Raw genomic sequence first — 72,089 nt, forward strand, 5'->3', positions numbered from 1 at the left:
GCATAGGTAAATTAGATTTAACAGACACCTACCGAATATTTCAACCAGCAGCATCAGAATACATGGTTTTCTCAGCAGCACATGGAACATTTTCCAAAATAGACCACATTTTAGTCCACAAAGCAAACTTGTCCAAATTCAGATACATTGAATTTATACCTTGCTTTCTCTCAGAACACAAGGGAATAAAATTAGAACTCAACACTGAAAACCACCAAAGAGGATCCTGTAACAACGCAATGACCCGGAACAACACACTGCTGAATCACGATTGGTTCATGGAAGAGATTAGAAAGGAAATTCAAGTGTTCATGTTATTCAACAAAAATGAGCATACAAACTACCAGCTCCTCTGTGAAACAGCAATGGCAGTACTCAGAGGCAAGTTTATAGCTCTCAGTTCTTACATCAACAAATTGGAGAGATCTGAAACCAAAAATTTAATGAGACATCTGGGCCTCCTTGCAAAAGAGCAGTAAAATAAACCCCAATGCAGTAGACTAAAACAAATGATTAAAATTAAATCAGAATTAAATGAATTAGAATAAAAAAAAAAACAGAAAGAATCAACACAACAAAGAGTTGATTCTTTGAAAAATCAAAGTGATTGACAGACACTTAGCAAATCTTATCAGAAAAAAAGAGAACACACCCATAATATGTATTATAATTTAGGTCAGGTGGTAGGAAAGGAAGTGGAAAACAATACTACATCCAGTAAAGCTGACATTCCTATTACATCACTAAGGAAAGAGTGTTAAGACCTGCACGATTCATAGGGTGGTTGCATGTGACATTACTATGTAAAACACTATTAACTATCATCTCAGACATCCATAACATTTTGCTTTCATTTTCAAGATCAATAGCCAAATATCTATGACTTTTTGTTAATTTTGTGTGTTTCTTAGGAAGGAAGAAGGAGGGTTTGGTAGTTGATGATGGAAAAAAATATATGTATTATCTCCTTGTCCAAATTTTTTGCAGTTTTATTTATTTATTTTTCTTCTTTATATTATTTTATTGTGAAAATACTGTACAGAGGGGTTACAATTACATGGGCAAAATAATGAGTACATTTCTTAGCAAGCGTAGTAGCCTCCTCTTTTGATTCCCCTTCCCATCCCTTCCCATGTCCCCCCACTCAATCCTCCCCGCTACCCTCCCCCACCAAAGTTGTAAAGTTCATTTTTCGACATAACGTCTTGTACATCTCATTGTTGCAATGGGTCCACCTGTATCTCTATTTAAACGAAGTTTTGCAGTTGGAAAAAGTGCTACTGATGAACTCACACTTACAGCTAATTGACTTGCTGTCTGCACAAGATGCATATAAATGAAGACATTTATTCTGTTGGATAGTCACATATATTAACAAAATCCATTTCTGGAAAATAAAAGATACTAGATAAGAAATTATAAAGTATTGTTTTTAAAATGGTTTATTTTCTTGGAGAACAAAAGGTAGTATTGAAATGATTAATCCAGCTTTCTTCGAGATTTTATGCTGTCTCAGTATCAAAATGTTCTCTAATTCCTGTAACATCCAAGCATAAAAGACGTGATTTGAAAATCTCAGTAGTTTTAGAAACAAAGGTATATAATACCTTCCTTCCTGCAGAGACATGTGAGCACAAGTATGATTGATTATATTATAGTTCTCTTTTTTTTCTCTTTATCTCAAGTGTTGCATACCTTGGTATATTACTCTATTTGTTGCATCAGCTTCTGTAGGTGAGATTTACTTCTACCTGCAATGTCAAAATGGGTTATATGAGTTATTTCAGCTTACAAAAGTGAACCAGAAGTGGAGAAAGATTATTTCTAGGGGAAGATTTCTATCTCATTGTCTGTGTCTAAAAGCTGACTTGTTTTCCCTTAGCCATAAAAATAGCATATTTCAGAGGGAGTCTTCCTTCAGTTTATATACTGGAAGAATATAGCATGTGAAATTGAAGCAAAACTCAAATACAGCCTCATACATATAAGACAGGCAGAATTAAGCTAATATTAGAAGGTGATATTAAGATGTTAGTTTCTTACCATCCTTGTACACCATTATGATAGTTGACTATAGCACACCAGAATTAAAAAAATCCTAACCAAGAACTTAACAAATAGATAACATTTTCTGTAGGAAATTATTACAATATTTTATAAATAAGCATTTTCCATGTGATCACTTGTAGGGTTATCTTTTCTATAGATGGGTTTAATCACTCTAGAGCACTGTGTCTAATATCCATTATCATTATCCGGACCTTGTGATTTTGATGAGGAAGAATAAAATATCTAGATTTCTTCTTCTCTTTCCCTCTTCTCCTATTTCTAGTGTGAATTCTCTTCCTTTCTACAAATTCTATTAATAATGGAAGAATGACACATTGTGGATATCAAGCAAAAGGCTTCAAATCAAGAATTTCATTCTTTCAGAAACAAATGAAGTAAATCAGATTGGCTCAAGGGAGAATAAAATCAGGATTTTTTTCCCTTCTCTGGCTTTCACCTTAGAGTCTGAACATGACTCTAAATATCTAATAAACCATTTCCCTCGACTAATTTTTAAAAATATATTTTATAAAATAAATGATAATTTAAAAATAAATAGTAATTTTGTGTTTGTTTTTGGCAAGCATGAAATAAGACTGCATTAACAATGTGTGAGTTGAGAGACTAAATTATATCAGAATCTTATATAATGAAAAATAGTAGTTTTTAAGATAAATAGCTTGTAGATATATTTTTAATGTAATATACTCACAAAGTCATCAATTTTCTTCCTTTCCTCTGCATGCTGATTCAACTTCAATAAGCAGTTCATGTAACTCAAATGGCTGCATTTCTTTCAAAAATAGATTAGACCCAAAAAAGTTAGAATAAGAGAACCAGTATTGGGTGATGCATTCTTTAAAAATAGCAGTCAAATAAATATTAACCATAATTCCAAAATAATAACAATCAAATGCTCTTGAAAAGAGAAGAATGTATGCAGAATATATAAAATGTGATAGTGCCAGAACTGCTTCAAGCATTTATGATTTCTAGTACATGACAATGTTTTAATCAGGATTAATTGCTTTCAGGGAATAAATATTTTCTAGTTATATTTCATTGAAGAAATATCTTGTTCAAGTTAATGAAAGGATAACAGGTTATAATAGAAAGAATGCTACACACTCATTGTACATAGCAAAATACCTTCACAGAATATTTGTCTTTCCCACATACCTAATCCTTCAATTGTAGATTTGCATTATATATATGTTTATAAAATAATAACCTCTCATTACCCAAGGAGAACAAATTTGAATAATTATCATATGGGGGAAGTATACTCAAAGGTAGTTAAAATTCCCAGGTGTAGTTCAAAAGGGACATGATTAGGTAAGAACCATCAAAAAGATATAAAGATGCTACATTAGAAGATAAAGGAAAAAATAACAACCCAGATTCTGAATTTTTGGGAGGCAGAACAGGAGATAAATGTCTTTTCCACTATAATCATTTGAAAAATATTTTAGCTCTGTGGGTGTCTCTATTTTAATCTAGTGAGACTTCTTTTAGATTTCTGTCCTTTAGAACTGTAAAATGGTAAATACGGATTATTTAAGCCAAGTAACTTGCAGAAATACTTTACAGCAGATTTGGTTTAGTAAATTAATTCAACTATAGCCTTTTCCTAATGAAACTACAGGGACACCATGTTTCCTAGTTTCTGAGAATAAGAAAAAGTTGCCGCCAGCTTAGTACACATGTATGATGTACATACTACTAAGGGCCTGGAATTAATGAAGCCTTGAAATTCTAAATAATATCTAAATAAGAAGCTCCCTGTCTTTATTTTCACATTTGGGGATCACTAAGTACCAAAATTATGTTGAAGGCTAGGGTAAGAATATGGAAATGAAATCTGTTTGCTAATATTATAAAGATAATTTATGTCATGTTGAGTTAGAGTTTCTAAAGTAATTAAAAAAAGGTAAAACAGACACAGAGAAATTAGAGAATCCAGTAAAGTTATAGTCATCAGAGGATGGTATAGAATATTATAGGAACACTAGATGGTGAAAAAGAAGATAACAAAAATGAGTTCCCTGGAACAATGCGAAACAAAATCTACACCACAGATTGTCATATAGCTAGAAAATAGTTTCCACTATGCTGTCTTTGATATTTTAGGTTTGTTTACACAGCAACTTTCACCTCTTAGGAAATGACCTTTATTAATACTCAAGGCTTTGCGGCTTATAACCCAGAAACAAATAATGCTTCTAAATTTAAACAAGCATGATACTAAGTGGAACCCAGGCTATAGCTAATAAATAAGAATGATCTTCGGGAATAGTCAAACAATCTTGAAATTTTTCATACCTTTCCTCTTCTCCAACATGAGAAGTTCTAGTCAAGATATGTAAAACCTTAATAAAAGATTTTTATATTTTTTATTGTTCACTCCAAAGCAAATACACTTTCCTCTTTGCAAGCCTGACTTTGGAAGAGTCACACCCTCACGATTATTTTATAAACAAATGTTTACTGCTTTGGCTTAGGTGTTTTCCTGCCTTTGGGTGTTGCTCTCTATTATTTTGGCAACTCCATAGAAAAACAAGATAAATCCATTATGCTTACATTGAATTGTTCAAAGTCAAGATGTTTTCAAACACTGTTTTCTGTTATCTTCTTCATTGCTAATTAAAGTTTCATTATTGCTCTTTAAATGCAACAAAAACGTGTTACTTTAATGTATATTCTCATTGAAACTGGTGATTAGAGGAGTATTTGTGATTGCTTTTTTAATTGTTTTCAAGTATTTTCCATATTGCCTTTGTTGTGGTCTTCTAGTCAGGAACAGAGGGTTACCCAAAAAGATCTTCCTAAGATATAAGATGTTAGGCAGAAAAAAACTAGATGTATAATTAAAGATTTTCATCTCTTAAGAGACTGCAAAGCTCAGAAGACATTTTGCTATTATTGGCATGGTTAAGATGACATGAATGTTTTGGATCTTAAACTAAGTGAAATTCATGTAAAATGTTACAGTTGTTCCAAACAATGATTATACCTTATGCTTTTTTGCTCCAATGACATGAAATTTCTGATAAGGTTGGAGGGTATATCGATTTTAGGGTAGAAGGGTTAATGTTAAAAAGCCAAGTGAAATTTCTAAAACAGTATTGCTTATCACATATCATTTAATTATACTTACGGTATATAAGTATATAAACATACAAATATGAATTGAGTGACAAATATGTGATTTACAAAATTCAATGACAACTAAATCCAGAAAAAAACTTCTCTATATTTATATAAACTAGTATGTCTATTAGGATTTAAAATTTTTAGAATAGATATTTTAACATTTATGTCAAAATATTTATTTTAATTGTTTATTTTTATTCAGTTGTGGGACTTGAAATCTGGGCCTGGAACTGTTCCTCAGCTCTTTAGCTCAAGATTAGTGCTCTACCTCTTGAGCCACTGTCAGTTTTTTGGTGGCTCATTGGAGATAAGAAGGTCATCGTCTTTCCTGCCTAGGCTGGCTTTGAACCATGATTCTAAGCTTTCAGCCTCCTTAGTAGCTAGGGTTACAAGCATGAGCTACTGGCTCCTAGATACATAATTACTTTTTACATATTTCTAAAGTATTGAGTGGTAATCCCATTTATTTATATATTGTGTAATGATAAGCTCCATCATATCCATTAATTTCTGCATGTAACGTTTCTTTTTAGTGAGAATATAATAAAACGTATCTTCTGGGTGTGATGAAATATTTATTCTTAACTATAATAACTTTGTTTCTTGTGGTATACAGTTAATATATTTACTTTTACTCAAGGAAGTCTGCTAATTTAAGTTAAATAAAACATGATTTGTAAAGTGAAAGTAATTTATGGTTTCATTGATTGTTTAAGAAAACAATTATGCCTTTTATTTTCAATTATATTTCTGTGGGAATGTGTGACACTCATTGATTTAACTTTAAAATTAATAACAATTATATTCTATCAAGTTGATTCAAACTTGTATTTGAAAATTGCACACTTAACACAAGTATACTTCCACTTTCCACTACCACATAATTAAAATAACAGTAAAGCAAAGATTGGTGTTAGCCATTCATGTGTATAATCCTAGAACTCAGGAGGCTGAGACCTGAATATTTTAGTTCAATGTCATTCCAAACAGATAAAATGTGAAAACTTATCTCCAATTATCCAGCAAGAAACATAAGGTGAGCATGTGACTCAAGGATAGAGTGTCATCAGCCATGAGCAAAACATACAAGGGAGACCATTAAACATCTAGTCAAGCCCTAAAAATGACATATACACACAACAACAACAAAATATACTACGATTAAATAATGAAGACAAAATAGTAAAAAAAGATCCTGAGAAATGTGTAAACATCTGGAAGACAGAAATCATTTGACAGAATTTTGATTCATGAGAGGGAAAAGTCACAGCCTCATTTGTACAATCTCATTGTAGTCATTTGCGTTGAAACCTGGCTACTGGGTAACATGTGAAAGAGTAGACTGGATTACCTGACATAGGAGAAATTGCCTGTGACTATGTACCATCCCACTCTGCAAAATTTAAAATCATGCTTGTTAATTTAAATAAAACTTATTGTTAGAGACTGTTTGGTCCACACAGACTGAGGTCCTTATTTTGAGGCTTCAGACAATTGCTTTTGTTTACAACCACTCCTGTTTTACCCCTCTTCCCTTGTGCAGCTATGCCTTACTTAGCTGGCACCAAGCCAAGTCTTTGAACTAGACACTCCTGCCTTAATGCCTCCCTTTCTCCAGCTACAACTCATTTCACATACTATCTCTGTCTTAGCATTAGTTGTTTTCTGATTAATCCCCATCAGAAAACACTTATATTCATGTAAACGCACTATAAATAACCTAGTTAGAAAAGGGAGAACGGGTTTACCATTGGCTGAGGCTCTTATCTGTAGGTTTGCTCCCTAATAAATCTGTGCTACACTATCTCTTTTTTTCATTGCTTTTGAGTCTGACAAATGATTGATTTGGTTTGATGTAATCCCATTTATCCAGACTTACTTTGGAAATTTTGACCTATTCCAAGGAGCCCTCATGTTTCCCCTAACTCTTCCTGTAAGATTCTTAAGGCATCTGGACTTACATTGAGCTCTTCAATCCATTTGGAATTGATTCTGGTGCAGGAGGATATAAAATGATCTAATTTCAGTTTTCTGTGTAGAGCCAGTTAAACCAATTTTTTGACGAGGCTGTTTTTCTTCCATCCTGTGTTTCTGGCTTCCTTATTAAAGATTATGAGCCTATAGGAATGGATTCATTTCTGGATCTTGAATTCTGTTGCATTGATGGAATTTTGTGCTTCCATGGGAAAGAATGGTATTACCCCATTCTGAAGAAATGGAAAGACTGGGGGGGGGGAATGCTATTAAGGGAAATAAACCAGATCCAATTAAATATATGCTCCATGGTTTTCCTCATTTCTAATAACTAGATATGCCCATAAATCTACAAGTTAATCCAATAGATAGTAAAAGACAAATAATTAAACTTGGATATGATTAACAGCACTCTAAGCATTCACATGGCAAGAACAATGGAAGCTATTCTTAGGAGAGGATCACAATGGCTCAATAGCTATTTGCATATGAACAGATAAATGTTGCTTATTGCAATGAACTCTAAGAATTAATCATATATATGAAATACTTATATCTATATATAATTTTAAAAGATGTCACAAATAACTGACTTCTCTGTAAACTCAAAAGCAAATTTCTAAGCTTAGAAGATAAAATTGAGTTTTCAACACATAAAATAAAATACATAGGGGAAAAGATGGGAGAGAAAATATAAGATGAAAAGTATAATATTTAACTATTGAAGAATTCATAAACAATTTTCAAAACTATACAAGAGAGCTTGGGTACAGCTAAGTTGTAGAACGAGACTAATATATACAAAGCCATGATTTCAATCTCCAAACCTATAGGTCCAATAATAAGTTAATAAATAGTAATAATAAAATATTTACTTGAAATAAATGCTTTTATATTAGAGAGGCCTGAATCCTGAAACTGTAAACAAAGTACTGTCAATTCGTGTATCCATTGCAATGAAACCAAGAATGAAGAGAAAATATTTTCTTTTTATCCATTCCTTTCATTTTCTGTTTTCTTTTTTTCTTTTTCCTTTGGCACTACTGGTGTTTGAAATTGCTAAGGCTCTAACAACTTTAGATTATTTTTCAGGCAAAGCCTCCGTTGAGCAATGATCTCTTACCTATGGCTTCCACATCGTGAGATAACAGGAAAATTACATTATATCTAGCTTTCTTTGTTTTTGTAGTTTTTTTTTTACTAATTTTTTTGTCAAAACTGTCCATTATATCAGTCTTCTAAATCTCTGCCTCCTAATTAGCAAGGTATATTTCATCTAAAGTTTGGGAGCAAACTTGGTTTTAATGTAAACATTCAATATTGACTTCTGTTTTCTAGATATCATTAAATTATATTGAGGTTAGTATGGATCTTTATGATGTTGTAAGAACACACATAATTCCCTTCAAATCTTTTTCCAATTTATTTAAGTATTTCTATTATACATCACAAATACGACATTAATATTTCACAAGTACCTTATGGAGACTTCAGTTACTTTATTTTGTGACATATTAACCACAATATAATTTTATCAAGCCTATATGAATATACAATGTTTACAGATACATTATTTAGAGAATTAATTCATGTTTACTTTTAATATTTTTGGTAAGTACTTGGGTTCAAATTCAGAGCCTTGCATTTGCCAGGCAGGCACCTTACCACTTGAATCATGCCACATCCAGTAATTTTTGCTTTGATTGTTTTTGATATAGAATCTTGCATTTTTTTATTCCTAGGCTACCTAGATACTGAACTTCCTAGTTGTATGTCCAGTAATAGGTAGGATGACATCCACACGTTGGCACATCCAGATTTTATTGATTGAGATGGAGGTCGCTTGTATGTTTTCCAGTTTGACCTTGAACTTTGACTATCCACGTTTCTATTTTCAGAGCAGCTAGGATTTGGCTTCTATTATTTACGTTTATGAAAAGTCTGAAAATATGAGAAAATCATCTAGAGGTTACTGCCATACCAGATTCTAGGTTATTCATTTGTTTGTTCTTTCACAAACTATTATGTGACAAACTGTTTTATATAGCGATATGGCACATCAATAATACAAATATATATTGCTAATGCCAATTCAAACAGCTGTGATGATCTAATTTCTATGTGTGGATTTGTTTCCTGGGAAAACATCCTGAGTACATAGGTCAAAAATTTGATATTCCTAACAAACAAAAATTTTCTTCCATTATGATCAGCAGTTTGCATGAGGGGTTCCATGCCTGTAGAGGAGACTGGTCACAGGGGAATTCCCTGCTGTAACTCTAAAATAAATCTTATCTTTTCAAACTAGCAGAATGGTAAAAATTTGTCAAAATTATTATATGGGAACTTTCTTGATCTGATAAAGAGTACTGCATTAGAATGAAAGTATTCCCAGTTGCTCTGAAATCAGGCAAGGATGTCATCCATTTTTATTCAAACACATAGGGGTTCCGGGAAGATGGCAGAGGAGAAGCTGGAGTCTAAACAAACTCTCGCATAGAAAGAAGTTTTAGAGTTCCAGTGAACAGTCCTAAGCCAGAGATCACACCAAGTATGCCATCACAGGACAGACAGTCAGGCCAGAGAGGGAAAATCCAGGCAAGGAGACACATCTGAGCTCTTGCCAGCTGCCGCTGCAGCAGCGGCAGTGGTGGCAGCAGCGATTGCAGGCACCATACCTGAAACACAGAGAGTCCAGGACGAAGGAGCCAGAAGCAGCAGGCGAGCGGATTCTACTCAACACCAGCAAGAACCGACAAGGAGCAGACATTTTCATCATGCATTTCACAGACCAGAGACGACCCAGGAACCAAGTGGACTCTTATTTCTGCTTGCAAACTTTCTGAGAAGCTTTTGCCAGGCCACAAGAAGTACAGATAAAATTTTCATCCCATATTCTCTTCTCTCAGTTCTCCTGTCCTGAAAAGCTGTTTACTGAACAAAATGGAGCAATGATTGCACAGTGATATAAAGCTGAGCAAGCATTTTCACACTAGTAATAACACCAGAAAGGAACAAGTAGAGGAATCATTATCTGAGTTTCACCAGTATCAAATGACCCATTGCTCCACATGTTTAATTGGGACAACTAATAGATGTTTTGCTAGCTGCCAGTGGCTCACACCAGCAATCATAGCTACTCAGGAGACTGAGGTCTGAAGATTGTCGTTTAAAATGAGCACAAGATAGAAAGATAGATTCCTACCTCCAATTGACTACCATAAAGCTAGAAGTGGTAGTGTGGCTCAAGTGGGAGAGTACTAACCTTTAGCAAAGCAGCTCAGGGACAGCACTCAGGCCCCAAAACCAGCACACACACAAAGAAAGATGCTTCTAGTTCCTGGCCATGTTCTTTTTTATAATGCTTCTTTTGGTGAAGATTTTGTATGTCAAATAATCTCGATGCAAAGTAATAGCTATGCTGTCTTGGGCTTGTAGTCCTCTTCATCTTCTTTACCTGTACAATGAAGAAATTTCTTTGCCAAACTGGTTCAGTGGGAGAATCCAGTCATAATATTCAATGTACATGTGTGAAAATGTGACCATGTAAATGGAGGAGGTGCGATAGAGAAGACAAGATCAAAAAAGTGAAGAGAAGAATGATCAAATTGATGACATCGATCAAGATGTACTCACAAACCGACATATTAAATTAAAACTCCTTAGTACACTACTTGTGTATCATTTTATAAGTAGAAAAAAATGAAACCAGTGCTTCAGTGCAATCCACACATCTTAGGTATAGATTGTTAAAAGCTATTTCTTTTAAAGAATACAGGACAGAGAAGAGTGGAACAAATCATTTCCAGAATAAAACTGATCAACTCTACCCCAAAGTTAACATCAATAGTGATGTTGACCATACACCCTTGATTTCATGCACTGAGAACACATTTCCTCTCTTCCCCCAATCCTGGGTTTAAATTCAGGACCAAGATTCTGTCCCCCCACCCCCACCCTCATAGCTAATGCTCTAGCATTTGAGCCACAAATCCAATTCTGGCTCTTTTTGTTTAATTGGAGATGAGTCTCATGGATTTTCCCGCCCAGACTGACTTCAAATCATAATCCTCACATCTCAGGCTCGGAATATAGGTGTCAGCCATCAGTACCCAGCTTGAGAACTCACTTTTCCATTTTAATTCTCCTTTCCGAAACTTCATAGCCACAATCATGGGAGAAAAGATTTAGAGAGCTGCCACGCCTACTCCAGTGGAGTCTGCTTAGCATGGAAAACCAGCTTTCAGACCTGAGAATGGGGCATCAGAGACCCATCTCTGCGTATTGGGACTTCACTGAAGTTTACCTCAGAGAATGGGGCTTTACAGTGACCTATCTCTGAGTATTGGGACTTCACCGAAGTCTACCTCAGAGAATAGGGCTTCAAAGAGGCCTACTCCTGGAAAAGCTGGCAAACCCATGGGAAAGATGTGTTTCTGCTTTTCTTTTCTTTTCTTCACTGTATAAGAGTGCCTATTAATCTTTTACTGTTCTGCTGCTCATTGTACTTACTCATGCTCAACGTTCCTTTATTCAAAGCTCTTTCTTAAGAGTGTTGAAGACTCCAACATCTGATGAGTGTCTTAAAAATATGACTAAGTCACCAGAGTTAAGTGCTACCCTGAAACCCCTCTTAAGGAGGCGAGTAGACAAGTCATAAGTAAATATAAAAGTATTGGGGGTTTCATGAAGTCACTTCAGCAGGAGGAATTGTCTGTAAGAGATTTACAAGAAGGTGTAGGCGCGGCTAGAAAGGAAAGAATGTATGGCAATTGCTGAGATAACTACTTAGGAGAAAGAACTTCCTGTTACTCTCTTTCATTTACTAAGAGACTTGCTAGATCTAGGCCTCAGTAACCTCACTATTAAAGAAGGAACAGGAAAGATCTTATGGGACAATTAAGGCCTCTATAGAAATAAGGTAATGGTTAGATGGTGACAAACATCGAAACCCATTATATTTCTTAGAGATAAGCCAGAAACAAGTGTCTTTCAGGTGACCAGCTGGTGACCAACCAAGAATGAAGTCCTGCAGCAAAATTGTGTAACCTTTTGCCTTTTCAGGCGACCAGCTGGTGACCACCCAAAAATGAAACCCTGCAGCAAGATTGTGTAACCATTTGCCCTTTCTTAAGGAGACTTTTGCTATAAAAGTTTGTTATCCTCTGCATTAAATCACACTCAGCATCCACTCCTAATGTGTGTTTGTCTGTTTGCCATCTCCCCCCCCTATTCCAGGTTCCTCCCCTTGGTATCCTCCATCATCCCGACAGAGCCGGTCCGCGGCAGAGAGCCCCCAATTGAAGAACATTCTATAAAATGCCCTGTCCCATACTCCTAAAAAGGGAGAAATGCTATCTCTCTCCCTTTGATGAAATGATAGATGTTAGATTATTATATGATATAATAGTAGATATTATTATAATGCTCTCAATATTTACTCCCATCCCCATTGATACCAGGCTTGGTTGTAGAACTTACTTTGACAAATGACATGTGAGAAGTGATGGCATGTGTCTTTTCTGAGCTTTAGCCCTTTGGTTTTCACTCTTTCCATCCCCTGGGAACCTCCAGCAATCAGTCTGGATCCCAGAATGGACACCATGCTGAGTGGAAGTAGATCTGGAATAGGCTTTGTAGCATGAGAGAGAGTAATCAAAATTGTAAGGTATTGCATCCTTGGGTCTGGTTTCCCATATTAAAATTAAGCTCACATTGAGGTCCCAGCTCTAGGTAGTCTAGGTCACTTTCTCTCTATTCCCTCCCATTCTTCCTGAATATTTCCTTCTCATTTTTCCTGAATATTTCCTCTTTCTCCCAGGTGACACCAGTTCTTGAGTCTCCTTATCCTAGAAACTGGTTTTAGGTTTAAACATTGTGGCTTTCTGTTTTACATTTTCTCTTAAGTGTTTCTTCACTTTTGTCTTTCTGGAGTTTTCAGCCAAAAGGTCCCAAGTGTGATGGATCTTCAGATAAAAACCCTCTGCCAGGTCTGAGAAGGTGGCACAGTGTTAGAGTGCTTGCTTTGCATGCATGAGGCCCTAGGTTCGATTCCTCAGCCTCATATAAGCTGGAAGCGACACTGTAAAAGCTGGAAGTGACATTGTGGCTCAAGTGGGATAGTGCTAGCCTTGAGCTGAAGAGTTGAGGGGCAGTGCCCAGGCCCAGAGTTCAAACCCCAAAACCGACCAAAAAAAATTTTAAACGAAGTAAGCCAGGCCCAAAGAAGCATAGGTCCCATGGTTTCTCTTATTTTCAATAATTAGTACATGTCTGAGACAAGCAGAAACTGTCAGATAAGTTGATGTTAGGCGAAATGAACCCCAAGATAAGAACTCAAATTTTTTTCTTTCTTGTGATTGTTTCTGTCATATTTATAAGATGATTTCTTTGTTGCTTTGTATGTCCCTCCGCCACGGTATGCCCACTGTGTTCACTGCACTTGATGTTGGCATACTTTGTGCAGGAGAAGTGAAAAAAAAAATTATTTAAATTGGGATACAGGTGGATCCATTGCAGCAATGAGATGTGCAAGACGTTATGTTGAAAAACGAACTTTACAACTTTGGCGGGATGGGGGTCTGAGGAGGGACCGCTGGGTGGGGGCGGGAAGTTGGGAAGGGATGGGAAGGGGAATCAAAGGAGGCTGCCACAATGCTTGATAAGATATGTACTCATTACCTTGCCCATATAATTGTAACCCCTCTGTATGGTATTTACACAATTTTAAAAAATAAATTCCTCTGCCACATCTGCCTTGCTTGCTTTCACTCCTCTCATGTTGGCATACTAGGAGGCAAGAATAACATGAAGCTCCAGAAACATTTCGGATTGAAAAAGAAACCGCTGCATGGGATGTGAGCGGTGTATTACAAGAGATTGGGGGCTGAACACAGGTAGAAGGGATCACAGCTTCAGCCTCAGCTGGGTTCTGAATCATTGCCCTGTTACCAGCTGTAACCCTTTGATCCAAAATCTATGTGGCGAATTCTGCAATTCTTACTGAATCATCCACACACACAGACTTAGTTAGGCATCCAGTATGACATAAAATATACATTTCTTAAATCAGAGAAATCTGTACCGGAGAAAATGTGCAGAAAGAACTTCATTTAATCAGGTTCACTTCATTTTTACATACTTATAATTTGACTGAGAGGACAATATCAAATTCTCTTAGCCTTCACAAAATCAAAATATCCAAGCAATACACCACTGTAATGAAAAAAATCTTTTTACTAAAGTGAGTATTTGGAATGGGAAAAATCAAATATTATAAAACTTAAAAATTGATCAAATACCAAAAGAAAAAGAAAGACATTGATCAATAATGAACTACCAATGTGTTTAGTAAATAAATGAAATGTTTGAGATTCTTATCCACATAGGAAATACATAGGAAAATATAAAGGAAAGTCACTACGATCCCATCTTACACACCAGAATAGCTATCACCACGCAAATAAACAAACTCCTGGAGAGGTTGAAATATATCAGGAACTGTGTTTGGTGGTGTGGCATTGTAAACTAGTGCAACCCATATGGAGATCCTGATGGAAGTTTACTTGATACAAAAAAGACACATATCTTGAAGACCATTATTGCAAATTGGATCCATACTGAAAGAATATAAATCAATATGAACAAACATGTTCATGGCAGCAATATTCATAGCAACCAAACTGTGTAATCAACCTGGATGTTCCATTAAGAGAGAATAAAGAAAATGCACCTTTCATAGCTATAAACATGTTTTGGTGTATAAGAGAAGTGGATGTTTCTACTATATCATTGCTAAATATTTTTGGATAGATACCTAATCCTAATTTCACTGAGTTTTGTGGTATTGTGTTTTTTCTTTAATGAAGGACTTCCTTATGGATTTCAGAGAAGTTACAATAGGATGAAAATATCATATAAAATGTGCATATTAGATAAAAATTTAAATATGTCAATGAACACATACAGATCATCATATAGAGTTTATAATTTGAGGCAATTTTAAGAAGGCAACAGTAGGGGGAAAATACAATGTTAGAAGCTTAATAACAAATATACAGATATGGAAAAATACCAAGAAAGGTACAACTAATTAGTGCTAACAGTAACAAAACATTTTCATAAGTTTTAAAAATGAAACTATTAAAATAATACTTAATAACATCAAATAACTATGGCATGGAAGAAAATATAGCATAGACATATTTTCCCAAAAATTTGTTTTATTTTATAACAAATGGATTAAAACAAAATGTAATTACATGTCTGAAGATGACACACTTTCAAGTGTCATTGATTGAATCCAGCAAAGGAAAGTAACCGACAAGTATAGGGTAAGAACAACCTGGTTTATGGAAGAAGACACTGAGTAGAACTTTGTGAGGAAAGAATGTTCTTCTTTTTCCTCATTAAAATAGGACAGCTACCTTTTGAGAGAACACTTGTAATGTATTGAGAGCAGTGGAGTTACTAATTTAGGTAGCAATTTATTACTTTTATTACCTAATCTTGTGATGTGATTCCTAAATGATGTGTGATCCTAGATTTTCTGAGCCCTTTTTTCACCCAGAGTTTCTAATTCCTCCCCATGCCAATGATTCTGCTACTCTCATTTTTTCTTCATTGTCAACTCAACTCCTGTGGCCTTTAGTTGCATGAGAAAGAGCTGAAGAAATATGAGGATGGCCTGGTGTCTGAGGTAACATCCACTCCTGTTCGGAGGATCTGGGGAAGGATCACCATGTGGGACTCATAATCAGATATTAATTGACTTCTTTGGAAATGGAGAAACTCACTCCCTCAGGCAGAATCTGTCATTCTTTGACTTTCTCTGAAGAGATTTGGTAATAGGGAAAAATTCAGAGAATGAGCTTTCTCACCACCCACCACAGCCTTTTCAAAATGAACAGGATCAAAATTAAAAGTGGCCTCAGTTCCCATAGGGCTAATCAAAAGCCAAGAGATCATACATTCCTCCTCACCAGGGACCGTCTGGTAGGAATAGAGTCTGGGCAAAGTCTAAGATGGAGATAAAAATGAGACTGGGCCTAAGGAGGACACAAAAGAATGACCCTCTCTTTGACTACAAGTGAGTTGTGTAGTGAGACATGACAACTTCCTTCATATATGAAAATTCACTAGGTGAGTTATCTCACTGTCACTTTGCAAGAGATCAGTTTCCCCAAAGGAGAAGTTGTTAAATGTTGTGACTGTCAGGTTGCTCTCTAGGCTGTTGTCTCTCCCACCCCTTCCTATGCCAGGAAATTGCTTCTTTTAGGCACTCAACTACTTGTCCTGACTCTTAGGCAGGAATACCGTAGGCTATTCTTTTGCCAACCTCTTTCATTTGAGGTAGAATAGGCCCAGGCACTGCTCATGCCAAGGGGTAAATTCAAGAAGGTGTGTATAAGCTCATATTTGTATTGAAAAATAATCATATTCAAAGAATTAAAGAAATTAATAATTGAGAGATTTAGGGTTTATAGCCAATAAATTTAAGTAATTATTACTAACAAATCTAGAATCATGGATTAGGAAGAGAACAGTGAAGTAGATTCAATATAATTTGCAAAAGATACACCATAGCCATAACAAGAGATGAGAGTGTGAAGGAACTATTGGCATAGGTCAATTTACTATCTTAGGAGTGACATTGGATAGGAGGCTTTTAGAATAATATCTAAAACAGAGGAACTTGCTTGGCACTGGTGGCTCACACCTGTGATCCTAGCTACCCTGGAGGCTGAGATCTGAGTATTATGATTCAAAGCATGTCCAGACAGAAAAAGCCAGAAGTGGTACATGGCTCAAGTGGTAGAGCACTAGCACTGAGCTCTAGGACACTACATAGGCCATGAGTTCAAGCTTCAGGATCAGAAATGCAACAACAACAAAACAATAATGATAAAAATAAATAAAAAAGGACTTAAAGATGTGTGATGGAATGAGGCTGATGTGTAACTTTTTATGGAACCTACAAGGAGACAAAATTTGGAGCAAAATGATATCTATTCATGACTAATCAAGGATGCAAAGCAAATGCCAAATTCCTCTTCTCAAAAACTTGCAAATGTCAGCCGGGTTGGTGGCTCAGTGGTAGAATGCTTGCCTGGCATGCATGAGACCTTGGGTTCTATTTCTCAGCACCACATAAGCTGAAAAAGCCAGAGGTGGAGCTATGGTGGTAGAACACTAACCTTGAGCTTAAGAGGTGAGGGACAGCGCCCAGGCCCAGAGTTCAGGCCCCATGAATGGCCATAAAAACAAAACAAAACAAAACAAAAAAACTAAACTAAACTTCCAAACATATCTTTTCTCATAATTGAGGAGAGGCTTCTTTTACAGGAATTCTTATCTAGCTCAAGGTGATCAGAACTTCAGTAGAATTTTCCTGTTGAGATGTAATGTGCCTAACTGTACTGAAGCTAATCATGGCTAGGAAAGTATGGACTGATACATTTGTTGTATTTTTCTTCATAAATATATAATATCCTCAGGTATTATATGAAACATATTTCATAATAAACAATATATTATACATTATATATAATATATTAAATATACTATAATATAACATATATATTAACAGACTTCCTAATTTTAGAGTTAGGAATAAGCAACATATTAAAAGAAAAATGCTTGAATCTCTGAGTAATTTCTCTACCACAGGACAATTCCAAGTTTCATTCTTATTACCCAAAGAGCAACCTAGGGAAGCAATGCCCATGGAGGTGGTTCCCTGGATTTTGGAAACTGTTATTGCATATATATATATATATATATATATATATATATATATATATATATATATATATATATATATATGTGTGTGTGTGTGTGTGTGTGTGTATGTATATGTATATATGAAATATTGTTTTATACTAGTGAATATATCTGAAACTATAATAACAGATAAATAAGTGAGCACCTATGTGCACACACACTCAATCACTTTTAAATATAAGAATTTCTTTTCTATGCTGCTATTCACCTACAGAGAGAGTACATGAGTTGCCATTGAATTGTCCTGGAAGTTCTTTATCTGGCTACTCTAGCTTCACATCCTTTGTTCTGTAAGTAGCCAGATGATATGTGTTCAACATACTTATTACAGGCTTAAGTATCCACCCTGACACACAGAGAAACTTGGATTTCAGAAATGCCACAAATAAGTGGGAGGTACACAGTACTTTTCAAAATTGAAAAGATTATATATTTATTAGAAAGCTCGTAAGAAAAAATATTCAATGTAGGATGAAACACTTCCGAAACTATAGTTTAAATTAAGTATAACCGGGTGGAGGTAGCTCATGCCTGTAACATTTGCTAATCTGGAGGCTGGAATATGAGGATCACAGTTCAAAGCCAGGTTGAGAAAAGTCCCCGCGGGACACTTATCACAAATTAATCATTGAAAACTAAAATTGATTCTGTGCCTCGAAGTTGTAGAGAGCTAACCTTGAGCAAAAGTCATCAGAAGCAGTGCCCAGGCTCTGAGTTCAAATTCTGTAATAGATAAGAAATAAAATAAAAAATAAATTACATATATTTTTTTTACCAACTCTGTAAAAGGAAAATAGGATATGATACATGGCAACATAAGACTTCAAGTTACAAAGTTCCAGGGCATTTCCTCACTATTGATAACTAGGAGTAATCCATATATAAAAAAAAAAGATGAACAATTTATACCAAATTTCAAAATATGTTATACAAAGTAAATGCTATAAACATGCTTTCCGCAGTCTAGTAACATCATATTGTGTAAAGAATCTGATTAACTGATTCATGAAAACCAATACTATGCAGTTAAAAAATCCTATATCTCAGGTGTCAACTTAGCACAATACTTTGAAGCTATGATGTCTGTTTTGTATATTATCCACCCCTATCCATCCCACAATGGCAGAAAGCTCTTCCTGAGAAAGTCCAGAGACCTATCTACTGTGAGTGCCCAATGTAGACCTGTTCCCATTCTCTATTATTTGGGCATGTGATGGACTGAATATCTGATAACTTGGAAAAGGCACAATTTGGGACTGGCTTCCAGTAATGATATTTTAGTTCTCTGAAAAAAAGGAAATTGAAGACAGAGGGAAAATTTACCAGATCCCTGAAAGATTTCTATCATTGTGCTAAAACTGTACCCTCCTACTGACACTTGAACAAATGTCAGTAATTGTCACACCAACCACATGTCCAAAAAATAACTTTCCAAATATTGACCGGTTTTTACTTTGGTAAATCAAGACACAATATTGTGGCCGTGTTTTACTTAAACTATTAGCTATGTTTGGCCCAGGGATAATTGACCTTACAAATTTCTTAAATTTTAGGTCATCACATACTCACTTCGTAGCCCTTAAACATTAAAAATACCTATCCATATAAGTCTGCATTACATATTTATTACTGTTTTTCTTCATTTGTCATGTTTTACATATTTGGCTATCCCAGGGCTTAGTTCTGTAATGTTCATTCTCATGGTTGTTATCACTGAATACATGTAATTATTTCTGTTTTTTCTCTCCAACTCTGTTTTTTTCTTTAATTCAAGTCCTTAATAGCATCCTGTTTACTATTCTCTCCCCTTCTTTGTAGAAAGGTCCTCACTATGAAGTGTCAAGTGGTCTGGACATTTCAAGCCTTGTCTCAGTGACAGAAATGATGGGATTAGGGACATGTTCTCTCATGACTGGCTTTTAGGAAGCTCACAATAAAGCAATACCAATATACATAAATAAACTTTTGTGAATGATGTGTATTCACTTCCTCAACTGCCAAAATTAAATTCATATATCAAAACATCAAATTACTTACATTATAATATATGCGGTTCAACTGGCATCACTAACACCTCCATAAATCAAATGCAAACTAAAAGCTCTACTTCAAAAACCAACTTCAAAGGCAGTGTTGGAAATACAAGAAGATAAACAACAAATCTAAAGTAGTGAGATCTTTAACCCAGGCAATGAGCAATGATAGCTGAAATTTTAACCAGGCTTGAAAAGTTCGGTTGACCACTAACTATGTGATTAGCGTTGCAGAGTTGACCTTGGGATCAAGATTGGAGGTAAAATTCAAAGGCAGCTAAGGTTGCCGCAGTATTGTAGCTCGATACAGTGTGACCCTCCCTGATAATGGTAAAGCATAGAGTAGAAGCTAAGTCAGTAAAATGTATAGGAAGGATTCTCCACTGAGAATAATAGCAGGGGGTGATCATCACTCTTGTTTCGAAAATGTTCAGCCCATCATTCTACTTTAAGCTCTAGCATAATTCTGATATAAAGACAATTATGACACAACAATGTGCCATTAGTGCTGAGCAGTGTGGGTGTATATTACGCTAACATATGTAAAATCCTTAGAGGTATGGAATGGCCTGACCCTCACACTTCGTTCTATGTTGTTGAGTTTCATGGAGAAATGTTCATAATTAGGGAATTCACACTCATCTAAATCTGATTCAGTCAACTGAGATAAGACATTAGGGTCATTACTCCAGTGACGTGGTTTTGTAACCTATGAAAAAATTAACATTATTTCACAATGTATATATTTTTCTGAAAATTTATGCAATATCAAGTACAAAATATACAAAAAGACAATTATCCATCTCTTTATATTATTAAAAATAAAGATACTTCTGAATTGTACTTTCTTGCTAGAAAATCACAGGATGACTGCTGATGTTTGCTATCTTTCGAGGTGCTCCTATACACTTCTGAATCTTGTTCAAGGAGGTGTTTTTCCATAGTTTGTTTTGAGGTGATCAGAATATCAATACTGTAACTAACAACAACCATGGAACAGCAAAGATGATGGGATACCTGGCCAAAAATCTGAGAAATCACAGGAAGTGATAGGAAAGAAGACACCAGAGGACCCACAGCCTCATTGCCAGCTTCTGGATCCCAAAATCCTGCTTAACATGCTTTATATTCAGTCTACTACAGGGGTGGGAGGTGGTCAGTGCTTACAGGTATGTCCACAAACTAAGGCATCAATCTAGCTTGTGGTTACAACTATTAACTTGAGGTATTGTTTGTATACATAATGATAAATCCCTTTTTGTTAGAGAGCCGAAGGGAGCAATAGTCATTACAACCATAGCACAGACATCCATCTTGTCTCCAAAGTCTTAATCTTTTAGTGTCCAACAGCTCTAACTTAAATACTCTTGAGGTAATAACTCATACCCTTGTCTTCCCTTGACTGTTTGACCTTCCCAGAGAACCGTTCTCAGCTTTTTGATTGCTGTTTGAGATGGCTTCCCAATCTATCCTTTCCAGGTCTAACAGTTTGACTGTAGATTCCATCACAAGTACTGTTACAGTCAATAGTCAGGAACCTGAAACATGAGAATTAGGAGTTGAAGAAAGCCTGGTCTAAACTGCAGAATCTTGTCTCCAAAGAAAAGAAATTCTATAAATATTAATCTACTATGAAACATACAATACATTAAATTTATATAATGGAACAAATAGATCATTGTTAATGGAAATAAAATTTTGGCAGAAGTTTTAAACACATACATATGTATATATATATATATATATTTAAACTTGGAGAAATAAAATTTCAAGTGGTATTATATGCAAGTTTCAGTCTACCTGCCACCTACCTATTTACTGACATGCTTATTTCTGATTAGTCTTCACAAAACACTGTTTTCTTACATAAGTACCAAAAAAATTGCAAAACAAAAAGTACAAAAAGTGCAGTATCAAAATACAAGTGTAGTTTAATCCCTACCAAAATAATTTGGAGAAAACATGCATTAAGTTAATGGCATTGAGTATTTCTCAAGAAGGAGAGTCTAGAAGAATGTGTATATTTTGTAAATTGTGTGTGTGTTTGTCTGTGTGTGTGTGTGTGAATGTGTGTGAGTTTTCCATAAGTAAATAATAGAGTCAGAAGTAGACATATTATTCTTGCTTAGTCTTTTTGCTCAAAACTGACACTCTATTACTTGAGCCACATCTCCACTTCTGGATTTTTTTTTTTTTTTTTTTTTTTTTTTTTTTTGCCGGTTGTGGACCTGAACTCTGGGCCTAGGCGCTGTCCCTCAGCTCTTCAGCTCAAGGAGAGCACTCGACCGCTTGAGCCCACAACACCACTTCCGGCTTTTTCTGTGTATGTGGTGCTGAGGAATCGAACCCAGGGCCTCATGCTTGCAAGGCAAGCACTCTACCACTGAGCCACCTTCCCAGCCCTGGATTTTGGTTTCTTAATGGGAGAAATATCTCACAATTTTCTGCATGGGCTGTTTTAAACCAGGATCCTCAGTTTTTGACCTCTAAAGTAGCTAGGTTTTAAAACATGAGCCACTGGTGGACAGCACTATGATAACTTTTTGCATGTTTGAATACATTTTAAAGTAAGACATATATGTTACTTGTGAGAATGATGAAATAGTAATTAATGTTTAACAGAATTTAAAGCATACATAACTGAGAATGGCAAGTAGTTGAGAATTGTATGGAATAAATCAAAATTACCTCTGATAGTTTTCATCCGGTGCACATTAATGATTGCATTGTTGGACCCTAAGGCCATCAGATAGCTGAGCTCCAGCTGGCTGCTATGCTCATTAGGCCTGCTAGTGCTTTTCACAAAAATGTGATGTTGTTGGATGACAAGGTTCATTTTCAAGATCAGAACCTGAAATATTTCTAATGATCTAGAAGCGGCAACATACCAGGACAAGAAATGTGATTAACAGTGATTAACAGCAAAAACCATCCAATCCAAGGAAAAGAGTATCACAAAGAATCGTGGACTGAATATGATGGTCAATGTCTGTAATCTCTGAATTTGGGAGGCTGATTTAGGAGTAGGCTTGGGACCAGTCTAAATTTTAGGCCAACAGAAGGACACATAGTAAAATGCTATCTTAAAACAACAACAACAAAAGACTCAATGACTGGGAATGTAGTAGAGTGCTAAGGTAGCATGCATGAAGCACTTGATTTGATTCCTCAGTATGACATAAACAGAAAAACTGGAAGTGGTGTTGTGGGTCAATTGGTAATGTGCTAGCCTTGAGCAAAAAATGCTCAGAGAGAGTGCCTAGGCCCTGATTTCAAGCACCAGGGCTAATGAATTCTTTATACTCAATAGAAAATTGTGCTGTTGTACATTCATAATAAACTTTGTTAGGAAAAAGTAAAATAAATTAATGAAATATTATCTGGAATTGGACAGGACATAGTGAGATCTGAAAATGATTGCTGCCGATGGTTCCTTGATACAACTTATGTTACAGATACACTTGCCATATTGTGAATTTTTAAGAATACAATCGTGGGTTTTTTTCTTTTTCAAAATAATTGTACTGCCAGGTGCTAGTGGCTCACACCTGTAATCCTAGCTACTAAGGAGGCTGAGCTTGAAGGTCTCTTTTCAAAGCTAGCACTGGTGGGAAAGTCTGTGAGACCCTTATCTCCAACTTAAGGGTGAGAAAATGTGAACTGGCACTTTTGCAAGTCTTGAGCTGAAGGCCTAGTGTTCAAGTCCCACAACCGACAAAAAAAAATACTAGTAATAATAGTAATTATGTAATTACTATTAAGGTGTTATGTATAAGGGCTACCAATTCATAATTTTTTCCTTTGCTAAAATAAACACATATCCATATACATTACCAACAGTCAGGATTTGGCCATCTACTTTCCTGCTGATCTCTGGGTGTAGAGGCAATGTGTAATACAAAACAATACAAATCAGTTCTGACTATAAATAATTTTTCTCTACACATCTTAAAAATCAATGCTGACAACATGAAATAAAAAACCCCTAAGTTTAAAACATTCTTCTAAACAAGTTAGAGAAATCCTGGTAAGAATAAATCCTGGTAAGAATAATTTCAGAGAGCTTGAACTCAGGGCCTGGGGTCTGTCTCTGAGGTTTATTACTCAAGGCTAGTGCTGCCACTTTGAGCCACAGTGCCACTTCCAGTTTTCTTGTGGTTAATTGAACAGAAACGACTCACCAGCTTCCCTCTCCAAATTGGCTTTGAACTAGGATCTAGAGATCTCTGCCCTCTGTGTAGCTAGGAATATAGGCATGAGTTCCTGGCGCCTGGTTAGAATAATAGCTTACCTGAGACAGAGGCCAGTTAATATTAAATGTCAATCATGTTTAACTTTGTAAAATAAAGTTAACTGAAATGCCTTCCACTAGAAATAAGGAATCAAATGTATAGGTGGGTTACAAAGTTCTTACCAGAAGCTACATATTTTCCTTTTTTTTTCTTCCAAAATTGTGTGGTTTCCGAATCATACCTTATCTTTCCTTGCGATTTCTTTAGTTTATTTCATACATGCCCACAGCTTCTTCAACTATCATTTATTTATGTGAAGAGCTTTCAAATACCTATTTTCAGTACAAACTCCTTGTATGCATCTTTCATTCATATACTCAACTGTCATAAAAACTTGAGAAACAGTATTCATCTCTTTTCATTACTGGATATTATTAATGAGTAAGTAAAATTTAGGAAAATAAAGAATAACATCAATAAATATAACATGATTTTAATAGTACTGTTAAACATAAATATAACGTTGCTATTTTCTGAGCAATTTAATAAAAACCTCAAAGAAAGAAATAAACTTATTTGAGTGCAGATATTGTGGTTTAAACTCTGATATTGTGGTTAAACCTTACCTTCTCACTTAAGCTTTTTCCCTAACTGGTGGTGCTCTATACTTGAACCACAACTCCCTTCCAAATTTATGTGGGGGATTATATACAGATAAGAAGCTTGTGGAATAAAAATCATTTATGTCCCTATCTTGGGGTTCATTTCACTTAACAGCATCTTATATGATTATATGGTACCCTGTATTAGTTACTTCAAGTAAGGGAAACCATGGGACCTATGGATATTTTGGCCTGGCTTATTTCACTTACTATATTTTTTTCACATCTTTCCAATTCCTAACAAATGGGATGATGTCATTCTTTCTGATGCAGGAATAGTATCATATATATATATATATATATATATATATGTATACATACATATGTATGTATATACATACAGATATATACATACACATATATATGTGTACGTATATATGTATATTCATATATATACAAGAAAGTGTGGCACATATATATGTATATATACACACATAGGTATATATGTATATATTCCATACATATGTATATAAGTATATATCCATTCATCCACTGAGGTGCGTCTGAGTCCATTTGATATCTTAGCTATTGTAAATAATTCTGCAATATACATAGTTGTGCTGGTAGCTTAGTATGTTCTAATTTTTGATCATTTGGTAAATGCCCAAAAGTGAGATTGCTGGGTGAGCTCTAAGTGGAGTCTTGGAAAAAATTATATTAACTGAAATAAGTCAGACCCAAAAAATCATAGGTCCTATGGTTTCCCTTATTTGCAATAAGTAGTATATATCTGCGACAAGAATAAAAGTTCAAAAAGTATGTACATATGACCAGATAAGATATTCTTAAGCAAATTGAACTACAAGATAGGGATTTATAATATAACATCTGATTTTTTTGTTTCATTGTATGTTCCTCCACCATGGTATAACCCCTGTTTTCTCTGTATTCGGTGTCAGTGCCCTGTATCTTGTATACACAATTCTCTAGCTTTGGGAGGGGAAGGGAAAAAACAAATTGTTTAAATAGGGATACAGGCTGACCCATTGTAGCAATGAGATACACAATGCACTATGTTGAAAAAGGAACTTTGCAATTTAGGCAGGAAAGAGGGGAAGGTGGGAGTGGAGGAGTAATTGTGCAGGTGGGAAGGAAGGAAGGGTAGGGGAAAACAAAGGAGGAGGTAGCAAGGCTTAATAGAAAATTACTCATTACCTTGCTCATGTAACTATAACCCCTCTATATTTTGTTTTTAAATAAAAACCTCTTTGAAAAAAAGGTGTCATGTACACCTAGTATAGTTGCCTACATCTGTAAACCCAGCTGATCAGGAAGCAGAAATGAGGCCAGGCCAGAGAAAAAAACTGCCAAGTCATCCATCTCAACAAATGAGCTGGCCATAGTGGTTCACATCTGCAATCCTAGCTAATTGTGTGGGAGACATAAGAAGCAATCTAAGATCATTCAGTCAATCTAAGATCAGACCCTGGCAAAAAGTTCAAAACTTCAAGTCAATAAAATGAACTAGAAGTATGCCAAAAGTAATTGAGCTGCTTGTTGCTATAAAAATAAAGTCCTATCTAGCAAGCAGAGAACATCTGAATAGAACCCTAGTAATACTCCTCTCTTCCACCAAAAAGCCTAAATAACATTTTCGCATTTGAACATCTAATTTCAAGGCCACTGAAAGATTAGAGATGGTGATATTCTCTTTAAAATTATGTATTCAAAGGAGACAAAGTTATTTAGGCTTTGAAATAATTGACTAAGAATTAAAATGCATGTGATTTTTGTTAGCTCCATAATTCTCAAAAATATAAAATATATTCAAGTATTTAATATATACCCATATGTGTACAAATATCCATGTATGTATGTATATACATGTATGTGCATATATGTATATATACATACACGTGGTTCATCTCTTTTCTGTGTAGCAAATGGTACAAATGAAACTGTGCAATCACTACTCAAAGGCATGAATAAACAAAGAGAATGAGCATAGAACTCATATTTAGGAATCTATGGCTAGCCGATAGCACTGACAATCTTTTACATCAGTTTGCATGTGTCACTTACTGCAGTACAGGGACAGTATGACAACAATGGGATACCAGGCAGAAGAAAGGAGAAATGAAAGATACAAATAGTACAATACTCTTTCTGATGGGTAAGTAGGATTTCCTCTGTGTGTGTGTGTGTGTGTGTGTGTGTGTGTGTGTGTGTGTGTGTGTGTGTGTGTGTGTGTGTGTGTATTACATTTTCTTGAATCATTTCTCTCTTGAGGGGTATCTGGGCTGATTCAGTAAGCATGGTTGTGCTGAAATATTTACTATATCCTGGTTTGTAATCTTTCAAGTAAATGCCTAGGAGTAGAGTTGCTGGATCATATGTAAGTGGCTAGTCAAAACAGAGGTGAAGGGGGAAAAGGTACAAGAATGACCAGGAGAAAATGGGGGAAGTGCACAGAGTAATCGAGTAAATATCCTACAAAATTAAGAGTGAAGGAAGAGGTGCATAGAGGAAGGATGTGAATGTTGAAAGGGTTGGCATTGATCAACGTATATTGTACGCAGAAACTGCCTTGTTTAATAATACCTTTGCTACTTAAAATAATAATTAAAAAATCATGTCCCTAAAATATTATGCAATTAGAAGCCAACCATAAGAATCTGCTCAGATTACCTCTAGGGTCTATAAATCTGTTTTGGTTAGTATAATTTTTAGAACAACACTAATGATACATATCATCTAAAGAAAATTTAATGATTTCCAGCTATTTAAGATAATCATTTTTGGAGATATAGCTCAAGTGGCAACTTGTTACCTAGTGAGCAATGCTTTCAGATATTGAATTCAATGTTGATCTTGAACAAAAGTAAAAACAATTAATAAAAGTCAGGCACTTTCCATGGCACTTGTAGCTCATTAGTTTAAACCTACCTTTAATAATAAGGCAGAGATTTGGGAATCTCAGTTCAATGTCAGCTTGGATAGGAAAATCTGTGAGACTCTCATCTCCAATTCACTTCCAAAGAAAGATGGAAGTGGAATCATGGCTCAAGTGGTAGAATGCTAGCCTACAGCATAATGCTCAGGGATAGAACCCAAGCCTTGACTTCTAGCCTTAGAAAAGTGCATAAACATACACAAAGGAAGTAAGTCACTCAAGTTCTCAACCTTCCATTTCCATAATCCTAACTCTAATCCTGGTCAGAACCCCGAGAGTAACCTTGATGATAATAGTAACCCAATCCTAAAATTAATGGAAAATATATCCTAAGAGATATTCATGGTCTTTGAAATGCTTTATTTGCACTTTGCACCAAATCCTACAGATTCCCTAAACTGGACTCTGAAATCATTCCCTATTATGAATATTAACCTCAAATCTTCAACTCATGAAAACTATCATAGTTTCCACTGATCTTAACTTTTACTGAACTCCTATATCTCTAAAAAGAAGTTGCAGGTTTACTTAAATGATACTCTACTTCCTAACCCTAACTATATATCTAAACCTTACTAGAAACCTAACTCTAAATTTAACCCTATTGAACCCTGAACAGGAAAATTAGGAAAACTCTGTAGTTTTTGTTAAATTTCACACTTATTTTACTTGAAAATGTTAGCAGAAAACTTTGTTTTACCTTAAAGCTTACCCTTCCCTAACCCTAAGTCTAACCTGAACTAGAACAGTAACCCTAACCATAGTACTAATAGCCTTTGGATTCTAAAAGCCATACAAATACATTAGATTTATTCATCCTAACTTTGATTCAACTAATCTCTCTAAAAATAGTTTGTAGTTTTACTCATTATCTTGCCATTTTTGTAACCCTAACCTTAACTGGAATATTGAGGCTAACCCTCACACTAACCATATCCTAATCTTAATATAATTAGCAGGTTCATATTTCACATTCATCCTAATTCTAACATGACTTGTTATTCAAAGATAGTTTCAGTTTTACACTAAACTTATCATTGCCCTAATGCTAACACTAACCACAGCTGCAACTGAACCTAACTTTCACCCTAATGATAGTCCAATTCTAATGTTTAAGAAAAATAGTTTAGTTTTAATCAGTTTGCACCCTGGAAATGAGTTTCAGATTGCCTTGATTCCCACAAATTTTCTGACTTTTCCTCTGAAGTTATCTTGTTCCCTAACATGAACCATTATAAAATAACTTGCCCTCAAATTCTATTATCAGGAAAAATACTGTAGTATCCATTGATCCTACATTTTCCTGAACCCCTGTAGCCTAAAACATTTTCGGATTTACTTACCATCTAGTCCATTACTTAACGCTCTTAACCTAAACTGGATGGAAATGTCTCATTTATTCATTAAAAAATGATCACTAAGAAATAAATATAATGAAAATACTTTAGTTTCATCTCAGTCTACTTAAAATAGATTGGTTGCTATTATCATCAAGGTTACTACAGTCTCAATTTGGTACCAAAATATTTGTGTTCAGGAATATCACTCATTTTTAGAAAATGACTATTCAAACAAAGCTTATATTATATTTGAAATTTAAAAAATGAAAAGGATACCCAGATTAATGACCTTACTGAGACATTCAGAGATTAGAAAAATGTAGAAATATCCTCATTTATGTTGGTCAAACATGGAAGAGAGGATAGGGCAAGCCCAAAGCCACATACCAATGGCAGAGATACTTAACAAAGTCCCATGAAGTTGAAATCAGTCTTAAAAGGGAGATTTTGGCATAAAGGAAGTAGGGCATAAGAATGGAGATAGAAATGGTGGACTAATACAGTCATATAACTCAATATAAATAAGTGAGAATATAAGTAGGAGACTGGAAGGGATATGTGGGGTTCGGGTAAAGGAAGAAAGAAAAATGGAAAGGTTGACAATTATCCAGATGCATTGTACATTGAAATGCACATATTCTCTATTCAACACTGACATGATGAAGCAAAACCCCTTTGGACAATTATCTAAAAATTAATTTTTTTGAAAGTTTAATATTAATGGACCAGATGCATAAAACTTTAGAGATAAATAAGAGGATAGCATTCACATATTGTTGAGGCTTGTGCTCCTTTCAATATACAAAAATTAGTGTGACAAGTCTACTCCGAATGTAAATTGTGTTTTGCCAATTCTTCTTGCCAGTTGCTTAAAATATAGAGAACCAATTTCCAATATCCCTACACTTCCAATAAAAAAAAATCTTATAGACCTTTGGGTTTTTCACTTGTTTCTAAATATCTTAATGTAATGTATTGGAACTAATTTCATTCCACATTTAAATTTAACTTTTAGATCACTAAATTCTTTTAAAATCATTTCACTCCATCACAGGTATGGACAGATAACTGATGTGGGCAGAATTAGAACTATTCAGAAGGTTGTAAATAGATGCTTACCTAGTTTTCTCTCTTCTGGAGCATAGAATATAGATTGTCTTAATTGGAAAAAGTTTGCCTTCCCAGGTTTTCTGCATATGAACATTACATCAACATTTGGTTATTAGAGGATTATTCAAGATTAGCTAAATGTTGATTGATAATGACTGAGCTTGACAGAAAGGTGAGAGAAAACAATCTACACTTCAATGAGGTTCTGACTTGTGTTTCACAAAGGGTTATGAAAGCTCTCCATTAGAAATCTAGCAGCTGTGCTTCTAAAAAGTCCTTGCGTGGTTTGACTTTCTGATGTCTCAATTCAAGTACTTCTCCTTGGAGTTCCATACTATTCAAGATGCTGTATTAGATCCTTTGAGCAGACAGCCCTTGGTGATGAAATTTGAGCTTTTCAAAATTGCTCTCCCAATTCCATCCACAAAATGCAGACAAAAAGACAAAAAAAAAATGAAAAAAATTGTATCTGTTGATAGTGCATATACTTTTATTTTCCATTACAAACATAAAATGTAGTAAAATGTTTCATAGCAATTACTCTGGACTAGGTTATGGACACATTCTAATGTAAATAATATACTGTGTTCAAGTAAAAAGTTTGAGGATCCAACATTTTAATATGCCTGTGGTCCTAAAACCAATACCTTACTGATATTGACTGATAAATAAAACTTCCCATAAGTACAGAAGTTTTCCTTGTATCTTTTTAATATATATTATTATTGTAAAGACACTGTACACAGGGGTTACAGTTACATAAGGAAGGAAGTGAGTACATTTCTTATTGAGCATTATTACCCAATCCTTTGTTTTTCCCCTACCATACCTTCCCTTCACATCACCCAAATCCTCCCTCCAACCCCCCTCTGACAGTATATACTCTGATAGGATATTCTCCTGCTCGTTTGGTTGTTGAGAGTCTACAAGAGCAAGCATTCCATGGGGAGCAGGGTGACACCATACGGCCTTTACTTACTGAGATTTCCAAATGACTTCCTATCACTATTACTGCATTTTGCAAGTAGAATCTCATGTCTTAAAACGTACCAGTTTTAAGAGATAAGAGGAGTGGTAAAAGAACTCTTAGAGACAAATACATCTTCAACATATTTGGTTCCAAGAATTCCGTCTAAGGCATATTCAACAACTAGTGAAACTTATGTTGACTGTAACTATGTGTCTTTCTCCATGTGTGCATGTATACATGGGTATATGTATGTGTGTATTTGTGAGCATAGTAACATACATGTGTACACATATAAGGGCACATACATATATGCATATATAAACAAATGTAAATATATAAATATATTTGCATATATATATCAAGCGTTCAGTGATTTAATGTATAGTTCCTAACACATTGTCATTCTCACAAAGTGTACATGATAAACTGCTCTGAGGATCTGTGCTCTATGACGGGTATCCTTTGTACTCACTTCCCCACTATCATGTTTTTCAGTCTACTTTCCATAGAATAGTTTTGTTTTCATTACATGTAGTTACTCACTGATACTCAAAGGAAAAGGTTGTTTGTAAAAGGAAACGTACTTTTAGATCACAGGTTGAAAGTATCTTATCTATCCCAATTATTCCTATGACATAAAATTTATAATAGTAATAAAATTGAAAAGGAATTCCTAGATCTGTTGTTTTACCATTTAGAATGGCAAATAATAATATCACATCACAGTTGTAACTCTTCAATAAGGCAAAGTAACTGATTGTCCATATCATGTTCCCACAAACCAGTGGATCCTGAAGGATAATAGTAGACCACCAGAAATTCTAAGCAGCAGACATGAAGCATGAAAGAGAAAGTGAGGAAATGATAAAGAGTATAAGAGAGAGAAAAATATCATAATAGTGAAAGTGCATAACAGATAAATAAGAGCTGTATGAGAATATTCATATGCCTATCTTTGACACTACATGTACATTTGAAGGTATTTGTTGCATAATAACCAATCAACATAAAATATAAAGCGTTTCATGGAGGTCGGAGGAAGATGGTAGAGGAGAACCTGGAGGCTAAACAAGCTCTCACATACAAAGCAGTTTTAGTGTTCCAGTGAACAGTACTAGCCTAGACAATCACACCAAGTGTGCCAACACTGTACACAGAGTTTGACTAGAGAGGGAAGATCCAGGCAAGAAGAAAGATCTGAGCACTTGCCAGTAGCCACGGTTGTGGCAGCATCTGTGGCACCCATAGCCACCATATCTACAACAGAGTGTCCAGGACAAAGGTGCCATATGCAGTGGGTGAGCGGATTCTACTCAACACCAACAAGAACTGAAAAGGAGCAGATAAATTCATCCTGCAGATCACAGACCAGAGATAACCAGGAACAAAGACTCCTGCCTGAGTAGAATCCTGACATTCTCACTCCTTCTCATGGAGCAGAGGAGGGAAGGCTGCCCCTCCCCCTCCCACCAGACATCATCTTTGATACTGAGAAAGGCCAGGCTGAGCAACTAGCTCCAAGTCAGGCCTTGGAAGAAAACAAAAGAGTCATTTAGCAGGTCACAGGTATCTGACCTGAACTTCCAGGCTCAGATCCACCCAGGAGAAAGTCACCTAGCCCAAGCAGAGAAAGTTCTGCCCCCCAGAGGAGTGACTATCTTCACTGGGTTAACAGAACCAGAGGCTGCCCCTACCTACAGCAGCCTAGACAATCAATTGAAATTCAATAAACATAAACCTTGAGAATGGCTGCAGGCTGGGGTCTGGGAGTGTCTCAGGAGCTAGCCCCTCAGGGAAAAGCTACTGTTTGCTGAAACACCTCAACCCTACCCCGAACATAGCCTCATCACAGCATCTCCAAACTAGAGGAAACAGCCATCTTTCTCTTTCGTGATACTCAAAGCAGATCTCCCTCCCACTGAACCAGACTGAAGGAGGATCACAAAATCCTGGATAAAGCGGAGCATTTTATTGACTGCTCAAACAAACTGATGTAAGAAATCAATCAGGCCACAAGAAAACCAAACACCATAAGCAGACCAGAGACTCCACGAAGAGACTGGTTACAGACACAGGGGAGATACAGGATCTTCCCATTCCTCACATACCCCCGAAAATTAAACAACTCTTTTTGGTACCATTTTTTTAAATTTTAAATTGTTTTCTATTAATCGTTTTTTTCTTCTTCTCCTAATTTTTATTTTAGGTGTGTGTGTGTGTGTGTGTGTGTGTGTGTGTGTGTGTGTGTGTGTGTGTGTGTGTGCGTGTGTGTGTGTGTGTGTGTGTGTGTGTGCTTTTTAAAAAAAATTGCTATTGACATTTTGGTCCTTTTTAAATTGTTTTAACTTTTTTTGATTCTTTTCATTTTTTTGTTTTTCTTTTTTTTTTTTGAGTGACTTAATTGCTGTTTTGCCTCATCCCCAGATAAATACCCTTTATCGTTTATTAGAACTTATCCCCCATTGTGTACATAATTAATCCAGAAATGTATTACTTAATTCACAAACTTTTAGGCTTAACTGTTTAATAGCAGTATTATATCTTTATACCATATAATTTTCAAGTAAATATTTTAAGAATTTTTATTTTTTAGTTTTTCATGTCTCCTATCATCCCCTCCTGTCATCCTATCCTTTTCTTCTCTCAATATCACTTCTTTAAAGTTACATAATTTTTAAATGTTTCACTTTTTAAATTTAAATTTTTGTTTTTCGATTTTTGATTATCTTCTTTTTAATTTCTCTCCAATCATTCTGTCCAATCCCTTTCCCTTTCTGAGATTAGGACTTGGTTAAATTTACTTTAACTTCTCCACATTTTTCTAATCCTATTTTTCCACACATTTCTCCCTGAACATAATAATTTCTGATTTGAAAAATTCATCTTTGCTCTTCTTAGCCCATTAATGCATAGTTTTTTTGATGTTGAATAGATTGTATCTGTTACACTAGGTTCTATCTGCAGCCATTTTGACTTTGCAACTACAGGACTTTGGTTGATGCTTGCCTTAAAATAGTGTTTTAGCAAAAAAATTGGTGTCACTTTCATATCAAGTGTGCAGAACAAGCCGGAAAACACGAGAAAAATGGCAAGTCTGGGTATCTCAACTCCCATTCATGATAATCCAGTGACAGAACAGTTAATGAATAATCCGGAGGAGAGTTCCTGCAAAGCACTACAAACACTACTGGTAAACGTGGTGAATGAAAAGAATGAAAGCTTTCAAAGGACTCAGTTTGAACGTGATAGGGAGAGACAGAGGAGGCAAACCAAACATTAGTACAGGAATTTCGTGACTGTGAGGAAACTATTCAAAGACTGATACAGTAATTGTGTGAACAGGTTGAGAACTGTCAAAGAGAAATAAAGGAATTGCGTGAGCAGGCTGAGAACAGTCAAAGAGAAAGAAAGGAATTGTGTGAGCAGGCAGAGAACAGATGAAGAGAGACACAGGAATTGCGTGAGCAGACTGAGAACAGTCAAAGTGAACTACAGGAATTGCATGAACGTGAGGAAGATAATCAAAGCATAACACAGGAATTGTGACATCGGGATGAGAATAGACAAAGATCAATAGAGGCATTCATGGAATCCATAAACAGACAGCTGAAAGAATTCAGGGCGACCACACAGGGAATGCTGAATGGAGCCCCGACAGCATGAATGGGAGTCCAAGTAATCCATAACCAATCAACTAAGTGATTTGAGAACACCAAATTAAGGAAGTAAAGAAGTTCATAGAAGATCTAAAACAAGGCTACACAAAGAATTTGAAGCCATCAAGGCCGACCAATTAGAAGGAAAATAAATAAACCAAGTAAAAAGACAACAGTAGGTTAGAGCATGCAGAAGATCGAATCTTGGAGATTGAAGACAGCCTAGGTATTATAAAGAAAGAACATACAACTATCCAAGACAAATCCAAGAAATATGATAGATCTATTCAACATTTGGAATACACAATGAGAAGGCCTACTCTGAGGACAAATGGTGTAGAGGAGCCCGTAGAGACAGAAGTTAATTGTCGAGTAAATTTTTTTAACAGGATCCTAGCAGAGAACTTCCCAAACACACAAAAAGATAGGCCTATTCAGATACAAGATGCTTGTAGAACCCCAAATAGACCAGACCAGAACAGCACTTCACATTGTCACATTATAATCCACACAGGACCAATTCAGATCAAGAATAAGTTCTTAAAAATGTCAAGGAGAAAAGATCAATCATCTATAAAGGAAAACCAATTAGAATCACCTCATATTTTTCAGCATAGATAAGTAAAGCAAGAAGAGCCTGGCAGGCTGTATGCCATGCCCTGAAGACAAACAATTTTCAACCAAGAATAATGTACCCAACTAAACTCTCCTTCATAACTGAAGGTAAAATAAAAACCTTCCATAGCAAAGAAAAACTGAAAAATATAGCTCCACCAAACCAGCCCTATAAAAAATACTTAAAGATGACCTACACACAGAAAACCAACAACACCACAATAATGGCTAAGAAACCACACCCAAAATGAGAATCCAAGAACCATACGAAAAACCAAGTTTCCACAGCCCCCAAGGAGGTGGATAGCATGGCAGGAGCTACCAAACACCTCTCAGTCCTACCTCTCAACATTAACAGACTTAAAGCTCCAATTTAGAGAAATAGACTGTCTAGTTGGATTAAAAAGCAAGATAATTCTATCTCCTGCTTTCAGGAGGCACACTTTACCTATAAAAGCAAACACATTTTGTTAATGAAAGGATGGAATAAAATCTACGAAGCAAACGGCTGCCATAAACAGGAAGGAGTTGCAATAATAATATCAGATAAAATATGCCTCGAATTAAAATTAAAGAGATAAAGAAGGTCGCTACATATGACTTATGGGTTCTCTACTTCAGGAGGATATTACAATTCTAAATGTGGAATTGCCAAACAATAGAGCACCAAAATTTATCCAAGAGACACTATTTTCCCTTAGATCTCACATAGATCCAACAACATTAATTGTTGAGGATCTTAACACACCACTATCCCCACTATATAGATCAAATCAGCAAAAAAAATCAACAGGGCAACCACAGATTTAAACAACTGCATAGAGCAAAGAGATTTAACAGACATCTACTGAATATTTCACCCAGTAGCAACCGAAAACTCGTTTTACTCTGCAGTTCATGGATCATTTTCCAAAAGAGATCACATTTTAGGTCACAAAACAAACATGTCCAAATTCAGAAACATTGAAGTTACACCTTGCATCCTCTCAGAACACAAGGGAATAAAATTAGAACTCAACACCAAAAAAGTCTTCTAACACATGGAGGCTGGACGACACACTGTTTAATAACCAGGGGGTCATAGAAGAGATTAGAAAAGAAATTCAAATGTCCATGATATTCCACAAAAATGAACACACAAATTACCAGCTCCTTGGGGACACTGCAAAGGCAGGACTCAGTGGCAAGTTTATAGCTCTGAGTTCCTACACCAAGAAATTAGAGAGATCTGAAACCAACCACTTAATGAGACATCTGAACCACCTTGACAAAGAGCACCAAGATAAACCCCAATTCAATAGATGGAAAGAAATAATTAACATTAAATCCGAGTTAAACGAATAAGAAATAAAAAAAAAAAAACAGAATGAATCAACAAAAAAAGAGTTGGTTCTTCGAAAAAATTAAAAAAAATTGACAAACCCTTAGCAAATCTTATCATAAAAAGAAGGAACACACCCAAATAAATAAACTCAGATGTGAGAATGGAAACATCACCACAGAAACAACCAAGATTCTGAACATTATAAGGGAATATTTTCAAATATTTATGCTAATAAGTTTGAAAACTTGGCAGAAATGGACCTTTTGCTAGCAATTATCAACATGAAAATACTAAACCAAGATGAGTTAAAGCATATTAAGGGGCCCACATCAAGCATTGAAATAGACACAGCAAAAAGAGACCTCCCATGTAAGAAAATCCCAGAATCTGATGGATTTACAGTGGAATTGTACAAGAGCTTCAAAATAGAGCTCACACCAATACTACTCCAACTCTTCAATGAAATTGAAAGAGATAGTTCACTACCGAACACATTCTATGAAGCCATCATAACCATCATCCCGAAACCAGGCACGGACTCATCAAAGAAAGAGAAGTATAGACCCATTTCTTTGATGAACATTGATGCAAAACTTCTCAACAAAATTTTGGCCAATCGACTTCAACAATTCATCCGAAAAATCATACACCAATATACAGGATTTATTTCAGGGATGCAAACCTGTTTCAATATACACAAATCAATTAATATAATTTATCACATCAACAAGAGCAAGGATTAAAACCACATGGTTATCTCAACAGATGCAGAAAAAGCATTGGACCAGATCCAACACCCCTTTATGATGAAGGTTCTGGAAAAATTAGGAATCCATGGAACTTTCCTCAATACAATAAAAACTGTATATGGAAAACCTACAACCAGCATTATAATTAATGGTGTAAAACTAAAGCCATTTCCTCTTAACTCGGGAATGAGACAAGGATGTCCACTCTCTCAACTTCTCTTCAATATAGTATTAGAATGCCTAGCTACAGAAATAAGACAATATGCCAACATAACAGGGATCCAAATAGAGAAAGAAGAAGTAAAATTCTCTCTCTTTGCAGATGACATGATCTTGTACTTAAAGAATCCCACGGACACTACTCCCAAATTACTCAAGCTGATTCAAACCTGGAAAAATAGCAGGGTATAAAATTAACCCTGAAAAATTAATGTCTTTTCTGTACGCCAACAATGAGAAAAGTGTGGCTCAAATCAGGAAAGCTTTTCCATTTGTAATAGCCCCACAAAAAATAAAATTCCTAAGATTTAACTTAACCAAAGAAGTGAAGGACTTATATGATGAAAAATTTAAAAATCTGATAAAGGAAATCAAAACAGAACTTAGAAAGTGGCAAAAACCTCCCATGTTCCTCGATAGGAAGGATGAACCTTGTGAAAATGGCAATATTTTCCAAGGCTATCTACAAGTTCAATGTCATACCTATCAATATTCCAACCGCATTCTTCAAGGAAATAGAAGAGGCAATCCAAAAATTCATATGGGACAACAAAAGACCCCCAATTGAAAAAAGCGATCCTTAACAGAAAGAACAGTGTTGGAGCAATATCAATAGCAAATTTCAAACTCTACTACAAAGCCATAGTAATTAAAACAGTTTTGTACTGGCACAAGAAAAGATCTCAGGAACAATGGAATAGAATTGAAAACCCAGAAATGAACCATAATCATCTAATATTCGATAAAGCATCTAAAAAGATAAAATCAAAGAAAGGCTGTTCAGTAAATGGTACTGGCAAAATTGGTTAATCACTTGTAGAAAATTAAGGCCAGATCCTTATATATCACCCTGTACCAGAATCAAGTCCAAATGGATCAAAGACCTCGGGGTCAAAGCAGATATTTTGAAAACATTACAGGATGGAATAGGAGAAACCCTAGGTCTCTTTGACAAAGGCTGAAATTTTCTGAAAAGAAATGCAAAAGCACAACAATTGAAAGAAAGGTTGGACGAATGGGATTGTATGTAATTGCAGAGCTTCTGCATGGCAAAGGACATAGCTAGCAGGATCAATAGAAAGGCCACGGAATCGGAGAGGATCTTCACTAGCCATACAACTGACAAGGGTTTCATATCTAAAACAGACCTGGAAATCAAAAAATTAAATCCCCCAACAACAAATACTCAAAGAAAATACTGCCCAATAAATAAGTGGGCTAAAGCCATAAATAGAAACTTCTCTGAAGAGGAAAGGAGGGTGACCAATAAAGATATGCAGAAATGCTCAACCTCCCTAGCCATAAAAGAAATGCAAATCAATCAACACTGAGATATCACCTCACCCAAGTTACAATGGCTATAATCAAGAACTCTAATAACAACAGATGCTGGAGGGAATGTGGACAGAAGGGAACCTTACTTCATTGTTAGTGAGAGTGTAATCTTTTTCAACCACTTTGGAAAATAGTATATGTTCCTCCAAAGACTCCACATAGGGCTCCCCTATGACCCAGCAATCCCACTTTTGGGCATTTACCCAAATGAACATAAACAAGACCATACTTAAGCTACCACACAGATATATTTATTGCAGCATTACCATAGCTAAGATATGGAACCAACGCAGATGTCCCTCAGTAGATGAATGGATCAAGAAAATGTTGTATATATACAAAATGGAATTCTATGTCTCTATCTGAAATAATGATATTGCCCCATTTGTTAGGAAATGGAAAACTTGGAAAAAATTATATTAAGTGAAGTAAGCCAGGCCCAAAGAAACATAGGTCCCATGGTTTCCCTTATTAGCAATTACTAGTGTATGTCTGAGACATGCAGAAATTGTTAGATAAGTTGATGTTAGGTGAAGTGAACCCCAAGATAAGAATTCAAATTTTTTTCTTTTCTGTAATTATTTCTAACATATTTATAAGATGACTTCTTTGTTACTTTTTATGTCCCTCCCACATGGTATAACCCCTGTTTTCACTGTATTTGATGTTGGTATAATTTGTGGAGGGAAAGGGGAAATTTTTTTTAAATAGGGATACAGGTGGACCCATTGCAACAATGAGATATACAAGATATTATGTCGAAAAACAAATTTTACAACTTTGGTTGGGGGAAAGGGGAGGGGGAAATGGGTGAGATGGGAAGGGATAGTTAGTAGAAACAAAGGAGTATGCAACAATGCTTGATAAGAAATGTACTCATTACCTTGCCCATTTAATTGTAACCCCTCTGTCTGGTATTTTCACACTTAAAAAAACACAAAAAAACATAAAATATAAAGTGATTTTTATAAAAAATAAAAATGACTCAGAATAAATTATCAATGCAAAAACAATCTTTACAGAAGCAAACTCTCAGAGATATTACATGACTTTGAAAAGTATAAAGTGGCTGAATTTAATATAAATTTAGAAGTATGACCATTCAAAAATATAAAAAGATATTCTTTATTTCATTATATAACACAAAACAGAAAGTAAATGTTGTCTCTCAGGTGCTGGGAAGGTGGTTCAGTGTACAGTGCTTGCCTTGCATGCATGAGGTCCTGGGTTTGATTCCTCAGCACCACATAAGCAGAAAAAGATGGAAGAGGTTCTGTGACTCGAGTAGTACCACTAGCCTTGAGCTGAAGAGCTGAGAGACAGCACCCAGGACCCAGAGTTCAAGCCCCAAAACCAACAAAAACAAAATAAAAACAAAACAAAACACAGTCTCTCACTTTTGTGTGCTTAACATTGTAACACTAGTGCTTCAGTCTAGGGCTAAGATTTTAGGTGTGGACATTTATCAACACTCCTGATTCAGATTCTAATTGATAAAATTTGTTCTTATTAATTTTGCTCTTTGTAAATTCACATATACCTATAAAAAGTGTGGCCATCCCAATAACATTCTCAAAGTACTTCCTAATGATGACTTACAAAAAGTTGTTTTATATTACAACAAGGAAAACAATGCTACAAATAAGGAAAACCAATACATAAATATTAATGATTAATAAAATAAAAAAACAATTACCACTGTTTCCAGTATTTGTAATGTACTACATATTTGATTTATTATTTTCTCATATTGCTGTACATTTAAAACTGCCTAAGTCTATGATGTTCAACAAGAATTTTGTAGGCTATGTGTAGCCTTTAAATATTATTATTATTATTATTATTATTAAGATTATTATTTATGGTTCATCTCATCATTTGTATATGGTTTATACCATCATTTGTTCCTCACTAACATATAAAGTAAAGAAGCCTTTAAATTTTAACAGAAACTGTGCAGTTAATGTCTTAAATCTGCTTCTTTACACAAACACTTTGCAACTTCTCATTAGTAAAGCTTCTATAAACTCTGAAATGTACATATTTAGTAGTATGTACCATGAATATTAAATGCTTTATGAAAAAGTTTTACAACCTGCTAAATAGTCTTAATTTTTGTATATATGAGCAAATTCCCAAAATTAAACATATTTAAAACATTAAAACTTTTAACAAACCTTAACACTTTCTATAGTGTTCATTATGGCAGGTTCCTTGTACAGAATAATTGAATTCCTCCTCCTACACATCTGTTGAACAACAAATATTTGGTATTATTTTGTTTTTGACATGTCAAACTTGACTTTATTCTTAAATGTGTTCTTATGTAAGAAATACATGGTTCTAAAATTTCACAACAATTCTTTTGAATTTAATTTTTGTGGAATTGTCTAGGTTAAGAAAATCAATTACACTTTATGTATAAAAAATGTTCTGTGCTCAATTCAGTAGCACATACACTAACATTGGAACAATAAAGAGAAGAATAGCCCCTGACTGAGGATGACACTCAATTTCGTGAAGCATTCTAGATTTTTAAAAGAACAGATGCTGGAGGGGATGTGGACACAAGGGAACCTTAATGCATTGTTGTTGGGAGTTTAAACTTGTTCGAAGACTTTGGAAAGTAGTATGGCGGTTCCTCAAAAGACTACAATAGAGCGCCCCTAAGTCCCAGCAATCCCATTTTGGGCATTCACCCAAATGATCACAAACAAGACCATACTAAAACTACCAGCAAAACTATGTTCATTGCAGCATTATTTACCAAAGCTAAGATACAGAACCAAACCCAAGGCCCCACAGTAAACGAATGGATCAAGAAAATGTGTGTGTGTGTGTGTGTGTGTGTGTGTGTGTGTGTGTGTGTGTGTGTGTGTGTGTGTGTGTGTGTGTGTGTATGTGTGTACTGGAATTCTATGCCTCCATCAGAAAAAATGACATCACCCAGTTTGTTAGGAAATGGAAAGACATGGAAAAAATTTTATTAAGTGAATTAAGCCAGGCCCAAAGAAGTGAAGTAAGCCAGACCCAAACAAAGATAGGTCCCATGGTTGCCTTAATTGCAATAACTAGTATGTGTCTGCTACAAGCTGAAAACATCATATAAATTGATGTTAGGCAAAATGAACCCCAAGATAAGGATACAAATGGTTTTCATTTCTTGCAATTGTTTCTAAGATATTTATAAGATGAATTCTTTGTTGCTTTGTATGTTTCTCCTGCAAGCTAAAGCCCCTGTTTTCACTGTATTTGATGTTGGTATACTTTGTGCAGTGGAAGGGAAACACAAGTCGTTTAAAAAGGGATGCAGGTGGACCCATTGCAACAATGAGATGAACAAGTCGTTATTTCAAAAAATGATTTTGGCCGGGTGCTGAGGGATGTGGACAGTGGGGGGGGGGGTTGGGATGGGGGAGGGGTTGGTGGGTGTGGGGGGTGGGAGATGGGCAGGTATGGGAAGAGGAAACAAAGGAGGAGCAAGTGGACCCATTGCAACAATGAGATGTACAAGTTATTATGTCAAAAAATGAACTTTACAACTTTGGGGGGAGGAGGACAAGGTGGGGAAAGTGGGGGGGTGTGGGAAGGGATGGGAAGGGGAAACAAAGGGGAGGCAACAATGCTTGATAAGACATGTACTCGTTATCTTGCCCATGTAATTGTAACTCCTCTGTCAGTATTCTCACAATAAAAAAAATGTACTCAATAACTCACGCATGTAATTGTAACCCCTCTGTATGGCATTTTCACAATAAAAAAAAAGAAACATAGGTCCTGTGGTATCCCTTATTTGCAATAACTAATGCATATCTGGGATAAGCAAAGAAGGTATGGTAAGGTGAAAAAAAGGAGTAGGCAACAATGCTTGATAAGAAATGTACTCATTACATTTTCCATGTAATTGTAACTCCTCTGTATGGTATTTTTACAAATAAAAAAAAGGAAAAAGCATGTGCATATGACTAGATAAGATGATGTTAAGGTAAATGAACCCCATGATAAGGACACTAGTGGTTTTTTAATTCTTCCTGTGGTTTCTAATATATTTATAATGTATGATGTGATTTTTATATGTGCATCCCCCACAGATAAACCCCTGTTTTCACTGTATCTGATGTTGGTGCACCTCCATCTTGTATATACACTTCTCTAATTTGGGGATGGAAAGGGAAAAAACAAAATGGTTAAATAAGGATACAGTATGACCCATTGCAATAATGTGACGCACAAGATAGTATGTTGAAAAACGAACTTTACAATTTAGGAGGGTGGGGGACGGGACTGTACTTGTGGAGGTGGGTGGGAAGGGATGGCGGGGGAAAACAAAGGAGGAGGTAACAATGCTTGATAGGAAATGAACTATTACTTTTTCATGTAACTGTAACCACTCTGTACAGTACTTTTACAATAAAAATATAAAAATGTTATGGGATGGAAGAGAATATTTCTCCTATTTTACCCATATAATATCGTTAACAAAGAAATTAATGAAAAACACTGATATGCAGATATTTTGAATAAATGTGTTTGTGTATGTGTGTGTGCGTGCCTGCTCATTTTCGTTCTCAGAGTTTGAATTCAGTGCATCAAGGTCCCGCTAGGCCATTCCTCTCTAGATGGATGAGCTACTATATAAGCTACATCTCCATTCTTGGCTCTTTGCTAGTTCATTAATTTTTTTAATATTTTTATTATTTTTTTTATTGTGAACATACTGTACAGAGGGGTTACAATTACATGGGCAAGATAATGAGTACATTTCTTATCAAGCATTGTAGCCTCCTCCTTTGTTTACCCTTCACATTCCTTCCCAGGCTCCCCCCACACCCCCTACCCCAGCCTCCCCCCCACACCAAAGTTGTAAAGTTCGTTTTCGACATGACAACTTGTACTTCTCATTGTTGCAACGTGTCCACCTGTATCCTTAAACGACTTGTTGTTCCCCTTCTCCTCCACAAATTATACCGACATCAAATATAGTGAAAGCAGGGGTTATACTGTGGGGGAGGGATATACAAAGCAACAAAGAAATAATTTTATAAAGGCGTTAGAAAAAATTTCATGAAAGAAAAAAACATTTAAATACATATGTAAGGGTTCATTTTCCTAACATCACATTATCTGACCTTTTCTGCTTGACTCATACATATACTAGATATTGCAAATAAGGGAAACCATGGGACCTATGTTTCTTTGGGCTTGGCTTACTTCACTTAATATAATTTTTTCCAAGCCTTTCCATTTCCTAACAAATGGGGCAATGTCATTCTTTCTGATGGAGGCATAGAATCCCATTGTAATTTTTTTTAAATAATCTCACAAATATTTTTTTTGTCCTGATTGGCTTCCAATGGTTATCCACAGATCTCAGGTTCCTGAGCAGATACCCGAGTAGACAGGATTACAGGTGTGACCAACCAGCACAAGGTTTTCAGAATAATTTAAAAAGTAGACGAAAATTTACTTCATGGAGGCTTGTTTATCATCTCCCGCTTTTAAAGCATTTTGGAGTGATTATATGTGAATTTATTTCATTTTTGGATTCTTAAAAGACAGTAAGTGATGGTATTTAAACATTTTAATCTTTTTTTTAATTGGTCATTCGGCATGAACTCTGGGCTTGGGCGCTCTCCCTGCATCTTTCAGCTGAAGGTGAGTGCTCTACCCCTTGAGCAACAGTGCCACTTCTGTTTTCCTAGTAGTTTATTGGAGATAAGAGTCTCACAGTCTTTCCAGCCTGGGCTTGCTTTGAAGCGCATTCCTCAGATCTCAGCTTCCTCTGTAGCCAGGATTATAGGTGGGAGCCACCAGCTACCGGCTAGTTTTAGTACCTTTTTTTTTTTTATTTTTTTGGGGGGTCCAGTCGTGGGGCCTGAACTCTGGGCCTGGGCACTGTCCCTTAGCTCTTCAGCTCAACGCTAGTGCTCTACCACGTGAGTCACAGTGCCACTTCCGCCTTTTTTTCTTTCTTGCTTATGTGGTGCTGAGGAATCGAACCCAGGGCCTCATACATGCAAGGCAAGCGCTCTACCACTGAGCCACCTTCCCAGCCCTTTAGTACTTTTTTAAAATATATACTGGAACTGTGGAACAGAAGAAATTTGTCTCTCTTTAGACCTCAATTTATGAGCTCAGCTCTGAGCATGAAAACCCAATATCACCAACACTGTGTTGAAGACAAAATGTGACAGAAAACAATTACCGTGGGCAATAATTGCTATGCTATTATTTCTTGGACAGCATGAATATTGAGTTGAGAGAGTAAGGGAATGTAGAGGATTTTATCTACTTTTTTATAGCTTACTTTTTGAAATTTTGAATCATTTCCTTCCCCACTGTGTGTCTTTGGGCCATGCATTTAGTGTCTTTAATTACAATATTTTCTAACACTAAAATGGTACTAATATTAGAATTATAGCAAATGCTTTCTTAAGAATTAAAAGAAAAAAAACTTGTGAAATACTTAACATAAACTTCTAGGAATAACAATTACAACTACAGGGGCAAGATAATGAGTATATTTCTTATCATTGTTGCCTCCTTCTTTGCTTCTTGTTCCCATCGCTTCCCATCTCCCCCCACACTCCCCATCCCACAATCTCTCCCCCCCACCAAAGATGTAAAGTTCATTTTTCGACGTAAGGACTTGTACATCTCATTATTACAATGAGTCCACCTGCATCCCTATTTAAATGATTTGTTTTTTCCCTTCCCCTCCACAAGTTATACCAACAACAAATACAGTGAAAGCATGGGTTATACCATGGGGGATGGACATACAAATCAACAAAGAAATCATCTTATAAATATTTGAAACAATTGCAATAAAGAAAAAAAAAACAATTGAATCCTTATCTTGGGGTTCATTTCAGCTAACATCAACTTATCTGACATTTTCTGCTTGTCTCAGACATATACTAGTTTTTGCAAATAAGAGAACCATGGGACCTATTACCTATGTTTTTTTGGGCCTGACTTAATTCACTTATTATAATTTTTTCTAGGTCTTTCCATTTCCTAACAAATGGGGCAATGTCATTCTTTCTGATGGAGGCATAGAATTCCATTGTGTATATATATATATATATATATATATATATATATATATATATATATATATATCATATATATATCATATATATCATATATATCATATATATCATATATATCATACATATATATCATACATATATATCATACATATATATCATACATATATATCATATATATATCACATATATATATCATATATATCATATATATGTATATATATACATCACATTTTCTTAATCCTTTCATCTAGTGAGGGACATCTGGGTTTGTTTCATATTTTAGCCATGATAAATAATGCTTCAATAAACATAGTTGTCCTGGTAATGGACAAGGGTCTCATATCTAAAATATACCTGGAACCCAGAAAAATTAAATTCCCCAATGACAAATCCTCAAAGAAACAATGCCCAATAAATAAGTGAGCTAAAAACTTAAAGAGAAAATTTTCTGAAGAGGATAAAAGTATGGCCAATAGACACATGAAGAAATGCTCAACCTCTCTAGCCATAAAAGAAATGCAAATCAAAACAACATTGAGATACCATATCACCCAAGTTAGAATGGCTATAATCATGAACTCTAAAAACAACAGATGTTGGTGGGGATTTGGACAGAATGGAACCTTAATGCATTATTGTTGGGAGTGTAAACTTGTTCAACAGCTTTGGAAAGTAGTATGGAGTTTCCTCCAAAGACTCCACGTAGAGCTCCTCTATGATCCAAAAATACCACTTTGGGGTATTTAAACAAATGGTCACAAACTAGCCAGCAGTTTTTTTTTTTTAAATACTAAATAGTATGCAATCAGTATTACAAAAGCCATTACATGTAATGAGAAACCAGAAGGCATGTTCTCTATTGACCATGCTCTGCTTCAAAGTCAGCCAGGTGGATAACTTCTCATGCTGTAAATCAAACTGGTTTTATTATGTCTTGACAGTATAAAAACATCAGGGACAGAATAATGACGGAATGTTGTAGACTGAGGTGAAGTCCATATGAAAATGTGCAAAACTGATGAAAACGTAAAAGTCTCTGAGTAGTATATTGTGTTTTACATCATTTAAGTTAAATTGCAAAAATAGGGAAGACCGAGAGGAATGAATTCTCTATTTGATAGCCAATCAAAGGTCCTTAGAAGATTGAACTCTTTCCTCATTCTTGTAGAGGCATCATCAGATGAGAGGAACTCTATTGTTTTTGTGCTTCTTTCCATTTATACTTCAGTTTGAAATCTGAACTACATGAGACTGAAAGAAACCTAGAAAAATTAGACACGCAGGCATGGAAAGAGCCAGGAACGAAAAATAAATAAAATACATATAGCCTTGTAAAAGGTCTAACTAAATTTATTTATATAGTCTTAAGTGTAAACAAAAAATGATTTAAACAATATAATATTATTGAAAATTAAAAAATGTTAGGAGTTGCTTAATTTTTTTCTTTCTACTATATTGAATTAAGTATTGATTTTGTATAGAGAGATTAAAGATGAGATTAACAAGAAATGATTAAAAATGGACAAAAGTTCATAATAGACACATTTTCCAAAAAGTCCTGAAAAGCACCAGTTTGTTTACAAAGTTGTGTTTAATACCACTTCTATGCTAGGTTAATGCTTTGTGATCAGAAGTCATTATAGAAATGCAATTGAAAATTACTAGGATACTACTTCATAACTATAATAACTCTTATCAAAAAAATCAAAGGAACCAGGTATAGTGAAAAGGCTTGCAATTCCAAGCATTTAGCAGTTTGGAGTAAGAGGATTTGGGTCTAAGGCCAGTCTGGGGTTCTGCACATTGTAAAAACCTGCCCTTAAAAAACTCAAAATGTAATAATGTTGGTGAGAGTGTGAGAAAAGGAAATTTTCTACACTCTTGGTCAAAATACAGGTTAGTATTCTCATTGTAGAAAGTAATTTGCAGTTTTCTAAAGAAATGCAAAGTTGAAATACCATCTGACACACCAATCATTTGATTATTTCTCTCTGGGTAACTCGAAAATATATCTGTAGTTATTTGTTATTCACATTGTTCACAACAGCCGCCCAGATATAAATAGAAGTTAAGTGTTCAACAACAGACTAATAAGGCAACTGTGGTGCATGCACAAATATATTTTTCTGTTTCATCTTTAAAATAGCAAGAGATTTCTCCAATTAGGCATAACTTACAATGACCTGAAAGATGTATTCTAAATGAAGAAAAATGTTGTCTTCTGATATTTATAAAACTACACACACACACACACACACACACCAACCTCAATAATTATGAGAGAAATTTTTATTTAAAGTAAAGCAAACTGGAATTGCTGGGGCATTTAGGTCACAATGTAGAAGATAGTAAACATACAGGATGACCAAGTATACAATTTTAATGTACAACATGAGGATACAGAGGACAACACTGGCCTAAGATAGGAATGAAGCTAAATGAGTAGTTGTTCTTCCTAGTAGGGGCTGCTCTTTTAGATGTTCTTCCTTCAGTAATGGATGACATGAACGTAATTCTTTAAATATACCTGCCTGTTTGCAGAAATAACAAACAAGGTAGCAATAATGTTGTATGCTCAACATAGAACAAAATGTCAAATTTAAATACATGAGATTATCCTAGATGTAAACTATTAATTCCAAATAAGGGAAACCATAGGACCTAGGTTTCTTTAAGTCTGGCTTACAGAACTTAATATGATTTTTTCCCAAGATCTTCCATATCACTACAAATGAGGTGGTATCATTCTTTCTGATGGAAGCATAGTATTCCATGTGTGTGTGTGTGTGTGTGTGTGTGTGTGTGTGTGTGTGTGTGTGTGTGTGTGTGTGTGTGTGACATTCTCTTGATCCATTGATCTACTGAGGAGCATCTGGGTTGATTCCTTATCCTAGCTATGATAAATAATACTGTGATAAACATAATTGTTCTGGTAGCTTTAGTGTGATCTGGTTTGTGATCACTTGGGTAAATGCCAAGAAGCGGAATTACTGTGTAATAGGGGAGCATTATTGTGTACATCAAGGATAATCTTAGTAGATGAGAAGAATATCTCAATAGCTATGTACATATGAGGGTGTATTGTGATTCCAAGGGAAATGATCTCCAAGATATGTTATTTCTTGTTGTTCTAAATGTAATATGTGATTTCTTTTTATCCTTTTGTGTTTTCCACACCTATGGTTTATCATCTGGAGTAACTGTATTTGATTTTGATACCCTGGATATTGTAACTATGTTGATCCGAACTAGTTAAGGGAAAGGGAAAAAGCAAAATGGTGAGACAAATGACAAAAGGGGGAACTTATGCAACAGTGATACTCACAAGACAATACGTTGGAAATAATCTTGGGGGGGCATTGGGATGGAAGAGGGAGAAAAATGGGGGAACGGATAACAAGTTATAAAAGAAATGAATTCATTAACTTACTTATGTAACTATAACCCCTCTGTACATTAACTTGACAATAAAATTTAAATATAAAACATAAAATTCATGATAGCAAGCAGCAATACAGGAGATGTGAGTGGGGAAATACTGTACTATACAAAGAAGAGTAAAACAGCTATGGACAGCAGTAATTTGACTTTAACTTAGGAAGTAATAAACTAGCATGCAGATTTTCAGCCTCATGTCAGTTACTAAAAAGGGAAAACAAAATGTACAATCAGTAAACCAATAGAGATAAAATAGAAAACTAAACAATTAAGGTGAAGAAATGACTTGGACCAAGAATAAAAAATGACACAATTAGTAAATAAATAACAAGCTGGTAAGTTATAAAATATTACTAATAATTCTAGTAATGTTTTCTTAACCTCATAACTTGTTGGAACTATACTTCAAATCACAGTTTAATAGAATATCATTTTAAAATTAGGTTACTTCTAATTGATTTCTTAATATTGAATGTTTAATATATAATTTTAATTTCAGTAGCTATAGAAAAGAAAGTGAAACTATGTTTAATAATATATAGCATGAATTGTAAAATTGAGAAGCATTAGAATTTAAACGAATAACATCATTATTGTTTCATTTCTGTGAATTAATGTAATAATTCAAAGTGTTTTCTACACTTCGCTCTCATCTTAACATCAAATAATAAATTATTGCACATGACATCGTATTAGGTGGAAGGGTTCAGCACTGTGTTAATATTCACACCACACAGTACATCAGAGTTTGGCTCCTCTCATCTAGCTTAAATTGTGGAAATTTGATTTCTACATGCATGTTAAATTCTTGCCTAGGTGACATCTATAAAATTATAAACAATTATGTATATGAGGAGTGTTTCCGATGATAGTTAAAAGTCACATTCATTAATTAAATTTTATTGTTTTCTACCAAATAAATATTTATAGAGAGACTGAATTTCTGAGTTGAGGATTATTTTATATCCCTGCCATTGTTTCTATAGTTGGATTTAATTTTCCATAAAGGGTTAAGTGTATTATATTGGATATATGAAGGTAAACTGAATGTTTATTCTATCAATATTTTGCCACTTGTTTAATCCCAAGTTTAAATTATCCATATGTTTGAAGTAATGAAAATAACAACAGATATAAAAAAGATAAATCAGTGTGTAGTAGATAAGTATTTTCACCTTTATTTTGATAGTTGGTCCTCTTTTACCCTACAGAATATTATAAGGAAAATGTGCTCAAGGCTGACCACAACTGTAGAATATTATGGTTTGGTCTATCATAAGAGAAGGAAGGATGGGGTACCTTCCTTCCAAAAGTCTGCTCCAAGGAATGTGATCTGTTTTATGTTGGTGACTTGAAAATGAACATTTTTCACAGTCAACCTTGAAAAGCCATCTTGATAGACCATTTTTTAAGTGGTTACATTGGATTATCCATGGCTTTGCAAGGATGCCGGATTGCCTCATTTTGAGACAATTAAAACAGGAATTTATTCAGCTATTCTTTGTATCTTTAGGAAAAAATCCCATTGACTCTAGGTCTGGGGATCAAAGGGGTCCAGAGAAGCTACTACCATGAATAGTAATCCTAGGCCTCTAAAAACAAAACAAAACAAAACTCCAGTAGGAACAGCAACTCAGGGCAACTATCACAGCCTACATGAAGTCAGACAAAATACGGAAGCTGAGAGTCATTTATCTGATAACTAATATATTTTAATGAGGCAGACTGAAATAAGACTTCAGAGAGAGGGTCAAAAGACTGATCAGAGAGACTAATATTGGTCACATGAAGATTGGAAAATACAATTCCTTGTACAGTAAATAAATCTTAGAAAGCCTGTGCATATAAGAACAAGACAGCAGACCAAATTCCAGATATGTGCATTCTCTTAGAGGTCAGCTTAATGAATTATCAATGGAAATCTTTGTATTCTTAAACATTTGACCACATGTAGGAGAAGGCCAATTGCTGAAGAGAAAGAAAACATCATCACTCAATTACGAGGTCCAATATCACATTAGGAAGGAATCAAGCACAGATTTGTAATAAAAAGAGAAAAAATATTCCAAATGAGGGTTTCATTTGTTTTGATGTAACAGTTTCTGATTTATGTGCTAGCAAATACCATACAATTGATCCATTCCCACAGCTGAGTTGATATTTACTGCAGTATTCCCACATGAAGAAAAAGAGAAAATTTAAAAATGTCTGATGAAATGAGTTGAGGGTGAAGTGTTCTAATAGTGATATCTGAGCTTTAGACATAGATGAAGAGGGGGATTTTCTTTTTTAAAAATCCCCCATTTTTAGCCTGGTGCCAGAGGCTCACAGCTGTAATCCTAGCTACTTAGGAAGCTGAGAACTGAGGACTGCTTTTCAAAGCCAGCCTGGCAGGAAAATCCCTGAGACTCTTATGTCCAATTGAGTTGAAGAGCTCAGAGACAGTACACAAGCCCAGACTTAAAGCCCCTCGACCAAGACCAAAAAAAAATCTCCCTTTTGTTGGACTGCCTACATCTTTTCCTAACATTCAACAAAGAAGCCATTTTATCACCCACAACATTTAAATCCTGTCCTAGCTACTGCAAATAGAATGGTTTGTTATCTTATGTCAAAAAGTTCATATTTTCGGGATCAAATACCAGCAATGGTAACATTTTTTCCAGTCCTTGAACTCTGGGCCCGGGCCCTGAACATGGTTATGCTTGTAGCGTTAATGTGAGCTTGTTTATTCATTGGATTACTGCCCATGAGGGGAATTACGGAGTCATAAGAGAGATCTATGTTTAGTCTTTTGAGGAAACTCCATACTGTATTCCAGAGGAGTGGAAGAAGTTTAACTTCCCACCAACAGTGTAATAGAATTCCCAATTGGAGACGGGTGCTGGTGGCTCACGCTTGTAATCCTTACTACTCAGGAGGTTGAGATCTGAGGATCATGGTTCAAAGCCAGCCCAGGGAGGTTCCCAATTGGTTACACCCACGACAGCATTTGCTATTATTAGTTTTCTTGATAATGGCCATTCTAACTGGGAAGGGGTAGAATCTGTCTTGTTTACTTGTAGATTTGTAGGCACCTTCTAGCTACTATAAATGAATGAATCAATGAAACCTCTATTTTTCTGCATCTGCATTCCTTTCTCTTACCATAATTTTCCCAAGCCTTTCATTTTCCTTAAAACTGGTGAAAAGTCATCCTTTCTAATGGGTGAATAGAATTCCATTGTGTGTGTGTGTGTGTGTGTGTGTGTGTGTGTGTGTGTGTGTGTGTGTGTGTAAGATGACTATAGGACCATGAGTTCATTTTTAAGCCTAATTTTTCATCTGTAATTCTCTAATTTCATATTAAATTTGGATTGCTTTCTCTACTGCATTGAAGAATATTGTTGGGATTTTGATGGGTAGTGCATTGTCAATTGTTTGGGGGCAGTAGTGCAGTTTTCACAATGTTATTTGTGAAAGCATTGAAAGATTTTTCATTTCCTTGAATGTCCTTCAATTTCCCTTTTTAAGTTTTTAAATTTTCACAGTAGAGGTCCTTCACATTTTTGGTTAAATTAATTCCTAGTTTTGTTGTTGTTGTTGTTTTGTTTTGTTTAGATTTGAGTTGATTTTGAGGCTAATACATATGAGGTTGTTTTTTGGATTTCAACCTGGATGTTCCCATTGTTGGTAACAAAGAAAGACTACTGATTCTTGTGGGTTTTATACCCTTGCTACATTGCTAAAGGTTAGCAACACCTTTACTAACTTGAGGAAGGTAGGTATACGGTCTCTAAATACAGGATCATTTCATCTGTACAAAGGGATCGTTTTACTTCTTCCTTATTTGGATCCCCGTTATGTTTTTCTCTTGCCTATAGCTCTTGCTAGAATGTCCACTACTATATGGAAGAGTAGTAGAGAGAGTGGACATCCTTGTTTCATTCCAGATTTTATTTTATTATTTTTTGAGTTTGCAAAATCTGGTTTAATTCAAACTGAGGAGCACATTGTGAAAATACATATACATAAAAATCTAATAAATGATAGATAAACAACATATTACTTTACAATAGAATAACCACAAATTTGAAGGCTCAAATTGAGTCTGTCAGTTGTAAATACAATTTTATATTTGGCTCAAATGGCTACTGAATTTCAAATGGTGCCAAGTCCTTCCAAAGCACTTCTTGACCCCCTCAGCCTTGGGCGGAGTTTCACCACAGTCTCAGTCGAAATCCCAGTCATCCCTTCAACTCTTGGGGCCAATGGAGTCATTGGTATCCAAACACAACTGGAGGCCAGGGATTTCCAGTGGCCAAAAGTTATTGCACAGAGAACTCCATTGTAAGCCAGACTCATGGCTAAGAAGGTGTGAGATTAGCCCTTTAAACAGTGGTGTAGCATTAACCTGGTCTATGTTAAGAAATAGCTCCTTAGTGAGAATGTACTAATTACTAGTTGTCACACCAACAGAAAAAGGCAACATGGGAGCTTCACATTTCACATGAAAGATGAGCATTAACTGGGTCTGGCTTCACTCACGTAGAGTGATTCTTTTATTTTAGACCTAAGAGAAAATGAGTTCATAGCAGTCATTTCTTCACATAAGATTTGTGTAGCATTAAAATTGTTTAACGCTAATGATGAGGCCATGCAGGTAAAAAAATGTGTGATTCTCCACTGCCAAAACAGAAACACCCCATTTCGACTCCTGTCCAGTTTCCAAATTATATATATATATATATATGTATATGTATATGTATATGTATATGTATATGTATATATATATATATGTATATATATATATACATACATACATACACCTTTGTTATTGCACATCTTTCACACAAATCTGTGTATGTATTTTATATAATATATATTTAAATACACTACACATAAAAAGACTATGGCACTTTACAGAATACATGTTTAACAAAGATCATTCATTACACCACAAATGTTTGAAATGATACAAAACCCTTAAATTATTTAATGTAACATTGTGAATTAAAACACAGGTTTAAAGCATCCACAGACTCCAAGACAAACATTTCTGCTTTAGAATTTATTGAGAAGCCCAGCTTATCACAAATCTTCAAGAAACAGATGCTAGAAAAATTAATAAGACTTTTCTGGTATTAGCAATTGTGTTATTAGAAAAATAGTTGTGGGTCAAGTGGTTTTTAAAGAGCTGTGTAGAAGAGTTTTAGTCTAGAATTCATTCCAGATTTTAATGTCTTCATGTGTCCACTGTTAGGTACATTCTTTGTCATATGCATACTCTGTATAATATTGAGGAAAGTTGCATGCATTCCTAGCTTCTCAGACCTTTTAATCATAAAGGAGTATTGGAGCTTATTAAAAGATTTCAAAATCCATATAAAGATCATGTGGTTCTTGTCCCTGCTTCTGCTGATGTTGTGTGTTACATTTATTGACAAGTATGTTGAATCCAATTGTACCCTACGATGAATCCTGTTCATTATACCTCAAGCAGCACCATTGGTTGTTACTGGAAGTAATGGTTACTGGATGTGGAAACTGATCCCAGGAGAGGAATGGAACATAGAGGAATGACAAAGTTCAAGTTAATATGTGCTTTCCTTTTTACTGTACAAGAAAACAATCCCAAGGCTTGAAGGAAACTCTGTCCCTGACTTTTTCGAGTGTGTTATTTACTCATATTAAACTTTTCTGTAAACTTTTAGTTGAATATTACAAAAAGAAATAATGTGTTATTTGAAGGCCAGCATAGAACAAAAAGAAATAACATTGTTTTAAAAGTGTTCTCCTGCAAAGAAACAAAGACATGAAAATTTTAAAATGCCTTATGCGTGGATATTTCGTTCCTGTGATGATCCTTTTGTTGCAGGAGTCAGTTATCAATTACTTAGTATGGTCCTGAGTTCTCCTTAGCAATAAGGATTCCAAAACGCAGAATCCAGTGAGAATGATCAACAAAAGGAGCCCCTTCTCTTAAAAGAGTATTCTTTTAAGGAGGGTCCCAAAGAAATATCTCTGTTGCTATTGTTTGCTTGTTTGTTTAGTTTGTGCTGGTTGTGGGGCTTGAGCCCAGAGGCTGGACCCTGTTCTTGAACAGTTGCCTTTCCTGCCCACCTGCCCCCAAAGCCAATACTCTACTGTTGAGCCAAAACTCCACTTCTGGATTTCGGGTGTTTAATTAGAGATAAGAGTTTGACAGACTCTCCTGCCTGGGTTGACTTTAAACTAAGCTAGTAAGAAAGCTATGTGATATCAACTGTATAGACTTCTCTTTTGAAATAAGAAATATTAGATGAAGTTTATTGTAAAGCTAATATTTGACAATTTTTAAAAGAAGAGATTATGTCCAGCAAAAAAGCCATAACTTAAATAATTCAGCAAAAGTAGGTACACTGAATCATTTTGGAATTATTTTTTCTGCTTGGAAAGATTATTGAACTTGTCGTTCCTTTTGTGGAAACTTAAAGTCACATTTCACTTTTTTTGTTGGTCGTGGGGATTGAACTCTGATCCTGGGCATTATTCCTCAGCTCTTCAACTCAAGTTGAGCACTCTACCACTTTAGCTCCAGCACCACTTCTGGGATTCTGGTGGTTAATTGAAGAAAAAGGTCTCATGGACTTTCCTGACCAGGCTGGTTTTCAACCACAATCCTCTAGTCTCAATCTCCTGAGTAGCTAGCATTACAGGCGTGAACCATCAGCACCTGGCTCATATTTGCATTTATGTGCACTTAATGACACTATGTAGACAAAGTATGGAAATTTGAACCAAATGATGACATTGCAGCTTTTCAGAAAAATTGAGGTAGCAATAAATATGTCCTCCTTTTCCATGTTGTTACATTAATGACTCATGAGACCCTTACATTAACATCCTCTGCCATCTGTATAGGTGTATTTAGTATCAGGAAATGTTCATAGAGAAAAATAGAAAGACTGAGATTTTTAGAAAGCAAAGGAGATTGAGTAGGAAAGAACAGCACAGAAGGAGATACATTTATCACACAGATATTAAGAACTAGCCTAAGTCATTTAGACTGCTAAATGCAATGAGGAATAAGCTTAGTTGATAACTAGTTCTTCAATAACCAAAAATGGTTCTCAAGAACAGTTTCTGGTACACCTTAATTACTATCATTTATTCCTTCCATCGAGTTATTCCTTCTATTCTGTCACAACTGTTAATTAGCCTCTGCGTTTTTGGTACCATGATTGACCAAAAAGATTTCCAAATGTCACTTAGACTACCCTTCTCTCTGTGATTAGCAGTGACCACACAAAATCCTGGCATCAGTTGCTTTGACCTAATGATCAAAACTTTTTTTATCAACAGAGTATGCTATTATAAGTAAAGTACATGAATAAGGGACTATTGTCAGGTGTCAGTATGGAAGGAGCAATTATATGTTCAAAGTATGGTTTCTTTATTTTGCATTTGCTAACTAAATGGTTTTTTTTAATTGTGAAAATACTGTACAGAGGAGTTACAATTACATTTGTGCAAGATAATGAGTACATTTCTTATCAAGTATTGTTGGCTCCTCCTTTGTTTCCCCTTCCTATCCCTTACCATCCCTCCCATCTCTACTGCACCCCCCTCCAAAATTGTAAAGTTCGTTTTTCCACATAACGACTTGTACTTCTCATTATTACAATGGGTCCACCTGTATCCCTATTTAAACGATTTGTGTTTTTTTTCCATTCCCCTCCACAAATTATACCAACATTAAATACAGTGAAAGCAGGGGTTATAACGTGTGTGTGGGGGACATACAAAGCAACAAAGAAATCATCTTATAAATATATTAGAAACAGTCACATGAATGAAAAAATATTTGAATACTTTTTTTTATTGCCAGTCCAGGGGCTTAAACTCAGGGCTAGGGAATTATTGCTGAGCTTTTTTTTTTCTCAAGGCTAGCACTCTACCACTTGAGGCACAGCACCAATTTCAGTGTTTTTCTGTTTATGTGGTACTAGGGAATTGAACCCAGGGTTTCATGCATGCTAGGCAATCACCGTACCATGAAACCACATTCCCAGAATCTTAAATGAATTTCTTAAGAAAGCATGACATTTTGATTCTGTAACTATGTATCATAATTTTGGCCAGGTGCTAGAAAATGATGTAGAAAACAATTCAATATGAGAAGTCCAGTAAAGCTGGATGGAAATGAATAACCGTCATGGTCTAGCCAGGGTACAGAGGAGCTTATTTCATGGAGCTGTTTCAAAAGGCTGAGTGAGACAGCTCCTGACCCACAGCCCATCTCCAGAATGAGAGGGCCACCATGGGGTCTAGCCACATGGAGACAATGGGCCACCTCCTCCAGCATACATTCAACCAGTTCATGTGAGAGAGAGGGAGAAAGAAAGTGAGAAGTACACTTAAGCCCTGTGCCGGTGGCTCAGAACTCTAATCCCAACTACACAGGAGTCTGAGAAATGAGGATCATGGTTCATAGCCAGCCCAGGAAGGAAAGTCTGTGAGACTCTAATCTCCAAAGATCCACCAGAAATCTGAAAGTGGTGCTGTGGGCTTAAGTGGTAGAGTGATAGTCTTGAGCTGAGGAGCTCCTGAACAGCGCCCAGACCTAGAGTTCAAGCCCCATGACTGGCAAGAAGTGGACTTCCCACTACAAAAAGTGGACGGAACAGCACCCATTTAACTAGGGAGCGTGGTAGAGAAGTCAGGCCTAGCTTCCTGTGAACTTGAGGTCATAAGTAGGTCACCCAGCTTCTCCATGCTTTGTTTTCCCCAGTTGCAAAACTCAACACAGTGAAGGATACCCTTCCTCATGGGGATAGGGTAATGATGAAAGAGAGCCATGTTTTGTTTCATAATCCCACACCGGTTGCCCCATTAATAACAGGGGCCACCTGAACCCTTTCCAGGTATCTTCCTGTCATATGCTCACAGAATTGGCGAGAACATTACCTGAAGGCCACTCCCTCTGTGCCTAGCCATGTTTCAGAGATCTCTCTATATAAATCCCTTGTTTCCTCACAACTGTCCTGTGAAGAGACTGAGTTCCAATGGTTGTGGCCCTACCCAGAGCTTTATCTGTGGTCAAGAATCGGTTGCCATGGCCTAAGAGTTTGTGATATCCATCCAAACTGATGACTAAGCATGGCTCTACATGTCTACCATTCCAACTACAGAGGACCAGGACTGGTGGAGCATACATGTCACAGATAGGAGGACCGCCTGAGCTCAGCCCAGCCTAAGTATATATTGTTTGTTTCTCAGAAATGCACAAGACAGAAAGGTGGCTCCTCAGAGCCAGGGAGAGGAAACAAGCAGGGGGTCATTGTGCTCTCAGAGGGGTTTCTGACCCGAGTTGGGAATGGTGTTGGGGCGGCCACTCACCTGTGCTGCTGGGAGACGCTTTTGGCAGCTGATCCAGGTAGAGCAAGCAGGGATGGCGGTGGCATGGCAGACACATGGACCCAGAGCAGAGGACCAGGGGCAGGGACCAGGTCAGGGCCTTAGGCCCGCTGAGATTTGAAATCCAGCACCACAGGAAGTGGGGGAGTAGGGTGGGACATGTCAATTTCCTACTATTCTCTAAAGTTACCTTGAGTCTCTTGCTCACCACTCAGCCACCTCTACCTTAACTGCTGGTAGTGGTGTACTAAAAGAGGGAATCTAGGTGCTACCAGGCATCATGGAATGTGGGCGTTGACACCATTCTTGTATCCCACTGGTCACAAAGAAACATGAAATAATGGGGGTGTGGTTAGAATCCTGTGATGCAATCAGCATGGGCAGAGTCAAGTTGACAGGGGCTCTCCCAGCCCTTTTCCCAGGGAACTCTGTCCCATTCAGTTGGGGACAAGAGGGAGACCACTTTAGCTGGATGGCTACACAGATTGTTATTTATGTCTGTTTGTTGCCAGTCCCGAACCTTGAACTCAGGATCTGGGCACAGTCTCTGAGCTGCTTTTGCTCAAGGCTGGCCCTCTACCACTAGAGGTACAGGGCTTCTGGCTTTGTTGGCACTGAAATTGGACAGGGTCTCAAGGACTTTCCTCCTCAGGGTGATCTTGACCATGATCCTCCCATCACAGCCTTGTAAACGTCAAGGAGGAATGTTGATAGCCACTGGTGCCTGCCTAATCATTGGTCTTGCTGATGTTCTTGGACAGAACAGTGAGTTCCCTGTTCTCGGGTTTAAGCGGGGGGAGCTAGAACCCAAAGTTCGAATCCTGGGGCTGCCACCTCCAAATGGCAGGAGATCCTAAGACACTCATTCATATCCCTATGAATACAAATGGGATGGGATGTATGTCATGATTGAATGGGCAGTTCTTGAATGATTCTAGGATAAAATTATACATAATTATAGGACACTAATCGATTTTATTTAATACTTTATTAAGCATTTAAACAATCACATTCATAAAATGGAGGAATAATGAAATACCTAAGAATTGGGCCTCACATACTATAAAGGTGCCATTTTTCTGCCAGGACTGGGATTTGAACTCATGGTCTGGTTAACACTGTTGTACTGTGTAGGAAGGGGAATCTGGCCTCCTTGAAGTCAAGAAATTCAAGTCTGTTCCTTAGGCCTGAAATCGATCCCCACCTATTCATGTACAATTTAAATATTTGATTTATATTTATATACATACGTTGACTCCATATTGCATTCAGTGTAGTTATTGTATTTTTTGTTTTATTTATGTATTGACCATTTATTTTACTGATTATTATGATACATAGAACATTGGTTACACATTGGGCCTCACATACTATAAAGGTGCCATTTTTCTGCCAGGACTGGGATTTGAATTCGTGGTCTGGGTAACACTGTTGTACTGTGTAGGAAGGGGAATCTGGCCTCCTTGAAGTCAAGAAATTCAAGTCTGTTCCTTAGGCCTGAAATCGATTCCCACCTATTCATGTACAATTTAAATATATGACTTATATTTATATTTATATACATATGTTGACTCCATATTGCATTCAGTGTAGTTATTGTATTTTTTTGTTTATTTATGTATTGACCATTTATTTTACTGATTATTATGACACATAGAACATTGGTTACATTGATTACATAGGATATAGGCCTGCATATGTATTCCACTTCATATCTGACACCAGGACATTCACAGAAAAGGAAAACGTGTCAGCATCAGCTTCTTACTCAACGATTCATTGGGAGTGCTGGTATCTGAACTCATGGCCTACAGGGCCAAATTCATGAATGGTTGAGTGTGAACACGCCTTCCTGGGGCAAACTGAGCTGACAGGCTGTTCCCAGGACCTGAGATCGAGCCCAGGAGTTAACAAAATATGAACAGATTGAGATGCAGATGACAGTATACTAATAAATATATATCTTTATAGAGTGCCAGAGATGTCTATATGTTATTGTTATAAGACTACATTCCTACCAATTCTTGGGTATGTATTATATGTCCATGTAATTAATGTTATTGTTTTCATCGTTACACTATTAATTAAATCAATCAGTGTCCTGAAATTATTGTGTTCCTGTAAATAATAACATTCTTTTAATGCTTCATAAATATTAAATAAAATCAATCAGACTCCTGAAAACACTCTTTAATTTTATAGGAGCATCATGATTAACTCATTCAACTGTGAAATTGACAAAATTCCATTGTTATTCCTATGGATGGGAACCAGTTTCTGCCATTGGTTGGTCAGGTCCTATGTTGCCACGTGGGCCTATGGCTTCCCTAATAGTCCGCCAACCTTCAGCAATGCAAGGTGAAGTACCCTTTGCAACAGTGTCATTCAGACCTAGGAGGGTTACCGTGCAAAGGAAGAAAACGTAAAAAGGCCACATTTTTTCTGTGCATTGTTTTCCCTGAAAGGCCTGATCCCATTAGCAGCTGTGGGTCCAGTGGCTACATCCCAGCCTAGAGTGATCAAAGCTGAGGTAGAATTGCCACTACCTGAGTTCAAGCCCTGTGCTTGACAAAATAAATAAAACCATACAAACATGCATACATGCATACATATATACATACATACTTACATACATACATACATACATACATACATTAAAAATATTTAAAATATTATGAGGATCCGTGGCTTGTAATTCTTGCCATTTTTTTCTGCCAGGCCTGGGATTGGAACTCAGGGTCGAGGGAAATCTGGAGCACATTGGGGAATGGGAAGATCACCATCCTGGAAGACAATAAAGGCCTGTTCCTAGGGCCTGAATTCAAAAATAATATTTGTATACATTTTAAAAACATGATTTATATTTACATGCAAATGTTTACTGTATGTTGTGATTAGTGTATGCTTTATGTTTTATTTATTTCTTATGCATTTGAGTAAGTATGATTACACATATAACATTTTTTGCATCCTATTACATAAGACATAGATTTGCTTATGTATTCTACATCATTCCTGAGGCCCAGGACTTTCATCGATAAGGAAAACAGTGGGACAATTGGGTTTTCCCACAAGATTAAGTTTTTGCCAGTTCTGTGCCTTGAACTCAGGGTCTGACAGGCCCACTTCATGAAAGGGTAAATGTTAGCACACAAGTCTGATGCAAGTGAAGTTGGTGGGCCCATTTGAGGACCTGAGATCAAGACAAGGAATGGCCAATATATAAACAGATAGATGTTTAGATTGCAGTGTGTGTGTGTGTGTGTGTGTGTGTGTGTGTGTGTGTTTGTGTGTGTGTGAGTGTGCATGTGTGTGTGTACTAACATATGTATATGCATCTACAAAGGTATACAGAGAGAGACACATTTATGTAGATTCTACTGTATAACCCTATATAAAGAGTGATGTCTATATCTTATTTTCACATATTCTATTACTACCAATTATTTGGTCTAAAATTATGCCTCCATTAATTAATCATGGTAGGATACTTAATAAAGAATTAATTAATGAACTATATTTATTGCATACAATCTTATACTGGAATGACTATCTAATTAGTAATTCAGTTAGCACATTTCAAACATTTTATTAGTGTTCCTATAGATAGGAACAAGTTTCCTAAGATCTTCAGCCATGTGTAGGTGGCAGGCCGAGGATTGATCTCAGGGCCTAGGTATCTGGGTTGGACTGATGCTTCACTGACAGCCCCCCAGCCTTCATCCATGCAAGGTCACATACAATTTTCAAGCCAAGTCATTGAGCCCCAGGAGTGTCACAGTGCTAAGTAAACAAAAGCAAACCTGTTGTGTAAAATTACCTGGTTTTTCATCATCAATTTTCGTTGGTTTGCTGTATTTTTGCCAGTGCTGGGAATTGAACTCAGGTCCTAGTATCCCTGGGTGGGTGTAAAAGCTGCATCCCAACCTAGGGTAATCATGGTTTAACACACAATAAAATGCTTCCTTGAGCAAAAGGAGATCAGGGAAAATGTCTAGACTCACAGTTCCAGCCTCAGGTCCTGCCACAAAAAAGAGCCAGTAACTCCATGTGTCTGTGTATATATGCATGTATTTGAATTGGTGAAGATCCAGAGTTGCTATGAAGAATGGCACCTAACTAGGAAATTTGCTTTGAATAGAATGATTACTTAGCACAGAGTGTGCATTCAAGACAGTGCATGTTCTGGGGCTCCCCACACTGTTCCCAGTTAACCTGAGGGGGTCTCCATACCCCAGGCTGCTGGAGGAAATCTGCCTCATTGTTGGAACAGGCAGACAATAAGCCTCACTCCTGTGCATCTGGGTAACAAACAATTCATCCAAGCCAATTAGTGAGGATGTGTGTGCCCATGCTGTTAAGGTTAGGAGAAAAAGGCCTCTTTGAACCCCAAGCAATCTCTCTCCCCTGTGCTCTGTTTTGACTGGAAGCTTTCATTTGTGCCACCTGCCATGGCAGACCAAGTTCCCTACACTCATCCTGTCTTTGTTAGACTATGTTTCAGTGTTGAAACAAACTGCTACCATTAATTCAGCAGTCCTTCTCATAGACAATTAGGGAGCTGAACAGAATGAAATGATTCATTATTGGCAACGGTGCCTCCGTTTGTGTGTTTGTGTGTGTGTGTGTGTGTGTGTGTGTGTGTGTGTGTGTGCGCGCGCGCGCGCGCGCATACACCATCCTGGTGATTGAACTATGGACCTAACCACTGTACCTGAGTTTCTCCTGTATAAGGACAGTACTCTTACCACACAGCCACTTCAGGATTTTTTTGTAGGGATGTGGTACTGAGGATTCAAACCCAGGGTTTCACACACACAAAGCAGTCTACCCCTAAGAAACATTCCCAGTACTCCAATTCAGGTTTCTTTCTTTCTTTTCCTGTAAGTTGGAGGAGTTGAAGTCTGGGCCTGGATGCTGTCTCTGAGCTCTTCATCTCAGTCTAGCACACTACCACTTGAGCTACAATGCCCCTTCAGGATTTCTGGTGGTTTATTGGATATAACCATCTCAAGGAATTTCCTGCCAAGGCTGACTTTGCACCGTGATCTTGGATAGTTTTGAAATGAGATCCTCAGCTTCCTGAGCAGGCAGAATGATGACCTCAGCTAAAGACATCTAAGCCATGACACTTTGCTGCAAGTGGGTCCTTGACTCAGCATGGTAGAACATTAGCCATGAGCCCAAGAAGAATGTCAGCATCTATGCTCTGAGTTCAAGGTTCATGATGGAGTAACCTAAATCAAAACAATTGTCTGCAGGAGACAAATCACTAGAGTTTAGTACATATGTAAATTTGGCCCTGCCTTGCGGACATATCTGAGCCTCAACTTTCTCATCTGCACATTCATCTTACTTTTGTAGCTCTTATAAGGACCAGATGAAAGAATACAACTCGTGAAGGACTTAGCACATAGCACCCTGTGAAGGACTCAGCACTCAGTACCCCATGGACAACCCAGAAATACTCAACACCCAGCACCCCAGGAAGGACTCATCACATAGCTATATCCCACAAACTGTCATTAGAATCGCTATCACCATTCTTTCAGATACACATCACAAACGGCACAAGTTCACATCTAATGATTTAGAGGGATGTTTTGTGGGGGAGAGTCATCAGCCTCAGGGATTTCACTCATAGGTTAGAGGTACTGTCCTAAGATCTTTTCCTCAAGGCTAGATCTCTACCACTTTCAGGCACAGCTCAGAGTCTATGAGACTTCCTGCCAGGGCTGAGTTTTCAACCTCCAGTGTCTGATCTCACCCCCTGAGCAGCTAGGGGTGAGCCAGCCGTGTCTGGTTCCATGATGCTGTGCTGCAACTATTGACCTCTGGCTAAGTCAGGTTACATGACAGCCGTCAGTTTCAGACTCCCAGCTTGCTCTGTGATGAGGTATTTGAAATCCTGGCTTTCTATAATTGCAGGCAGAACATTCTACATTCTACCTTGTTTTTGGTTCCAGTATTGGGGCTTGAGTAAGGGCCTAGACACAGTCCCTAAGCTTTCATGCTCAAAGCCAGTGCTCAACTGCTTGACAGCACTACTTCCGGGTTTTCTGTGTCTGTAATAATGTGGAATTGAACACAGGTCTTCATACATCGAGGCGAGCATTCTACCACTGAGCTCCAGGAATGACAAGTGTAGAAATAGATATGTAGATTGTAACATATATACATATATATGTATGTATATATATATGTATGTATATATATGTATATATATGTATATATGTATGAAACAAGACTAAGAAGTGTGTATATTATTTAATTATATATATTATATTACTAACAATTATCAATAAATTATTCCTTCCTGTATTGAAGTATTATGGTTGAATACATAAGAAAGTATCAATTGAAAATTATTCAATATAGTATAATTACTGTGTATAATTTTATAATATAATCATACACTAAAGTAATTGTTACTTTACAACATTCCATTCATAAGGATGTATATCAGAATGCATTTCTTAGGATATACTACCATTCATAGGTGGGAGTCCTGGGATTCACACCCCAGGCCTAGGTTTCTGCTTTGGGCTATGGCTTCCCAGATAGCCCACCAAAATTCAGCAGTGCAAGGTCATGTACACTTTCCGAGCCCTGCTTGTCATGCAAAGGAAAAAAAATGTAAAACCGCCTCTGATACTTCCGAGTTTTAACCTTCTCCTTTTTTTCCCCCTATCTTTTCTTCTTTTTTTTCTTGGTTTTGGGGTCAGAACTCTGAGTCTTGGTGCTGTCCCTCAACTCTTCAGTTCAAGGCTATCACTCTACCACTTGAGCCATAGCACTACTTCTGGCTTGTTTCTGCTTATGTGATACTGAGGAATCGAATCCATGTCCTTATGCATGCAAGGCAAGGACTCTATTACTGAGCTACCTTCCCAGCACTTCTTTTTTTTTTTTTAACAGTCCCAAGATTTGAATTTGGATCCTAGGATCTCAGGATAGACTGTGGGTCCAGAGGCTGCACCCCAGCCTAATATTATTGAAGGTGAGGAAGAGTTACCACGAGCTGAGTTCAAGCCCCAGGCCTGGCCAAAAAAAAATAAGGCCCTGGCTTGGAATTTGCACCATTTTTCTGGTCGGCCTGGGATTTGAACTCAGGGTCTGGGTAACTGTGGCACTGTGTGGGAGAGGAAGCTCACCGTCATTAAAGACAAGAATTTCAGCCCAGTTTCCAGGGCCCGAATTCAAGCCCCAGCACTGAAAAAAATAATATTCATATATGAGATCTATTTACATACATGGGTTTACTCCATATGACATTTATGATCCATATTTTTTATTTTATTCAGTATTATCACTTATATAACATTTATTTCATCTTATAACATTGATTTATTTGAATATGGTTTATACATCATACTGAGACCCAGGACTTTCATAGAGAAGGAAAAAATGTGTAAAAATTGACTTCTGACTCCACATACAAAATTTTGGCCATGCTGGGATTTGAATTCACAGCCCACAATGTCCAATTCATGAAAGGATCAGTTGTAGTACAAAAGCCTTTGTCAAACTGAGCTGCCAACCAGTTCTTAGGACCTGGGAACAAGCCATAGTAGTGGCTGATAGATAAAGATATAGGTGTAGATATAGATATGGATATAGATATAGATAGATAAATAAATATTTATTAAAGCATTAATGTAAAAGTAGTCAATATTCTTTACTTGGGAGAATTATACAAAATAGATAAAATGGAAGACATAATCCAATACTTTTTGTGTGGCCTTCTATAAAACAATCATGAACTAACTGCAAATTCAATTGATACTTTTATAACATTCCATTAAACATTCACATGAATAGGAAAGACTTTCTCAAGATCTCCCTCCATTTGTAGGTGGCAGTCCTGGCATTGGAACCCCAGGCCTGGGCAGTTTACTTCAAAATGCAAACCATTGGAATGACACTGTGAAGATATCAGTTTCTCACAATGGAAAAAAGAACAAGAAGAAAAGAAAGCCAGGTGTCATTTGTTCCTGCATGTATTCTTAGCTCATCAGGAGTCTGGGAGGTAGAGAATGCCAGTTTGAATTCAGCCAGGACAGGAAAGTCCACAGCTCTCTTATTTCTGAGAGACCAAAGGAATAAAAACTCATCATGAGTGGGGCTGTGGCTCAAGGAAAGAGCACTACCCTTGAGCAAAAAGAGCTCAGGGACAGTGCCTAGGCTCATAATACAACCCCTGCACCTGCCAAAAAAAAAGTAAAATAAAAAACAAGTAACTCCATGTTTCCCCATGTATGTATGCATGTATTTCTATCGGTAAAGGGCCAGAGTCCCTATGATGAAAGGCATCCAACTAGAATATTTGCTTTGAATAGAATGATTTCATAGCACAGACCGTGCTTTCAAGACAGTGCATGTTCTGGGGCTCCCTTAACTGTTCCCAGTGTAGCCTGAGGTTTTCTGCACACCCCAGGGTGCTAGAGGAAGTCTGCCTCATTGTTGGAACAAGCAGACAAAAGGCCTCACTCCAGTACAGCTGTGTAATAAACAACTCCATCCAGGCCAATTATTGAGGAGGAGTGTGGGCAGGCTATAAAGGCCAGGAGAAAAAGGCCTCTTTATACCCCAAGCTATCTCCCCAGTGCTGTTTTGACAGGAAGCCTTCATTTGTGCCACCTCCCTTGTCAGGCCAAGTTCCCTGCATTTATCGTGTCTTTGTTATACTATGTTCCAGCGTTGAAATAACCTGCTACAATTATTTCAAGGTTCTTTTTGGCAGGAAACAAGGGAGCTGAACTTAATGAAGTGATTCATTATTGGCAACGGTGGCTTCCTTGGTTGCTGGAAGCTTGCTAAATCTAAGCACATGTGTAATATCACAATGCTCCCTGTCATTTAGGGCTGGTAATGTTCATCAAGTTTTGAAACCTTTGACCTCTCCTAGTTTGGCCCCGGAAGACTAGGTTTTGGGGTTGAACACAGGACCTGGGTGCTGACCATGAGCTAAGAATAGAAGCTCAGTGTTTTACCATTTGGTGTCATACCTTCACTTCTGGTATCTGTGTTTGTGTATGTGTATGTGTGTATCTGTGTGTGTTTGTGTGTGTGTGTATGTCTGTGTGCACATGTATGTGTGTGCACACACTTGTCCTGTAGCTTGAACTCAGGACCTGAACACTGGACCTGAGTTTCTCCGGTACAAGGATAGCATTCTATCTCTTAAGCCACACAGTCATTTCAGGCTTTTTCTAGTATGTGGTACTAAGGAATGAAACCCAGGAATTCATACAGGCAAACCCAGGGATTCATACAGCACTCTACACCTAAGACACATTCCCAGCCCTCCACTTCAGGTTTCTTTCTTTCTTTTTTTTTGGAAGTTGGAGGAATTTATGTCTAGGTCTGAGTCCTGTCCTTGAGTTCTTCAGCTAAAGCCAATCGCCCTACCACTTGAGCTACAGCACCCCTGGAGGTTTTTGGTAGTTCACTGGAGAGAGGCCTCTCAAGCAATTTCCTGCCCAGCCTGGCTTTGGACTGTGATCCTCAACTCTCAGGCCCCTGAGTAGCTAGGATGACAGGTGCAAGTCAACAGCACCCAGCTTCCAGTTCAAGTTTCTAAGTGCTGAAAAGGAGATTATAGTCTCATGGGATCTTTTGTGTCTGGGATAGTTTGAAACCGAAATCATCATATCTCAGCTTCCTGGGTAGGCAGGATGACAGACCTCAGCTACAGATACCTAGACTGTAGCACTGTATTGCAAGGGAATCCTTGGCTCCACGTGGTAGAGAGCTAGCTATGAGCCCAACATGGAAGGGTCAGGGGCTAGGCCCTGAGTTCAAGATTCATGACCCAGAAAAATAAACCCAAACAATTGTCTGCAGGAGACAAACATAATTTTGGCCCGGACGTGGGGACATATCTGAGCCTCAAGTTTTTCTATAGCACAATTATCTGACTTGTGGAGCTCTTACAAGGACCAGATGAAAGTAGGACTCAGCACACGAAACCTCATGAAGGACTCATCACATAGCTGTATCCCACACAATGTCATTAGAATTAGGGTGCTTTCATCAATATCACCATTCTTTCAGAAACACGTTACAAACCACACAAAGCTCACATCTAATGATTTAGAGGGGTTTTTGGGGGGGAGGTGGAGTCAGCCACGGGGATTGCATTGAAAGCCTGGTTACAGTCCTAAGATCTTTTGCTCAAGGCTAGAGCTCTACCACTTTGAGCCACAGCTCAGAGTTTCGCAGACTTCCTGCCAGGTCTGGGTTTTAAACTCACCAGTGTCAGATCTCAGCCCCTAAGAATCTTGGATGACAGGGGTGAGTGAGCCAGCAGCATCTGCTTCTGTGCAGCTGGGTTGCAACGGTTACCTCTGGCTAATTCAGGTGAGACAGCACCTGTCTGCACCAGACTGCAGACTTGCTCTGTGATGAGGTATTTGCAGTGATATCCTTATATAGTTGCAGTCAGAACATTCTATTTTTTTGGTGCCATTTCTGGGTCTTGAGTTAGAGTTTTGACACACAGACTCTAAGCTTTCATGCTCAGTTAGTGCTTGAGCAACAGCACGACTTCCAGATTTATCTATGCAAACAGTAGTGAGGAATTGACCCTAGGACTTTGCATGAACTAGGCGAGCACTCTACCACTGAGCCCCAGTAGTGACAAGTGTATAAACAGATAAATGTGTAGATTGGTAGATAGATAGATAGATAGATAGATAGATAGATAGATAGATAGATAGATAGATAGATAGATAGATAGATAATGGATGGATGGATAGATAGATGTAGATGCATAAAACAAGAGACATATGTCTGTATACTATGAAATTGCATATACAATATTACTACCGATTATTGGCAATTAAATTATTTCTTGCTTTTTTAGCTATCATGGTTGAATACATAATAAAGGATTAATTGAAAATTAGTCAATGTAGTATAATTGTTGTGTATAATTTTATAATCATACACTAACTACCAACTTAATTGTTACTTTTATTTATTTATTTATTTTGGTCGATTGTGGGGCTTGAACTCTGGGCCTGGGCGCTGTCCCTCAGCTCTTCAGCTCAAGGTGAGGGCTCTACCACTTGAGCTACGGCTCCACTTCCAGTTTTCTGGTGGTTTATTGGAGATAGGAGTCTCACGGTCTCTCCTGCCCGGGCTGGCTTTGAACCGCGATCCTCAGATCTCAGCCTCCTGAGTAGCTAGGATTACAGGCGTGAGCCACCAGCGCCCAGAAATTGTTACTTTTATAACATTCCATTTGTATGGATGTATATGGGAATGGGTTTCTTAGAATCTCCACCATTCATTAGTGGCAATCCCGGCATTCGACCTCCAGAACTAAGTTCCCAGTTTCGGTATGGCTTCCTTAATAGCCTGCCAAACATCAACAATGCAAGGTCATGTACACTTTCTGGGACTTGTCATTTAGACCCAGGATGGTCACAATACAAAGGGAAAAAAAAGTAAAACCACCTTCTTGAACTTCTCAGTTTTATGCTTCTCCTTTTATTTTTATTTTTTTTGCCAGCCCCAAGATTTGAACTCGGGTCCTCGGATACAAGGTTCTGCTGTTGCAGAAATGCCAAGACCTGAGTGCAATCCCTGTGCTCGGCTAATAATAATAATAATGATAATAATAATAATAACAACAATAAAGCCCTGGTTTGGAATTTGCACCATTTTCATGGCAGGCCTTGTATTTAAACTCAGGGTATGGATAACTTTGTGGCACTGTAGGTGATGGGCAAAGGCTCACCGTGCTTGAAGACAAGAAATTCAGAGCAGTTCTCAGGGACTGAATAGAAGCCCCAGCACTGGAAAAATGAATATTAATATATGAGATCTATTTACATACATGGGTTTACTGTATATGATGCTTATTACCCTTATTTATTTAGTATTATGATACATATAACATTTTCAATTACATCATATCACATAGGATATATCCGCATATGGATTATGCATCATACTGAGACCCAGGACTTTCTCAGAGAAGGAAAAAATAAATATGTCAAAATTGGCTTCTTAATCCACGAATAAATTTTTGGCCATGCTGGGATTTGAAACTAAGGCCTTCAATGGCCACTCCATAAACGGGGTCACAGTCTTAGCACACCAGCCTCCGGCAAACTGAGCTGCCAGGAGTTCTGAGGACCTGTGATCAAGCCATAGGAGTGCCTTATAGATTGATAGATAGATATGTATATATATATATATATATATATATATATATATATATATATATATATATATATATATATACATATATACATACATACAGAGAGACTTATCGGTGCTGGGGTGGAACCTGAGCTGAAATTGTATTCAATGACAGTGAGCTTCCTCTGCACCACAGTGACACAGAATTGCCCAGGCCCTGAGTTCAAATTCCAGGCCTTCCAGAAAAATGGTGTTAATTCCAAGCCAGCTTCTTAATTTTTTTTTGTCCAGGCCTGCGGATTGAACTCAGCTCATGGCAACTCTGCATCAGTTTCTATCATCCTAGGCTGGGGTGCAGCCTCTGGACCCATAGCCGATCTTGAGATCCTAGGACCCGAATTCAAATCTTGGGACTCGCAAAAAAAAAAAAGGAGAAGTGGTGAGAAGGTGGCTCAGTATTAGAGTGCTTGCCTTGCATGCTGAAGGCACTGGGTTTGATTCTTTAGCACCACATAAACAGAAAAAAGCTGGAAGTAGTGCTATGCCTCAAGTGGTAGAGCAATAGTCTTGAGCTGAAGAGTTGATGGACAACACCCAGATTCAGAGTTCTGGCCTCAATACTGAAAAAAAGGAGAAAAAAGAGAGGGGGAAAAAAAAGAGAAGGATAAAACTGAGAAGTTCCAGAAGGCAGTTTTACATAGTTTATTCCTTTGCATTGCAACCATCCTGGGTCCAAATGACTGGGCCCAGAAACTATAGATGACCTACTGCTGAAGTTTGGTGGACTATCATGGAAGCCATAGCCAAAACCAGCAACTTAGGCCTGGGGCACGAATCTCAGGACTGCCACCTAAGAATGGTGGGAGATCCTAAGAAATGCATTCCGATATACATCCAATCGAATGGAATGTTGTAAAGTAACAATTACATTAGTAGTTAGTGTATGATTATATTATAAAATTATACACA

At 36.7% G+C, this 72,089-nt stretch overlaps 1 long non-coding RNA gene and 1 other non-coding gene across 2 annotated transcripts; one reads left to right on the top strand and one right to left on the bottom strand.

The window, feature by feature from the left end:
* Positions 1-18,408: 18,408 nt before the first annotated feature.
* Positions 18,409-59,214, bottom strand: LOC138834337 (uncharacterized). Its single transcript, XR_011374069.1, has 3 exons — positions 58,950-59,214; positions 21,378-21,529; positions 18,409-18,681 (listed from the first exon to the last, which is right to left on the bottom strand). It is a non-coding gene; the product is annotated as an uncharacterized lncRNA (long non-coding RNA).
* Positions 41,532-41,633, top strand: LOC138834356 (U6 spliceosomal RNA). Its single transcript, XR_011374076.1, has one exon. It is a non-coding gene; the product is annotated as a U6 spliceosomal RNA (small nuclear RNA).
* Positions 59,215-72,089: the final 12,875 nt, after the last annotated feature.

Source organism: Dipodomys merriami, unplaced genomic scaffold (genome assembly GCF_024711535.1).
Source record: "Dipodomys merriami isolate MVZ:Mamm:240054 unplaced genomic scaffold, mDipMer1.0.p SCAF_212, whole genome shotgun sequence".
Taxonomy (NCBI): Eukaryota; Metazoa; Chordata; class Mammalia; order Rodentia; family Heteromyidae; genus Dipodomys; species Dipodomys merriami.